At 39.3% G+C, this 72089-nt stretch overlaps 1 protein-coding gene and 1 pseudogene across 1 annotated transcript; both read left to right on the top strand.

Moving 5' to 3' along the window:
- Nucleotides 1–391: 391 nt before the first annotated feature.
- Ppid-ps17 (peptidylprolyl isomerase D, pseudogene 17) lies at nt 392–3475 on the top strand (annotated as a pseudogene).
- Nucleotides 3476–53334: 49859 nt separating this feature from the next.
- LOC103690878 (syntaxin-3-like) lies at nt 53335–54228 on the top strand. The gene has a single exon (XM_008773369.1). It carries the CDS (start codon nt 53335–53337, stop codon nt 54226–54228), a length of 894 nt encoding a protein of 297 aa, XP_008771591.1.
- The last annotated feature ends 17861 nt before the right edge of the window (nt 54229–72089 follow it).

Below are 72089 nucleotides of genomic sequence, written 5' to 3'. Positions count from 1 at the left end.
AATCCACTTAACTGAGAACGGGACCCCCGTTGAAGGAATCAGAGAAAGGACTGAAAGAGCTTGAAGGGGCTCGAGACCCCATATGAACAACAATGCCAAGCAACCAGAGCTTCCAGGGACTAAACCACTACCCAAAGACTATACATGGACTGACCCTGGACTCTGACCTCATAGGTAGCAATGAATAGCCTAGAAAGAGCACCAGTGGAAGGGGAAGCCCTGGGTCCTGCTAAGACTGAATCCCCAGTGAACATGATTGATGGGAGGAGGGTGGTAATGGGGGGAGGATTGGGAGGGGAACAACCATATAGAAGGGGAGGGGGAGGGGTTTGGAGGATGTTGGCCCAGAAACCGGGAAGGGGAATAACAATTGAAATGTAAATAAGAAATACTCAACTTAATAAAGAAAAAAAATGGGTTGGGGATTTAGCTCAGTGGTAGAGCGCTTGCCTAGCAAGCGCAAGGCCCTGGGTTCGGTCCCCAGCTCTGAAAAAAAAATAAAAAAAAATTTAAAGCAAAAAAAATAAAGAAGAAAAATAAAGGTGGGTAGAGTTTGAGCCCTACTCGTGCACGAGGCACTTGTGTCCTGCATTCCAGCACCTGCAGTGAAGATGTCCCACCCATCCCCAGCAGCCAAGCCCTCCAATTCCAAGAAACCTCGAGTCTTCTTTGACGTGGACATCAGCGGGAAGCGAGTTGGACAAATTGTTTTAGAATTGTTTGCAGATATTGTTCCTAAAACTGCAGAAAACTTTCGTGCATTGTGTACAGGAGAAAAGGGCACTAGATCGACAGCTGGGAAACCTCTGCATTTTAAAGGATGCCCTTTCCACCGAATTTTTAAGAAATTTATGATTCAGGGTGAAGACTTCTCAAATCAGAATGGGACAAGTGGAGAATATTTATGGTGAAAAATTTGAAGATGATAATTTTCACTATAAGCATGATCGGGAGGGTTTGCGGAGCATGGCAAATGCAGGCCCCAATACAAATGGTTCTCAGTTCTTTATCACAACAGGTCCAACTCCTCATGTGGATGGGAAACATGTGGTAAATTTGGTCAAGTAATAAAAGGACGAGTTGTGGCAAGGATGCTTGAAAATGGAGACCTGAATGGTGAAGAACTTGCCAAACTGTGTGTTATTGCAGAATGTAGAGAATTGAAGGAAGGGGATGACTGGGGAATATTCCCCAAAGATGGCTCTGGGGGTAGTCATCCAGATTTCCCCGAGGATGCAAAAGTAGACTTAAAGGATGTAGATAAAATTTTATTAATATTCGAAGACTTAAAAAACATTGGAAATACTTTTTTCAAGTCTCAGAACTGGGAGATGGCTATTAAAAGATATACGAAGGTTTTAAGGTACGTGGATAGTTCAAAGGCTGTTACTGAGAAAGCAGATCTATCCAGACTGCAACCTAGAGCCTTAAGTTGTGTGTGGCTGAATATTGGTCCTAGTAAGTTGAAGATGTCAAATTGGCAGAGGGCGATTGACAGTCGCTTGAAGCTCTTGAAATGGATCCTTCAAACACTAAAGCACTATACCGAAAAGTGCAGGGATGGAAAGGATTGAAAGAATATGATCAAGCATTGGCTGACCTTAAGAAGGCGCAGGAGATAGCCCCAGGAGATAAAGCAATCCAGGCAGAATTGCTTAAAGTCAAACAAATGATAAAGGCACAGAAAGATAAAGAAAAGGCAGTGTATGCAAAAATGTTTGCTTACTGAGGATTAAAGTTTCCTTAACTATTATACATTGATTATATAAAGGACAATGTATATTACTGTCTACATAATCCCTGATGTGTTTCCCTTGATCTTTGTCACCGTTTACATAGCAGTGCTGACATCGGTTCCTTCTTAATAAAGTTACAAATTACAGTGAAAAAAAAATAAAGGTAACTGCTAAGGATCTGTCAGACACAAGTATCAAGAGATCACATAGGGGTAAGACTCATTCAGCATACACCTAACTATAACACAAACTCCCTTTGTCTTCAGTAATATACCAAAACACTGAGATGCTGAAAAACTATTTGTTTAAGGAGCTACTTATAGACATTTTCAAAGGATGATTGAAATTGGTAAGATTTGGCATAGCTACAAAGTATAATTTTTAGTATCAAACATTGCAACAGCAAAAACAATCTGTGTTTCCATTACACAAATATCTATACTTCTGTGTGTAGCTTTACTAAGTCTGGAGCTTCTGATCAATACCTAAGAGGAAGTTGAACAAGGTTTATGTTTGTAAATGATCTTTGAGTGATCCTTGCTATTGAATGACAATGAAAAAAGGACATGTTTATCTTGCTCCCAAGTTTTGAATACTATCTTATAGTAGAATGAATAGATAAACTTCCTTTCTTAAAAATGAACTTTTAAGAAGTAACAATAATGGAATTTCAATAAGTAGACCAAAGATGTGAAAAAAAATAAAAAAGCTGCTAGAAAATCTAGCAAGGAATACTAGTTTTATGAACACATGACACAGGCTTAGTTCTCCATTTCCTAACCCATTGGTAGAATTGCTGACCAGTTTGATGCCAAGACATACCACTTGTGAAATTGTAATGATAATCATAATAATCTTTATGTACTTCACAGTGTTATACTGAGTCATATGAAATGGCTTTGTGAAAATATGATGTCTCTGAGCTGTTAAAGCACTTACCAACAAGCCAGATGATCTGAGTTGGATCCTTAGGCTCCACATAATGCAAGAAGGGTACTGAATCCGCTAAGCCATTCTGTTACCTCTACATGTGACACTGTGTGCACCTGCATAAATACACACATGAACGGGAATAAAATCAAGATAAATGAATAGAAAAATGAAGATATATCTCATGTGTTGTATTAATGACCATACAACCTAAAGAAATTGTTAGCAGTAAGTGGAACATGGCCACTGGAGCCTACAAGTAAACATAATTATTACTTTAGTTTACTAGGAGAATGAAAGTTTCTTAAGAAATTTCCTGCTGGAAAAATTTAAAGAAGATGACATCTTTTCAATGTTCTTTCTCAGCCCAGTCACTTCCTTCAGGCTATACTCACTTCCCCCGATCTTAACTCTTATTCTAAAAATCATTAAAAAATTTGAAAAGTGTATTTAGTACAACGAGTTCTGTGCATAATTACATACTAGCTCATCTTCTGCCTTATTTGATCCATGTGTATTTCCTGATCTTTGAAGCTAGATTTTAAGTTCCTATACTCTAAGGAGAATTTCTGAACTCCACGTTTGTGATTTAACTGCATTTGGCAAAAGTACATCGGGGTTATAGATGAAGAGGTTTGAGAGAATTTTGAATATTAGCAGAAGGATGAAGTTTTGAGACTCGAAATTGGGGTTAGACAATCTTTTTTTCTTTTTTTTGTTTTATTTTATTTTTTTTAATTAACTTGAGTATTTCTTATTTACATTTCGAATGTTATTCCCTTTCCCGGTTTCTGGGCAAACATCCCCCTAATCCCTCCCCTTCCCCTTCTTCATGGGTGTTCCCCTTCCCACCCTCCCCCCATTGCCACCCTCCCCCCAACAGTCTAGTTCACTGGGGGTTCAGTCTTAGCAGGACCCAGGGCTTCCCCTTCCACTGGTGCTCTTACTAGGATATTCATTGCTACCTATGAGGTCAGAGTCCAGGGTCAGTCCATATATAGTCTTTAGGTAGTGGCTTAGTCCCTGGAAGCTCTGGTTGCTTGGCATTGTTGTTCATATGGGGTCTCGAGCCCCTTCAAGCTCTTCCAGTTCTTTCTCTGATTCCTTCAACGGGGGTCCTATTCTCAGTTCAGTGGTTTGCTGCTGGCATTCGCCTCTGTATTTGCTGTATTCTGGCTGTGTCTCTCAGGAGAGATCTACATCTGGCTCCTGTCGGCCTGCACTTCTTTGCTTTATCCATCTTGTCTAATTGGGTGGCTGTATATGTATGGCCACATGTGGGGCAGGCTCTGAATGGGCTAGGCTCACAACCAAAAATATAAGGGGTTAGACAATCTTTATACCAATTTGGTTCCTCACTGACGTTTTAGAATACAAAAGTAATTTTTTTCTCACGACTCTTCCTAATTTCTGTTCCCAAATCGTTGTCACTGAATTATTAGCATTTTCTGTCAGCACACAGCAATTCAACTCTGATTAAATTGTTTAGATTGCAGAAGATCTTTGACATTTTATCAGCATCTCTTATTTAATTACTGTGAACAACATTTCTACAGTATGACTGAGCTAAGCTTGGCCTCCAGTAATTTAGAATAGAATAGAAAACTAATGTGACTTTTTAGCTAGAAAACCATGTACTTTGTGTCCGTAGAGGTTGAAGAACATTGAGTTCCCTGAACCAATGGAAAATATTGATGAATGGTGTTTTAGCCACAAACAATTCATAAACGGATGAGTTCTCAGAAAATTAGATTTACTAATCCATTGTAATGAGGAAGATTAAGACATTGGAAGAATCACAGGGTGCTTTGTCAAAGGAAAAACATGAGAGCTACTAGAGAATTCTAGTGAAGGGTACAGTTCAGGTGAAACACAAGTAAAGCTGTGGGTAAAGGGATCATTGCTGCTTCTGCCTATGCCTCAAGTTTCCTATCCCTAGGACATGTCCCACGGTTGAGATATAGTCATTGAGAGGATGTGATCAATCATTTCAAAGTTGCACATGTGACTACAATAGCTTCATTTTCTATACTTGAATATAAAACTTAATGTTGTGCCATTGAATGTGTGAGCCCATTATGTTTTCCACATTCAATTAACATAAAATTTTTGAAATGTATTTCCTTCCTCATAAGAATAATGCTCTAAGTGATGGAAGTGTTCTTTGCCAGTCCATAAATGCAAATCATTGCATTAAAAACGTGAAATCACATGCAGTTGCAATGGAAAGCTCTATAGCTTCCCAAATAGATGAACTAAAACAGGATGGCTCCCTTACATAAAAAAGAGGGTTTCTTTGTTTTGTACTTTGGTGTTTGGGAGAAGTAAATTTAATTAGAGAAAATGAGTGTACCCTGAGATAGCATTGTTTAGGTTCAGTAGGTATCCCTGTAAACACATCCGTGTAGCTTAGAATTGATCTTGATATTTCATTTTGACAGGAATTTTTTCTCTATATACATGATCTTATGCTATATCTGGTTCTGGATTTTACACAACCTATGAGTGGACAATAAAGGGAGAAGAAAGGAAAGGCTTTCTTGACACAGCTCTTAGCACTATGTGAAAACAAGAAAACTGTGTGTGTTATGATTTTAATGAAGTGTCCTCTATAGTCTCTGGCACTTGACTACTTGTTCTTAAATTGGAAGCACTGTTTGAGAAGGCTTAGGAGGTATAGCCTTGCTGAAGAAAGTAGTTCTTAGCTGTGGGCTTGCTCATGGCGCTTTATTATAGCAATAGAATGACTAATACATGTGGTAGATCTAGTCTCAGTTTTTTTGAAAAACCATCACTCCTGCAATGGTTGTACTAGACTTCACTCCCACCAGCAGTTAATGTTGTGCAAGTAACTATAACTTCCTGATCAGGTTTAAGGGTAACTCCACATGGTCAACTCCATACTTGGCACCAATATTGGATCAGGAACCAATGAGTGAACAAGTTATATGCCCCAGGGGAGAAATGTCTACAATTACACTGCTGAATAGACACAATGTTAAACCAACTCCTGATTATTCGGCATTATCCTCATACATTCAGGTATCCCTCAACCTTCATCAGAGAAGCTTCTGAGAACCATAACTGGCCGAGGTGCAAGGATAAGACTCTGCAGAACGATCACTCACCATTGTTGGTGGGATTGCAGACTGGTACAACCATTCTGGAAATCAGTCTGGAGGTTCCTCAAAAAATTGGACATTGAAATACCTGAGGACACAGCTATACCTCTCTTGGCCATATACCCAAAAGATGCCCCAACATATAACAAAGGCACATGTGGCCCATATATATGCAGCCACCTAATTAGATAAGATGGATGAAGCAAAATAAACATTTATAAAGTATCATTTTCCTATTTCCTTTGTGCCCTCTAATCCAGTGGTTCTCAACCTGGGGGTCACGACCTCTTTAGGGGTTCAAATGACCTTTTTCACAGAGATCACACATCAGATATCCTAATATCAGAAACATATTATAGTAGCAAAAATTATGGTTATGAAAAAGCAAGAAAAGTAATTTTTTTTGGTTGAGCGTCACAAGTGTCTACAACATTAGGAAGGTTGAGAAACACTGCTCTAATTTCTCCCATTTACCCCTTGTTTTATCTCTCAAATGTATGTGGGGCAGGCTCTGAATGGGTGTTTCATGTGTTCTGTGCATCTAGGGTAATTCAAGCATTTGGGCTAATAGCCACTTATCAATGAGTGCATGCCATGTGTGTTTTTCTGTGATTGGGTTACCTCACTCAGGATGATATTTTCCAGTTCCATCCATTTGCCTATGAATTTCATAAAGTCATTGTTTTTGATAGCTGAGTAATATTCCATTGTGTAGATGTACCACATTTTCTGTATCCATTCCTCTGTTGAAGGGCATCTGGGTTCTTTCCAGCTTCTGGCTATTATAAATAAGGTTGCTATGAACATAGTGGAGCATGTGTCTTTGTTATATGTTGGGGCATCTTTTGGGTATATGCCCAAGAGAGGTATAGCTGGGTCCTCGGGTAGTTCAATGTCCAATTTTCTGAGGAACCGACAGGAACTGGATGTAGATCTCTCCTGAGAGACACAGACAGAATACAGCAAATACATAGGTGAATGCCAGCAGCAATCCACTGAACTGAAAACGGGACCCCTGTTGAAGGAATCACAGAAAGGACTGGAAGAGTTTGAAGGGGCTCGAGACCCCATATGAACAACAATGCCAACCAACCAGAGATCCCAGGGACTAAGCCACTACCCAAAGACTATACATAGACTGAACTGGGCTCCAACCTCATAGGTAGCAAAGAATATCCTAGTAAGAGTACCAGTGGAAGGGGAAGCCCCTGGTCCTGCCAAGACTGAACCCCCAGTGAACGTGATTGTTGGGGGCAGGGTGGTAATGGGGGGAGGATGGGGAGGGGAACACCCACAGGGAAGGGGAGGGGGAGGGATTAGGGGGATGTTGGCCTGGAAACCAGGAAGGGGAATAACAATCGAAACGTAAATAAGAAATACTCAAGTTAATAAAGATGGAAAAAATAAATGTTTATTTTTCTCTTGTATACTACATACAGACAGAAGTTTCCCCTCCCTCCACTCCTGTCAGCACTCCCACTTCCCCTCTCTCTCAGATCCACCTCCCAATCCCAACCCCTACCCTGATTCTTGATCCCCCCTTCTCCCTCTAGAAATGAGCAGGCCACCCAGGGACATCAAAGGAACACAGCACAAGATACAGTAAGACCTCGGACAAATCCTCAAGTCAAGGCTGGGCAAGGCAACCCGGTAGAATAAAAAGGATCCTAAAAGCAATCAAAAGAATCAGAGATACTCCATTCCTACTGTAAGGAGTCCCCCTAAAACACCAAGCCAACAACCACAGCATGTATGTAGAGGGACTAGGTCTGATCCATACAGTCTCTGCAATTACTGCTTCAGTCTCTGTGAGCCCCAGTGTGCTCTGTTTAGTAAAGGCTGAGGTCTCCTGGTTAACCTTCTGATTAAAAGCCATTTCCTGCTTGTTAGTCTTCATCTTCTTTCCACCCTGAAGCACTCTAAAGTCTAATGCATTATTTCCTGTATCTTTAAACTTCCATTCTGACTCCATGTACTCTCCATTGTTATGCGCAGATGTGATGCACAAAGGAGACTGACTGCCTGACTGATAGCAATTGCATAAATCTTCCCTCTCTTCTGAGGCCTTAGGCAGCTAATGGAAGTGGAAAATGATGTTTTAATAAAAATAATTTTTAAAAATAAAAAATACAGATAAACAAAATGGAGAAAAGCTAAGTTACCAAACTTCAAATTTATGACAAGCACTCTACTAGAAGGCTAAAAGGGAACCTATAAAGACAGTTAAGTAAGAAATTGCCAGCGATGGAATGGATTGGCTAGGAAGATGAAAGTTATTGGGGAGGAGAACAATGGTATATGTGCGCATTCCTCTCTATGAGAAGCATGTGCCTCGAAAGGGAGCACTCTCCTTTTGCAGTAAGTGTATCATAGTATCAAAGTACCACTGCCTTCCAAAAGCAGGTTTTGAGTAGGAAGTGAGATTGTAAGAGTCTCTAGTAGCAGCTGACAGAGACCCATGCAGATAGTTACATCCAGTCATTGGACTGAGGTGGGAGACCCTATTGCAGGTTTGAAGGAACTGAAGGGAATGGCAACTCCATTGGAAGAACAACAGTATCAACTAACCTGGACCCCTGGGAGCTCCCAGGGATTAAGCCACCAACAAAAGAGCATACACACTCTGGTTCTAATCCTCTCTCCCAGTAACAACCTCCCACCTTGCACATATGTGGTAGAGGACTAGCTGTTTTGTCTGGCCTCAGTGGAAGAGGATAATCAAGTAGAGACTTGATGTCCCAGGGAAGGGGGATGCAAGGGAGTGGAATGAGGTGGGGAAGTGGGTGCCTGAGGGGGATGTAGAGGGGAGGCAAAGGGGAAGAGGGATAGTTGAAGACCTCTAGGAGGGAGGACTGGGAAGGGGGCAGCATTTGGAATGTAAATAAAAAATAATTTAATTCAAAAAAGGATTCTCACAAACCTAAAGAAAATACACAAAGAAATATAATACTGGATGCTTACAGTTATAACAAAAAGAACCTGGATAACCTGGAGTATGACTGATCTGACAAGAAATTAACCTACACTGAAAGATATAATGTTGAGGCTAGTTGTTTTGGTCCTGTTTGAATTCCATCTGGTTTAACTTGAAAGACTTAAACCTGTCCCAGATGTCTCTGTAAAAGTTCCTTAAGGACTTCTTAAACTTGGGATTTTAAGTAAATGAGTTCCTCAGACACCTTAAAATTCTCTTGAGTGACAGTCACATGCATTATTTCTAACTAAGGCCTAAGGAAATGATAAAATAATGCTACAGAAACCTTGAAATTCTCCTGAGTGACAGTCACATGCATTATTTCTAACTAAAGTCTGTGTGCTATAATTAAGAGGTAAGGACTAGTTTTGAAACATGTGTCCAGTTCTCCCTTCCTATCGAGCTGATGAGAACAATGATTGTCTGGTCCAGCCTGAAATGTTATTTTCTTAGATCCCTCATAAGCTTTGTTGCCATGACCCTGGATTTCATGTTGTTCAGTGATTGTGTGAGCTTTGCTCAGAGACTTTGAAGATTATCCTCACATTTCGAAAGTCCTCAGAATTCACTTTGAAAGTATTTACTGATCAGATGGTTTCCACAGGCACTTGTGACAGGCAAAATCCTGTTGCCTGCTTTCTTTGTTAATCAGTAATCAGCACTGATCTTTGTTTGCCTGCTCTGTTGCTCTTTCTAACGTGAATCCTTCTCCTGCTAAAATTTCTCTTTGTGTTCTTAGATCTCTTCTACCAAAATGGAATAGAAACGGAAGTGACCTACAGTCAAGTTGTTATGCAACTAGTTAGGTAATAGAGGACATTAGATCTGGACCCCTCCCCCATAATCAACATCAAGGTAAACCAAGGATCGAACTGCAGGACTCTTAATTACTGGTTAGAAGAATGGCTTCTGAGTCATAGTTCCCATCCTGGGAGGAGATGTGACATCCTGACCTTCCCAGAATATCATTAGTTGAAACTAAGCCTGACTCCAAGAGTCCTGAACCTTGTAAGATAGCAGGAGCCTGATAAAAAGCAAGGTCATACATTGACCCTTGTGGAACAATTGATGCAAATGGGCCTGACAATCAAATGGGCAAGAAAATACCGCTCAGGAAAGCCATCTGTTTCAGAAACTTCTGAACTAGCAGAAAACTTGCCTAAATTGCAAATCAAGATAATCGGCTCCTTGGCCTTGATGCACTCCCACCCATTAACACATTTTACTTTGTAGTAAATTCTGCCTATCTTCTACACTACACGTCATGCCTGTTGTCTGAATCCCCCGTCCACTTCTGTGTGTAGGCATGCCAGATGTCTTTGTCTCTCCATGTTATTTTTTGAGACAGGTTCCCTTCTGAGCCCAGAGTGCACTGATTAGCTGCTAAGAAGGGTGCAGAGGTTCCCTGCCTCTGCCTCCTTCTCCCTGTGTGCTAGAATTACAGAAACATGCTATCACATCCAGTTTTTATATGGGTGTTGAGGACCCAAGCCTAGATTCTCATACTTGCACACCAAACACTTTAACAACCAGTCTAGGTTCTCAACCATTTTTCTGGACTCAGGACTTGGGGAGCAAAACCAGAGAGAGATGCTAATAAGAATATTCTATTTATTCTTCCCTGTTTGATTAGTGATATACTTCTCTAATCAGAAATTTAGAAGCAAAAAGGGGTTGAGCCCTTTTATGATCATTTGAAACATTGATGTATGAATTTCCTGTAACAAAGGACAATGAAGAGAAAGCGAAACAAGTATATTGGGCCACAATTTTATACAAATGTGATCCTTCAGATTGAAAACCTTAAGAGCCAATATGAACTCTCTGTTTTATACCTGAGTTTGATAAAGACTGGACAAGCCTGTTGTTATAACCACATAAAATTAGGCTTTTCTAGAAACAGATTGAGACAGCTAGGCCTGTCTAGATTTTGTAACAGTTATTGTATGTACCATTTCTTTCTCCAAGGCATGTGCAGGGTGCTTTGGGGTACGGGGTCTAAATACCATCCTTCAAAATAGGTCAGAGAATATCTTTATGGCCATCTGTAAGACAAAAACATAGGAGAAAATTAGAATAATAGCTTTGAGGTTTTATGGCTTTCTTTTAGGGAAAAGGGTTCTAGTTTGTCTAACCTGCCTCAAAGAAGAGAAATCCCATTTTTATGGGGGAAAGGAGTGGAATGGGTGTCAGGGAAATAGAAGAGGATACCAGTAAGAAATCTTCCTCATGCTTCTTCTGTGCCTTTACTCTGGCATACTGAGACCCAGCAGAAGTCACACTCCATATGCATTCTCCCTTCTTCCATCACTGAGCTACGGCATGGCTCTCTTCAAAATAACAATAAATATCTTTCTCTGTGGCAGTGAGTCTAACACTGCATTATTTTTACTGACATACCTTTATGGTATAAGAAAACCAATTATTCAGAACATAATAATGTTCATGGGTTAACACATACCCCTTCAACAATTTAAGCTTCTGTCAATTAATACATTTTATTAAAAAAATTCAAATTTAGTAAAGTTGCCCTGCTATGTCTAAGGCGTTTGCTTGTAAACCTGGCTCAGAGCTCATTGGTAACCAACCATAAATAAAAATAAGAATTGAATTTTTTAAAACATTGGCTTCTACTCTGTTGCCCTTGATGTTCTCTAGCTCTTGACTAGGAACTGCTGACTCAGACTCTGCCATGTTTGACATAGAAGCATTCGTGAGCATAGTGCTCTGGGGATAGGACATCAATATCAGCATCTTAGGCTTTCTAGGCCCTGAAGTCTAGAGTCTGATCTCCTTTCACGTAGGACATCTCAAACTGGGAGAAGATAATGTCACATCTGAGAAGAAGGTTCAAGATATAATAGTATATACATTGTTATAATCAATTTCCAAGATAGAAATGGAATGAACTTAAAGAGTTTAATATGCTTTGAAGACTACATATGGTTTTCACTTATAAGACGGTATTTTTTGAAAGCACCCTTCTCCTTCCTTCTAAACTTTTGTCTTTATTAAAAACCACAAAAACTTTCTAGACATGCCATCTCATGAGGGAATGTTTTCCATTCATTCAGGATCTGCTTTTGTGACATTTCAAGTGTTCTTTTTCTTTAAAACATACAGGATTTAAAGCCAGAGTAATTATTCCATCTGTTTAATTTCTTGTGTGTTCATGTCCTCCTCTTGTCATATAGTCTTGGAATTCTTCCAGACAGAAGAAAATGTTTAAGTTTTAAATATACTGTTTTAACCAATTTAATTACCCAACAGAGATTTGGCAAATATAAGGGATCAAATGAACAGGACTGATGGCAGGAAGATAGCAGGGACATGTGAACAGAGCTGAAAGGTGTGATTGGCAAGTTATTACAATGTAGAATAGTTACACTTTTCTGTGGGTCAAATCATACTCCGTGTGTGGCATGTTTGGAACACAGTTAAGATGAACTGAAGAAAATGCAATGATGAAGTTTATATGAGCAAATTACTAGTGGACTCCCAAGAAAAGGAGGAGGTAAGGGTGAATAACTCAACTTTCATTGGTTACTAAATTTATACTCACTCCAGATTAACAGGTAATTTTGGAAGTTCGTGGAAAAAAAGAAATATAAATAGTGCACTAACAATGTAGACTTAGTTTCATCTTATTTTCTATGGAGTTTGTCCTGGAGTCTCTTTTATAATGAATGCATTGGAATATTCAGCTTCTTTATCCACCCCTTCGAAAGCATGGCGTATCATGTAACAATTTTGAACTCTATGTGAGCCCTGTGCTGTCAGAAAACAGACAGTTGAAAACTCTCTGAACTCTTTGTGTTGCAAGCAACTAACCATAAAAGACTACCTTGTCATGACAAAATCTGACAACTGCTTCCACCCCCAACACACACACTCACACACATACACACACACAGGCACACACACACACACACACACATACACACAAACAGGCACACACACACATACACACAAACAGGCACACACACACAGGCACAAACACACACACAGGCACACACACTATTCATGATTAAAATCTATTTATATCCTGTACATGCTGCAACAGGAATAAATCTTAAAGACAATATTAAAGTAAACCCAGAAGGACAAAATATTATGTGTCAGTCTGCTTATGTGACATTAGTATAGTAGGCAAATTTTTGAAGAAAGGAAGTTCAGGGGAAGTTACCTGAGGCTTAAGGGAATTAAATGAGAAGTTATTGTTTAATTAGTACAAAGTCTCTGTTTGGGAATGGTAAGAAAAGTCTAAACATGAACAATATTGATGGTTGCCAAACACTGTGATTATATTCAATACATTTGAATTATAGGCTTAAAAATGGTTAAAATAGTAAATTCTAATGTATAATTTGGTACAATGAAAATGAATCAATCCAAAAGTCAGGCTACATAAAATCAACCAGATGCAAAAGATATATGTGATCTGACCCCATTTCAGTACAGTAAAAGTTAAACTAAGAAGGGAAGGCATAGTCTGAGGACCATGAGGCAGCTGCTTACGTTGCATTACTACTCAGGAAACAGAGAGCAATGAGTAATGCCCAGCTTTCATTTTCTTTTTTTCTTTTATGGAGTTGTGGACCAAAGCATGGAGAGTAGTAGAACCAGCAGTTTTTCTAATCTAGGTATTCCTTCACAGACATGCATTAAAGTTTAACTCTTTGTGAATTCAAATCTTATCAAGTTGATGGTAAATTTTAAATGTCACACTGATAGCATGCCTTTCTTTTGAATTCATCAAACCTTCACTATCCTCTCTTGGCAAATCGTTGTATTAAGCATTATGAGGCTTTAACATTAGCCAACATACCATCCCTGAGAAGTTTTAGATAGAGTGAAGGGGAAACAGTCACCTAAACAAACAACTATTTTAACATAAGGCTGACTGATGTCAGTGTCTCTTTAAAGACATACACAATGACTTTTTAAAGGCAAAAGCAATGATGCTCCAAAAAATGAGTTTGAAAACGAAAGAGATATTTTTGTTTAATGGAATTAAGACTGTGCCCTTTAAGCTTTGTCTGAAATGATAAACTGGAGATAGAGAAAAAATAAATATCCCAGAGAGCAGAAGCAGCAGAAGCACAAAAGGATGAAATCATATGGAAGGTTTGAGAATCACTGAGAAATGCTGTCTGAGTTTAAAGCAGCAATCACCTCTAGAACATTATGTTAATATCACATAGTACTTTGCATTAACAAAGTGTTGGAATCTTGCAACGAGACAGCAAAGGTTATGAAATGGAGAGTGATGGCATCCAACTAGATGGGCTAGTATAAAAGCCTATTTTTCAAAATGAAAAGCCATGGCTCACTTAAAAATATGTGGTATCTATCAAAGGCATTTAGCTCCTTAATCAATTAACAGAGTAACAAAAAAGCTTCAAAGAGAAAAGAAACTTACAAATGCAATACATTTTACATAATGCATGAAAAATAGAATGTTGGTGTAAGATTGCTGAGTCACATTTAGAACTAGTTAAGAATACCCTAATGTTATTTGGAAGGGTGACAGTCTATTTTGTTCTTATTTACAAAGTGTAGATAATCTTATTTTAAAAGTAATCAAAACAATCATAGCTAACATCTATTGAATAGGAATATGATAGGCACTATGCTAGGAACATGGAGATTGGTCTACCTTGTTCTCTGAAGCAATGTTGGCAGAGAAAAGGTATATCTACATTATAAAAATAAGCAATTGATGACAGAAACTTTATTGTGATATAAATCATTTCATGAGTGTGAGACAAGGCCAAGGCATGCTCTAAGTTGTTATGAACCCCCTTTACCCCCATCACAGATCTGGAGTCAGCAATGAGTTCTCCATCCTAACCATCTCCCTTCAAGGCTGTGTTTTTCTTTTTTATGTTGTTTCCTTACTTTACACTTTTTGCTCTTTACAACCTTTCATCTAAGGCCTCAAAATATAACACTGTTGTAGTGTATACCCCTACTCTTTATAGAAGTTTAATTTGTTCTATCAATTATACAGTATCAATTATACAAATATCAATTATGTTCCTTGAATCTCAACTAGCCTGTCTGCTGAATATCTTCTGTTACTACAATTTATCTTTAGGTAAAGAAAGGTCATCTGTTTTCGTATGTAAGGGTATATCTCTAGTGCTGGAATGCTCAAGGACTGAGCTTTCATTCTTTAGTCTTTTGATGTCCCCTTATTATTTCCCCTCTCTCTTCTACTTCTACCAGACACCCACTCTCCATACAGGCCCCTTTCCCAAATGGATGACTTTTGGTTTTCCTGTGTCACTCATTTGTTTAACTGGGACTATCTATCTGACTATTGGATTGCAACTATCTATTGGAACCTGGTAAGGCTGTCAGTGGACACACAGCTGAAAGCGATGATCTCCCATTTCCTTGAATCTATCTGTGGGAAATATTTGAGCAGTGAGGTACAGAGCCCTAAGAGACCCTCTCTATTCAACCCTGACTCTTGATAGACCTGTACTCTAACAGACCCAACGCAGTCGCCTGCAGGTGTTGAAAATTCATGATTGTCGTGGGTATGTTTTATCCCTAAGATAGCATTTCCCAACTCTTAGTCCTATTTTTCTTTCTCTTTTCTTTTCCTGTTCCTTTGTCTCCAATACTGTCTGATCTTTGCAGAGGATGCTATGAATGTCTTTTAGGGTTGAACACTAGGCAATGTTTTATTCTTAGACCCTTATATAACTGGAACTGTCCATGTTGCTTGCAGTTCATTGGAAAAGAGGCTTTGTGGTTCAGGCAGAAAGTGGCAATTATCGATGGGTATAAACACACATATTTAGAAGGTAAGTCAATGATATGTCAGTTTAATTAAATAATAGACTTTACCTGCTAGGGCCAATGATCCCTAACTTTGAGCAGGTTTTCAACATTCACTATGGATTTGTTCCAGTGGAGTGTGCCTCACATCCAATGAGTGAGCAGTTGGTCTAGAAGGTATCATACTTTCTAGGATTCATAGCTGGGTGAGACAGCTGATGCCTTTTCTCACACACGGTCTTTTGTAACACCTTCAAGCACAGTGAAAACTAGCTGGCAGTTTGGAAGCTACCAGCTCAAGTAACTTAAATTTCTGACTGTTTCCCTTTCCTGCAGTTTTAATTTGTTCAGAATTATAACTTGTAGGTTTAAAGAGAAGAGAGAACTTTAAAAAAAAAGGACAATGTCTTTCTATGTATCTATTGTTGTCAGGGAACTCACTATGTAGACCAGGTCCAGAATGCTGGGATTAAAGGCATGTATCGCCATGCCCGGATTATAACTGTTTTGGTTGTAGTTGTTTTTGCTGATGGGACTTGTCAGCAGTTCTTTTCCAGCTGCTGTGTCAAAAACATCCTGACAAAACAGCTTAGGGGAGAGAGACTTTATTTTACTTCCCACTTCTCCATTTCAGAATATCATACCAGGGGACTCAAAGCGGTGGGAATTTATACTAGCTGGTCATCACGTCCAGAGGAAAGAGAAGACAAGTGAATGCATGCTCAGCTTGCTTTGAGTCCAGGGTCCAAATTCACAGTGGGCTGGGTATTCTCACATTGACTAACATAATCAAGATTATTTCCCACAGGGCCACTGTAAAGCAAGCCCCTACTGAGATTTTCTTTTCCAGGTGACTTTATATTGTATCAAGTTGACAATTAAAACTAACCAGCACATCAGCCTACCTCCCATTTTATCTTTTCTTTTCTCTCTCTTGTTATTGACCTCACAAAGCTATAAACAGCCGCGCTCTACAGATGTACTTTCCCAGAAGCAAACCAATAAAATGTATTTCATAGTATTGTAGAAAACTAACTGAGAAACACAAACAGGCAGGGTTTGTGTGTGTGTGTGTGTGTGTGTGTGTGTGTGTGGTGTGTGTGTGTGTGTTCCACATCTTTTTTAAAAAATACAGATGCGGTGAGTCATTTTCACACAGGACTTTTGAGAACATTCAAGGGACCTTACTAATGATTTGCTAACAGTTTTACAGAGAGACTGAAAAGGAAACTGCCTTTGTTTGGTGGAGCGAAAGCACTTAGGGTGAGGAATGAAAAGAGCAGGCTGTTCTTGACATGACAGCTGATTGCTTTCATTCTCTTTAGCATACTATGATCCTATTTGCAAGGGGAGGGCTGTAAACTTGTTTCAGTTTTAAAGTCTTTCTAAGGGAAACCATGTATCTGGCCTTATGTATACCGTAGATTAGGTGGAAAATATGGCCCTAAAAAAAGAAGAGCTAAATTTTTACCAAATAGAGATTAAAAACAAATGTCCTAATTTGGCTAACATGACTTTAAGTTAATTTATCACACATTTTCTTTCTTTAGATGAGCTTAACTTTACTCACTTGACCTTAGAAAGTAAGGACTGGACTCTTTTTTTTTTTTGTTTTTGTTTTTGTTTTAGACTTGAGTTAGAGAATGAGTCAAATTAAAATGGGATCTAGCATGATCATGAGGAATTTGTAGTAGTAGATATATTTTTCCCATTTCACCTTCCAGATGATTGTGCTGTTTTCCCAAATGACTAGCTTAATGTTTCATAATATTCTCAAATTATTTTAAGCAGGTAAAATGACACTATTTCTTACAGAGATATGGAACTTTTGGAAGAAAAAGGCATTATTCAATTTTAAAATACCAATATGTTAACAACTAAACAATAAAAAATTAAGATTAGATACTGAGATCAAAGATATTTTTGTATGGAAGATTTCTATTTTAAAATACTTTTTACTTTCAAGAGATACATTTGATTTCCGTTCTATTGTTAAGCTACCTCAATGGAAAATATTTAGCAAGGCCCCATTACTGAAGACAACACCTACACAAGTCATGAAAAGTCAAGCTAGAACTTACATAGCTACATATCGGCTAGCATCTTTGATACAGGATAGTATTCTGTGCACTATCAAAACGGAAATGGAAAGACTAACACAGCTACAAACCTTTGGTTGATAATGGTGTCCTGCTTATAAGATATTCTACTGCAATGGGAGCACAAAGCTTGTGGGAGTAGCTAACCAATATCTCATTTAATTTAAAGCCCAATCAATGAACCTATATATGATGATGTTTTGATGACCAAGAACCTGAGACTAAATAGTCCACAGATCTAGGATGAAACCAAATAAGACTGGTCAATAAATAAATATGTAAGTAAATAAATAAATAAAATGAATAAAACACAGCAATAAAAATGAGTCCTAATGATACTCTGCCATATCATATTCATAGATAAATACCTTGTCTAGACACCACCAGAGAAGCTCCTCCCTGCAACAGATGGAAACAAATACAGAAACTCATAGCCAGACATTGTATATAGACTGAGAGAGATCTTAGAACAGTCATTCCTGATAAGATGTCTGCATCAAACTCCTCATCTTGAGGATTAGGGCACCCTACAGAAGATGGGGTAGAAACACTGTAAGAGCCACAGGGGTGGAGAATATCAAGGAAACAAGGCCCTCTAAATCAACAGAATTGGCATACATATAAACGCACAGAGACTGAGGCAGAATGCACAGGATTTATAGGATCTGTACCAGATGGAGTCCTAGAGCTTAAAGAAGTGTACACATGCTCCTATCCCTAACCCAGAAGCTATTTCCAAATTGATAAACACTTGCAAATGAAAAAATTAGTAGTTTCATTCAAGGCAGTCTCACCGAGGCAACAAACTACTCTTTTTTTTTTTTTTAATTAACTTGAGTATTTCTTATATACATTTCGAGTGTTATTCCCTTTCCCGGTTTCCGGGCAATCATCCCCCTCCCCCCTCCCCTTCCTTATGGGTGTTCCCCTCCTAACCCTCCCCCCATTGCCGCCCTCCCCACAACAGTCTAGTTCACTGGGGGTTCAGTCTTAGCAGGACCCAGGGCTTCCCCTTCCACTGGTGCTCTTACTAGGATATTTATTGCTACCTATGAGGTCAGAGTCCAGGGTCAGTCCATGTATAGTCTTTAGGTAGTGGCTTAGTCCCTGGAAGCTCTGGTTGCTTGGCACTGTTGTACATATGGGGTCTCTAGCCCCTTCAAGCTCTTCCAGTCCTTTCTCTGATTCCTTCAACGGGGGGGTCCTATTCTCAGTGCAGTGGTTTGCTGCTGGCATTCGCCTTTGTATTTGCTGTATTCTGGCTGTGTCTCTCAGGAGCGATCTACATCCGGCTCCTGTCGGTCTGCACTTCTTTGCTTCATCCATCTTGTCTAATTGGGTGGCTGTATATGTATGGGCCACATGTGGGGCAGGCTCTGAATGGGTGTTCCTTCAGTCTCTGTTTTAATCTTTGCCTCTCTCTTCCCTGCCAAGGGTATTCTTGTTCCCCTTTTAAAGAAGGAATGAAGCATTCACATTTTGATCATCCGTCTTGAGTTTCATTTGTTCTAGGCATCTAGGGTAATTCAAGCATTTGGGCTAATAGCCACTTATCAATGAGTGCATACCATGTATGTCTTTCTGTGATTGGGATAGCTCACTCAGGATGATATTTTCCAGTTCCAACCATTTGCCTACGAATTTCATAAAGTCATTGTTTTTGATAGCTGAGTAATATTCCATTGTGTAGATGTACCACATTTTCTGTATCCATTCCTCTGTTGAAGGGCATCTGGGTTCTTTCCAGCTTCTGGCTATTATAAATAAGGCTGCGATGAACATAGTGGAGCACGTGTCTTTTTTATATGTTGGGGCATCTTTTGGGTATATGCCCAAGAGAGGTATAGCTGGATCCTCAGGCAGTTCAATGTCCAATTTTCTGAGGAACCTCCAGACTGATTTCCAGTCTGCAACCCCACCAACAATGGAGGAGTGTTCCTCTTTCTCCGCATCCTCGCCAGCATTTGCTGTCACCTGAGTTTTTGATCTTAGCCATTCTCACTGGTGTGAGGTGAAATCTCAGGGTTGTTTTGATTTGCATTTCCCTTATGACTAAAGATGTTGAACATTTCTTTAGGTGTTTCTCAGCCATTCGGCATTCCTCAGCTGTGAATTCTTTGTTTAGCTCTGAACCCCATTTTTTGATAGGGTTATTTGTCTCCCTGCGGTCTAACTTCTTGAGTTCTTTGTATATTTTGGATATAAGGCCTCTATCTGTTGTAGGATTGGTAAAGATCTTTTCCCAATCTGTTGGTTGCCGTTTTGTCCTAACCACAGTGTCCTTTGCCTTACAGAAGCTTTGCAGTTTTATGAGATCCCATTTGTCGATTCTTGATCTTAGAGCATAAGCCATTGGTGTTTTGTTCAGGAAATTTTTTTCCAGTGCCCATGTGTTCCAGATGCTGCCCTAGTTTTTCTTCTATTAGTTTGAGTGTATCTGGTTTGATGTGGAGGTCCTTGATCCACTTGGACTTAAGCTTTGTACAGGGTGATAAGCATGGATCGATCTGCATTCTTCTACATGTTGACCTCCAGTTGAACCAGCACCATTTGCTGAAAATGCTATCTTTTTTCCATTGGATGGTTTTGGCTCCTTTGTCAAAAATCAAGTGACCATAGGTGTGTGGGTTCATTTCTGGGTCTTCAATTCTATTCCATTGGTCTATCTGTATGTCTCTGTACCAATACCATGCAGTTTTTATCACTATTGCTCTGTAATACTGCTTGAGTTCAGGGATAGTGATTCCCCCTGAAGTCCTTTTATTGTTGAGGATAGTTTTAGCTATCCTGGGTTTTTTGTTATTCCAGATGAATTTGCAAATTGTTCTGTCTAACTCTTTGAAGAATTGGATTGGTATTTTGATGGGGATTGCATTGAATCTGTAGATCGCTTTTGGTAAAATGGCCTACAGAACAAACTACTCTTAATGGTAAGGTACGTGTCAGCAGTAGCTGGCCAGTAAATAATCGATGGCATTTTTGGATGGTCATGTCTCAAAATGTTGTAATGAGCTTAAAAATCTTTTATTTTTAATTTTATTTTAACTTAATTTATCTTTTATTTTTATGTATTTATTCTCTCCCTTCCTCCTGCCTCCTCTTTTTATCCTACAGTTTCTTTGCATATATGTTATGTGTTCCATTTTGTGTTTTTATGGAATTCTAGAATGTATGGACAAATGGGCCTCTATGTCAATATCTGTTTCTTGTACCTTTTCTGGGGCTCCTTTTCTTCTCTTTGCTTGTTTTGTTCTATATTTTGTGTGTTAGTTTCGGTTTTATTTTATTTTACTATCATCCCTTGCCCATTTATTTTCTAAGGAAAAATAGAAAGGGAGTGGAGGCAGATAGGAGGCAATGTGGGGAGGAAATGAGGAAATTAGAGGGAGTAATGAATGTAATCAGAACATAATGTATAAAACAAATGTATTTTCAAAAGAGGGAAAATAATAAAAGTATTTTAAAAGTGAAAACAGACTGAGCAAGCCGTGAGGAGCAAGTCAGTAAGCAGAACTCTTCCATGGCCTCTGCATCAGCTCCTGCTGCCAGGCTCCTACCCTGCTTGAGTTCATGCCTTTCTTCAATGATCAACAGTGATGTGGAAGTATAATGCTAATAATCTCTTTCCTTCCCAGTTACTTTTGACCATGTGTTAATGTATCATTTATTCACCAGATATAATTGTTGTCTCATAGGTTTTCTACTGAATAAGCTTACCCTATTCCTTCTTTCTGAACTCTGACTGCTTAGTTTAACTCAACTGTTTTGGCTCAAAACTCTTCTCCAAGCTGACTGATTCAAACTGGCTTCTCTCAGCTTCTCATTGAATTGGTCTGCTTGGCTTCTAATTAACTCTGGCACTTCGTTCTAATCCTCTGGCTCCTCTTCATTTTCTGGTGTCAGCTGCTTCTGTTGACTTGCACTGAATTGAATGACATCAGAAATGAACTCAAGTGCACTGCACTACACTGCATTCACTGCAATGACTCCCAACTGATGGACTGATTCATCTCCCAACTCATTGACTCCCAACTGACTGGACTCCCAACTCATTAAACTGAACTGACTGACAAACTGACTGCACAAAACTGAACTCTGAATTGAACTGAACTCCCTATCACTGCTATTAAATAGTCTCTCCTTTCCTGTCTCTTCTCCTGGGAGTTGGGTCTATCTTAACTCTGACTCATTCTGTCACTTTGCCTGTCCCTCAACTAAAGGTCATTGTTAGGGAGTAAAGGTATGTGGTGTGTCTACATTCCAGGCAGACCATGTCTATGTATGTGATCCCTGGCCAGAGCAACTACATTGCTTGATTAAAATTCTTCTACAATTAGTGTTTTATCACAGTGTTTGAAACACTAAGACGGTTATCCTCTTTCAGTTTCTGTCTGTTCCAAGAGTTGACCCTGAGCCACGGCCCCCTGTGCACAGACCCTGCTGGGAGAGAGCATATCTTTGAGGAGTGCTGCCAAACAGACTTACAGGAGTGTCAAAGCACTGTCAAAGACAAGACCAGCTAACACCAGAGACAATCAGATGGGGAGAGGCAAGTGCAAGAACACAAGCAACAGAAACCAAGGATACTAGCCATCTTCAGGACCCAATTCTCCCACCACAGCAAGTCCAGGATACCCCAACACACCAGAAAAGCAAGATTCTGATTTAAAATCACATCTCATGATGATGATAGACGACTTAAAAAAGGACATAAATAATTCTCTTAAAGAAATACAAGACAACACAGTTAAGCAGGTAGAAGCCCTTAAAGAGGAAACACAAAAATCGCTTAAAGAATTACAGGGAAAAAATCGAAACAGGTGAAGGAATTGAACAAAACCACCCAGGATGTACAAATGGAAATAGAAACAATAAAGAAATCACAAAGGGAGACAACCCTAGAGATAGGAAACTTGGGAAATAGATCAGGAGTCATAGATGCAAGCATCATCAACAGAATACAAGAGATAGAAGAGAGAATGGCAGGTGCAGAAGATACCATATAAAACATTGATACAACAGTGAAAAAATGCAAAACACGAAAAGATGCTAACCCAAAACTTCCAGCAAATGCAGGACACAATGAGAACATCAAACCTAAGAATAATAGATACAGAAGAGAGTGAAGATTCCCAATGTAAAGGGCCAGTAAATATCTTCAACAAAATTATAGAAGAAAACTTCGCTAATCTAAAGAAAGAGATACCCATAAGCATACAAAAAGCCTACAGAAGTCCAAATAGATAGGACCAGAAAAGAAATTCCTCCTGTCACATAATAGTCAAAACACCAAATGCACTGCACAAAGAAAGAATATTAAAAACAGTAAGGGAAAAAGGTCAAGTAATATATAAAGATAAACCTATAAGAATTAAACCAGATTTCTTAACAGAGAATATGAAAGCTAGAACATCCTGGGCAGATGTCATACAGACCCTAAGGGAACACAAATGCCAGCCCAGGCTACCATATCCAACAAAACTTTCCATTATCATAGATGGAGAAACCAACATATTCTATGAGAAAAAACAAATTTACATGATACATTTCCACAAATCCAGCCCTACAAAGTATAATAGATGGAAAACTCCAACACAAGGAGGGAAGCTATATCCTAGAAAAAGTAGGAAAGTAATCTTCTTTCAATTAATCCAAAAGTTAGCCACACAAACATAATTCCACATCTAACAACAAAAATAACAGGAAACAACAATCTTTGGTCCTTAATATCTTTCAACATCAATGGACTCAATTCCACGATAAAAATATATAGACTAACAGACTGGATACATAAACAGGACCCAACATTTTGTTGCATACAGAGACAAAGACAGACACTTTCTCAGAGTAAAATGTTGGGAAAAAAGTATCCAAGCAAATATTCCCAAGACACAAGCTAGAGTAACCATTCTAATATAAAATAAAATTGACTTTCAATAAAAATATCATAAAAGCTAAGGCAGGAACTTCATACACTTCAAAGGAGAAATCCACCAAGTGGAACTCTGAATCCTGAATATCTATGCTACAAATGCAAAGGCATCCACATTCATAAAAGAAACTTTACTAAAGCTCAAAGACACATTGCACCTCACACAATAATAATGGGAAATTTCAACACCCCACTCTCAGCAATGGTCAGATCATGAAAACAGAAACTAAACAGAGACACATAGAAATTAACAGAGTTTATAAACCAAATGGATTTAACAGATATCTGTAGAACATTTCATCCTAAAACAAGAGAATATACCTTCCTTTCAGCACCTCATGGTACTTTCCCCAAAATTCACCACATAATTGGTCACCAAACAGACCTCAACAGATTTGAGAAGATTGAAATAATCCCATATGTCCTATCAGATCACCATAAACTACAGCTGGCCTTCAATGACAATAAAAAAAATAGAGAAAGCCCACATACACAAGGAAGCTGAACAACACTGTACTAAATGATACCTTGGTCAAGGAAGAAATAAAGAGAGAGATTAAAGACTTTTTTAGAATTTAATGAAAATGAAGGCATAACTCATGGGACACAGTGAGAGCACTGCTAAGAGGAAAACTCATAGTTATGAGTGCCTCAAAAATGCAACTGGAGAGAGCATAAATTAGCATATGCCTGAAAAGCTCTAGAACAAACAGAAGCAAATACACTGAAGAGGAGTAGCCTAGCAGGAAATAATCAAACTCAAGCCTGAAATCAACCAAGTGAAAACAAAAAGAACTATACAAAGAATCAAGAAAACCAGGAGCTGGTTATTTGAGAAAAGCAACAAGATAGATAAACCCTTTGCCAGACTAACTAGAGGGCATAGAGACAGTATCCAAATTAACAAAAATAGAAATGAAAAGACATTATCTAAATTAACAAAATCAGAAATGAAAAGGGAGACATAACAACATAAACTGAGGAAACCCAAAAACATCATCCAATCACACTACAAAAGCCTATGCTCAACAAAACTGGAAAATCTGGATGAAATGGACAATTTTTTAGACATGTATCAGGTACCAAAGTTAAATCAGGATCAGAAAAATCATCTATGCAGTTCCATAACTCCTAAAGAAATAGAAGTAGTCATGGAAAGTCTCCCACTCAAAAAATGCCCAGGATCAGATAAGTCTAGTGCAGAATTCTATTAGACCTTCATAGAAGACCTCATACCTATACTGTCCAAAGTATCTTACAAAATAGTAACGGAAAGATCACTACTGATTTCCTTCTATGAAGCCATAAGCATGCTTAAACTTAAACCACACAAAGATGCAATGAAGCAAGAGAACTTCAGACCAATCTCCTATATGAATATGATACAAAAATTCTCAATAAGATTCTTGCAAACCAAATTCAAAAACACATCAAAATGATCATCCATCACGATCCAGTAGATTTCATCCCAGGCATGCAGGGAAGGTTCAAAATAAAGAAATACATCAACATAATTCACTATATAAATAAACTCAAAGGAAAAAAAACACATGATCATCTCAATAAATGCTGAGAAAACATTTGACAAAATTGAATACCTTCATGATAAATGTCTTGGAAAGATCAGGAATTCAAAGCCCATACCTAAACATAGTAAAAGCCATATACAGCAAACCAGTAGCCAACATCAAGCTAAGTGGAGAGAAATGGAAGCAATCCCACTAAAATCAGGGACTAGACAAGGCCGCCCACTCTCTCCCTACCTATTTAATATAGGACTTGAAGTCCTAGCCAGAGCAATTAGACAACAAAAGGAGGTCAAAGGTATACAAATTGGAAAACAAAAAGTTAAAGTATCACTTTTTGCAGATGATGTGATAACACACTTAAGCGACCTAAAAATTCCACCAGAAAGCTCCTACAACTGAGAAACAACTTCAGCAAAGTGACTGGGTATAAAATTAACTCAAACAAATCAGTAGTCTTCCTCTACTCAAAGGATAAGCAAGCTGAGAAAGAAATTAGGGAAATGACACCATTCACAATAGTCACAAATAACATAAAATACCTCGGTGTGGCTCTAACCAAGCAAGTGAAAGATCTGTATGCCAAGAACTTCAAGTCTCTGAAGGAAGAAATTGGAGAAGATCTCAGAAGATGGAAAGATCTCCCAGACTCATAGATTGGCAGGATTAATGTAGTAAAAATGGTCATCTTGCCAAAAGGAATCTACAGATTCAATGCAATCCCCATCGAAATCCCAAGTCAATTCTTCACAGAGTTAGACATAGCAATTTGAAAATTCATTTGGAATAACAAAAAACCCAAGATTGCCAAAACTATCCTCAAGAATAAAAGAACTTCTGGGGGAATCATTATCCCTAACCTCCAACTATATTACAGAGCAATAGTGATAAAAATTGCATGGTATTGGTACAGAGACAGGCAAGTAGATCACTGGAATAGAATTGAAGACCCAGACATGAACCCACACACCTATGGTCACTTGAACTTTGGCAGACTGGCTAAAACCATCCAGTGTGGAAAAAAAAACAGCATTTTGAACAAATAGTGATGGTTCAACTGGAGGTCAGCATGTAGAAGAATGCAAATTTATCCATTCTTATCACTTTGTACACAGATTAAGTCCAAGTGGATCTTGGAACTCCACATAAATCCAGACACACTCAAACTAACAGACAAGAAAGTGGGAAAAAGCCTCAAACACATGGGCACAGGGGAAAATTTCCATAACAGAATACCAATAGCTTATGTTCTAAGATCAAGAATCAACAAATAGGGCCTTATAAAATTGCAAAGTTTCTGTAAGGCAAAGGACACTGTCATTAGTACAAAAAGGCAACTAACAGATGGGTAAAATATCTTTACCAATCCTACATCTGATAAAGGGCTAATATCCAATATATACAAAGAACTCAAGAAGTTATATTCCAGAGAATCAAATAACCCTTTTAAAAATGGGGTTCAGAGCTAAACAAAGATTTCTCAACTGAGGAATGCCGAATGGCTGAGAAGCACCTATAGAAATGTTCAACATTCTTAGTCATCAGGGAAATGCAAATCAAAACAACTCTGGGATTCCACCTCACACCAGTAAATATGGCTAAGATAAAAAACTCAGGTGACAGCAAATACTGGCAAGGATGTGGAGAAAGAGAAACACTCCTCCATTGCTGGTGGGATTTCAAGCTTGTAAACCACTCTAGAAATGAGTCTGGTAGTTCTTCAGAAAATTGAACATAGTACTACCTGAGGACCAAACTGTACCCTGGACCTGAGGACTCCTGGGCATATACCCAAATGAAGTTCTAACATATAACAAGCACACATGCTCTCCCATGTTCATAGCAGCCTTATTTATAATAGCCAGAAGCTGTAAAGAACCCAGATGTTCTTTAACAGAGGAATGGATACAGAAAATGTGGTACATTTACATGATGGAGCGCTCCTCAGCTATTAAAAACAATGACTTCATGAAATCTTATGCAAATGGATGGAACTTGAAAATATCATCCTGAGTGAGGTAACCCACTCACAAAAGAACCCACATAATATGCACTCACTGATAAGTGGATATTAACCCAAAGGCTTGTACTACTCAAGATACAATTCATTAACCACATGAAGCTCAAGAAGAAGGAAGACCAAAATGTGGATACTTCAGGCCTTCTTACAAGGGGGATCAAAAATACACACAGTAGGAAGTACAGAGACCAAGTTTGGAGCAGAGACTGAAAGGCCATCCCGAGACCTCTTTACATGGGGATCCACCCCATATGCAGCTGGCAAACGCAAACAATATTGTGGATGCCAAGAAGTTGCATGCTGATAGGAACCTGATATAGCTGTCTCCTGAGAGACTCTGCCAGAGCCTGACTAATAAGGAGGCAGATACTTGAAGCTAACCATTGACCTGAGAACAGGTTTCTCAACAGAGGAGTTACAGAAAGGACTGAAGTAGCTGAAGGGGTTTGCAACCCCATAAGAAGAACACAATATCAACCAACCAGACCCCCTGAGCTCCCAGAGACTAAACACCATCCCAAGAGAACACAGGGATGAACCAATGCCTCCATCTGCATGTGTAGCAGAGGATGGCCTTCTTGAGCATCAATGGGAGGAAATGCCCTTGGTTTTGTCAAGGCTTGATGTCCCAGTGTAGGGGAATGTCAGGGTGGGGAGGAGGGAGTCGGTGTGGGTGGGTGGGAGAACACCTTCATAGAAGCAGGAGGAGGGGGTATGGGATAGGGGGTTTATGGATGGGAAACTGGGAAAGAGAATAACATTTAAAGTGTAATTAAACATTGCAAATAAAAAAAGAAATTTAGAAGTCCTTGCGTTTCTTTCTTGTGCTGAAAATGATAATATGAAAGATTTTCCCATTAATGTGAAACTTGCTCACATGTTTTGTAGTATCTTTCCAGCTTGCCCATGCTAGAAAAGCCTTACAGTTTTATCTAGCCCTCCAGTTATTTTCTTTTCTGTTTTTAGAAAACAAATTTTAATTTAGAAAGTCCTTGAAATTTCTTTCTCGCTTTCTAAGTAATAATGTTATAATTCTTTCTGTTTTCTCTATGTTCACTCTGCTGTGAGCCAATGTTTAATATTACATTAATTTATTTAATCACATGTGCATGTATCATGGTGCCTATGTGGAGATTAAGGACAGCCTGTGGTAATTGGTTCTCTTCTTGACCTACATGGATCCCAGGGGTTGAATTTGGGTCATTATGCTTGGTGGCTAGCACTCTTATGAACTATTTTTTTTGTCCCTAATTTCTTTTAAAGTAGTAAACTTTTCTTTCATGATTCTTATGCTATTTTCTATTTTCAGTTTGAAGTATTTGTCTTTGCTTTTATAAATAAGGAGAATGGCAAACTACTTTTTATAGTGTTTTGACCAACTCTGGACATTTTATAAGGTTACCAGTGTGTTTTCTGAAAAAAAATTACTATTCTCATTTCAATTATCTGCGTTGGAGTTTCTTGGAGGAAGGTATATTACATGTGAATTTCTGTAACAAGTTGTCTCATAAAATTTTCTGAATTTCATGGCTTAAATGAATTTGTAATTTGACTTGGTAAGCTATTCATTCTAAAAGTTCGGTTGGGTTTCTTTCAATATGTCTATCTTGTTGTCTACATTCTACGTTGTCTTCCTTACATCAGAAGGTGGTTTGTATTCTACTTGAATTCATTCAGAAATTTGTTTTATCCTCTTTCATCTTGTTAAACTGCCTTACCATTATTACTTCTAACTATCTAGTTTACTGACATTGGAATTCATAGAAAAAAAAGACAGTTACACAATGACAAATGGTTAACCCTTAAAACATATATACAAGCAATATTATATAGACTGAGCAGATTGCATTTATATGCTTAGGAATATATACACAGTGGCCTTTAAACTTTTTACATGTCATATTTATTCTTTTACCTTTTCCATGCTTACTCCATGCCTTCTCCCCTTCCATGTTTATTCTTTCAGCTGCATGACTGACTCCCTCACCTATATACATTTATATAAACATTAAAAGCTACAATCCACATGTGAGAGAGAACATGCAGTATGTCTATCTTAGCCCCACTACATCGATATAATCTAGTTCTATCCATTTTCCTGAAATTTTCATAAATAAGCAAATAAATTCCTTTCTGTAAATGTACTATATTCATTGTTCATTTATCCTTTGAGGAATACTAGGCTGGTTTCATTTTCTTGGTATTGTGAATAGAGCAGTAATAATCATGGACACACAACTATCTCTCCGTTAGGATGAAGAATGTTAGATTATGGACCTCTAGCACTTCTAGCTACCCCTTTCCTTTCCCCCCAAAATCAGGGCATACTATTGTATAGTACCTTGGGACAAAGACCTGAATGGTTCCTGCTATGACAGAGCACTTCTGCCTCAATGTATGTGGAGGGAAGTGAGTCAAGTTCTTTGCCCTTGCAACTGCAAAGATGAGTTTACTTTCCCAGCTAATAGCTGCCTCCATGCCCACTGTTCTTGGGACACTAGTATACAAGGTTTGTGTGGGTATACAAGAATTACTAAATTGTTTTCCCAAGTTGCATACTAGTTCAAATTCCCAGCAGCAATACATAGTGATTACAGTTTCTACACTCTCACTAACCTCTGTGTTCTATTGTTTATTGTAGAAGAACTAGAAATGGCGTCTCAGTATGGCTTCGCTTTGCATTTCCTATGGCTCAGGATCCTGCATACCTTTTCATGTGCTTAGTGAGCATCTAATGGCTATAGAATAATGGTTGTATTTACCTAATTTTCATTGTTATTATACTGTTAGTATTTATGAATAATTACCATGTAAAAGTTTTCCTTAGACTAGTCCCTAGTCTAGATTAGATACTTGAGGGATTAACATCAATTCCCTTTCTTTGGATATACATTATGCTTTCCTTTTGATGAAGTGCTTTTTCCCTACAGTACACTTCAACGAGTCTGAGTAAATCCAATTTTTTTCCAGAGAGGGGTAAGTATACAAAACAGACTAGGCTAACTAAATATTCTCCCCCATAATTTTTAATATAAAGACTCGTATACCTGAGTCTTGCTATTCGAGTCTACAGTACCACCACTACCACAGTCACTTGTTAATTTCCTGGTTCTGTGAGATACACACACACACACACACACACACACACACACACACACACACACATTTTTGTATCTGAGTATTTGGAGTTGGGATTTAAAGATGAGAGAGAGGATGCAATGCTTGTGTTTCTGGGCCTGGATTATCTCGCTTAATATGATCGTTTCTAGTTCATCCATTTACCTGCAAAGTTCATGGGTTCATTGTTTCTTTGCAGCTGAATAGTATTCCTTGTGTGCCACCTTTTTCATTATGTATCATTTGAAGGTCATTTTGCTCTTTATTTGTTTCCATTTCCTGATATTGTGACTAGAGCAGCAATGAATATGACTGAGAAAATATCTATAAAGGAGGATGTTGAGTCTTTTTGGAATATGTCAAGGGATGGTATAGCTTTTTCTAGTTTTTAATGTTATATTTGTAGGAAATCTTCGGCACTTGTTTAAAAAACACATATTGGATTCTTTCGCACATATTTATCAAGTCCTTACACACCACAGTTCTTATTCTAGGCTATTTAATGGAGCCCTTCTAGGTGATGCTATTTAAAGATGGAGCCATTGCAAGATGATTTGGTTAGGAAGGCACTGTCCTAATGAACTAAGTGAGTGATCTCATAAACCATGCTCAGACCAAAAGAGATTTGACAGACTTCTTTCACTTTATTTGCAATGTGAGGTCACAACCAAATTGGCTATCCTGAGCTAAGAAATGGATCCCCAAAAGACACAGACTTTGTCTACAGCTTTATCTTGCACTTTACAGTTTCTACAACTACAAGGAATAAATTATGTTGTTTATGAGACAATTGGCATTTTTGCAGTTGTATAGCCACCACATGTGCCAGTATAATTTGTTTAGAAGAAATGAGTTAAACAGAGCAAGTAGGAGAAAATCGCAAAATTGAAAAATAATCAGGGCTAGTGTAACATTTGCCTAACATTCAGGGTCAAAATGTAATAATAATTAAAAAGATGATTTAGCTAAAGATGAAAAGATCAGAAAAGTAAAGAACAATTTTGCAGTGAAAGATTTTATTAGATAATTTGAATTCATTATGCAGGTCTAAAATACTTTTACTTCCCAGGAAACATTTCTTTTCCACTCAAATTAATTACTTATAATTACTTTTAAAAATGACACCCAAGAAATTTCCAGTTTTGTACATAAGTGGACCTGGGTCTCCATGGTCTCTCTCTGCTTTTGCGTAAAGCACTAAGAACAAATGACACAAAATCACTATAAAACTTGATTTAAAGGTAGGGCATATGGACTTTTGAAATAATAGTAATAGAATGGTAAGATCCCTGGGTTTTCATTTAGCCTTTCACATACATGCTGAACAAGGCCTCAAATAACTCATAATTGATAACCAATGCAGGTAAAATAAGCTTCAAGCTCAGGCCAAGGAGTTGGAGAAATGGTGATAAAAACAGAGAATTGTTCTGGCAATGCTTTCTACACTATAACAACAGCAGCAGCAACAACACCCCTACCACCATTGCAAGCCTCAGTTAGGTTGAAAAGGATCTCATTTCTTCCCTCTTTACTCCCCTGAAACAAACAGTTGTCCCATACACTGAGCTGGGATTGGTGGAATGGATTAAAGCAAAATGCATTTAATATTGTAGTATATGCCAGGGCAATGTCAGTGGGTTGTTGGGAGGAATGTAGTCTCTAATTCCACTTGGAGATAGAGAGCTACAACTTGTTAATGTGGGATTAAATGTATTAGCTATCTTTTGTTTGTTTGTTGACAAACTTACCTTAAATAAAAAAAAGTATTTATAATGACAAGAAAGGTATGGTAGCAATAGCGTGGGGCAGCTGGTTTACACTGTGTCCAGAGCAAAGAAGTACAGAGAGATGAATGCAGATGCTTAGTGCCTTCTTTCTTTGCATTCAGTCTGGAACTCAGCCCATTCATTCAGTTCATGCGATGGTCCCACTCAAAGAGTGGGTCTTCCCTTCTCACTTAAACCTCTCTGCAAACACTCTCCTAAATACATCAAGAGGTTTGTCTTCTCTGGGATTCGTTATCTAAACAAGTTCTAGTGTGAAAACTCTAATATTTCACAAAGCATGGTATTAACTATGCATGGAAAGGCTGAATCAAGATTACTATAGAACACTATTTGTTATCACATAGTGAAGTTTAGTTGTAGCAATTTAGATTTTAGGTAGTGATCGAATCCAGAAATCATGTGATCTGGATGCTGTATTTTAGATACCTTCAAATATACATAGCAACAGAGTTGGACATAGGGGAGTGGTAACATAATCCCTAAGAAGAATATTGATAGGAATTTAACAGAATATGCTTTTTTTCAACAAGTCTCAACCAAGTCTCAAGTTCTAGCAAAATTCTGAAATGACACAGAGCCACTCGGCAGAGTAAATATTAAGGATTAGAGAAAATATGCTGAAGTCTGTGATGAGAGGATTCCATAGGGACGGCGAAAGCCTCTCTTTTTCAGTTCCTTTATTTTGCCTCAACCCAAAGCTGAGTCTATTTATGTCAGCAGAGGCAATAAAAGTCTCCATAGGGCCTGAGGAATACTAAAAAAAAATCATTTGCTTCAGAGAAAGGAGATCTCCTCAGCCTTCCAATACTTCATAAGTTCTGTGGGAGTTTCTCCTAGCATTTGTTAAAAAGCACCCAAAACAAATACACAATGCACACAATGAAAAACTGGACATAAAATTAGAAGTATGTTGATATGCTGGTCTTTTGCTGAGAGCTTTATTGCTTGTAAGGCTTGTTAAGATTGGTAGAATTTGTACTTGGTTTCTGTAGGTAGACATTAATTTGTGATAGGGAAGGTAGCTGGAAAGTTATATAGGATGTTATGCTTCCAGAAGCTAGTGAAAGTGGAGAGAGGGAATCTAGGTAAATGAAAGGACAGAGAGAGACTCAGGTTAGAATGGTATAAATTACTAGAGAGATGGCAGGAAATTTTTATGAGTCTGAAAGATATTTTGAGGGCTTGCATAGAAGGCTCAGCTCTCAAGAGTGCTTGTTGATCTTGACGATACTGGAATCCAGCTCCCAGCATTCTGGGCAGCTCAGAGCCATTTTTAACTCTAGGCCCAGAGGATCTGACTTCTAAGCTCTGTGACATATGAACATAAATGCATATACACAAATACACATGAAAAATAAAGTAAGTATTCAAAGAGATATTTTGATGTTTATAGTTGTTTGATCTTGTTGAACAGAAACCTGGGTAAAAGTTAAATGAAACTAACAACTTCCCTTAAAGTTTATAAAAAGAAAAAAAGAAAACTATAGATTAACCAGAAAACATTTTTTGGCAGCAGCTCTCTGCTCCCAGACCCTGTGGGAAAGAGACCTCACCGCCTGGTCAGGTGGGCACTCCTAAGGCTGCAGAGCGGAAGAGACCACCAACACTGCCAACCCCTGCCCACATCCCTGGCCCAAGAGGAAACTGTATAAGGCCTCTGGGCTCCCGTGGGGGAGGGCCCAGGAGTAGCAGGACACCTGCCTGAGACACCGCCAGAACCTGAAGGAAACAGACCTGATAAACAGTTCTCTGCCCCCAAATCCGGTGGGAGGGAGAGCTAAACCTTCAGAGAGGCAGACACGCCTGGGAAACCAGAAGAGACTGCACTCTGCATACACATCTCGGACGCCAGAGGAAAACACCAAAGGCCATCTGGAACCCTGGTGCACTGAAGCTCCCGGAAGGGGCGGTGCAGGTATTCCTGGTTGCTGCTGCCACAGAGAGCCCGTGGGCAGCACCCCGAGAGCGAACTAGAGCCTCGGGACCACAGGTAAGACCAACCTTTCTGCTGCAAGAAAGCTGCATGGTGAACTCAAGACACAGGCCCACAGGAACAGCTGAAGACCTGTAGAGAGGAAAACTACACGCCCGAAAGCAGAACACTCTGTCCCCATAACTGACTGAAAGAGAGGAAAACAGGTCTACAGCACTCCTGACACACAGGCTTATAGGACAGTCTAGCCACTGTCAGAAATAGCAGAACAAAGTAACACTAGAGATAATCTGATGGCGAGAGGCAAGCGCAGGAACCCAAGCAACAGAAACCAAGACGACATGGCACCATCGGAGCCCAATTCTCCCACCAAAACAAATATGGAATATCCAAACACACGAGAAAAGCAAGATCTAGTTTCAAAATCATATTTGATCATGATGCTGGAGGACTTCAAGAAAGACATGAAGAACTCCCTTAGGGAAATACAGGAAAACATTAATAAACAAGTAGAAGCCTACAGAGAGGAATCACAAAAATCCCTGAAAGAATCGCAAAAATCCGTGAAAGAATTCCAGGAAAACACAATCAAACAGTTGAAGGAACTAAAAATGGAAATAGAAGCAATCAAGAAAGAACACATGGAAACAACCCTGGATATAGAAAACCAAAAGAAGAGACAAGGAGCTGTAGATACAAGCCTCACCAACAGATTACAAGAGATGGAAGAGAGAATCTCAGGAGCAGAAGATTCCATAGAAATCATTGACTCAACTGTCAAAGATAATGTAAAGCGGAAAAAGCTACTGGTCCAAAACATACAGGAAATCCAGGACTCAATGAGAAGATCAAACCTAAGGATAATAGGTATAGAAGAGAGTGAAGACTCCAAGCTCAAAGGACCAGTAAATATCTTCAACAAAATCATAGAAGAAAACTTCCCTAACCTAAAAAAGGAGATACCCATAGGCATACAAGAAGCCTACAGAACTCCAAATAGATTGGACCAGAAAAGAAACTCCTCCCGTCACATAATAGTCAAAACACCAAACGCACAAAATAAAGAATATTAAAAGCAGTAAGGGAAAAAGGTCAAGTAACATATAAAGGCAGACCTATCAGAATCACACCAGACTTCTTGCCAGAAACTATGAAGGCCAGATGATCCTGGACTGATGTCATACAGACCCTAAGAGAACACAAATGCCAGCCCAGGTTACTGTATCCTGCAAAACTCTCAATTAACATAGATGGAGAAACCAAGATATTCCATGACAAAACCAAATTTACACAATATCTTTCTACAAATCCAGCACTACAAAGGATAATAAATGGTAAAGCCCAACATAAGGAGGCAAGCTATACCCTAAAAAAGTAGATACCCATAGGCATACAAGAAGCCTACAGAACTCCAAATAGATTGGACCAGAAAAGAAACTCCTCCCGTCACATAATAGTCAAAACACCAAACGCACAAAATAAAGAATATTAAAAGCAGTAAGGGAAAAAGGTCAAGTAACATATAAAGGCAGACCTATCAGAATCACACCAGACTTCTTGCCAGAAACTATGAAGGCCAGATGATCCTGGACTGATGTCATACAGACCCTAAGAGAACACAAATGCCAGCCCAGGTTACTGTATCCTGCAAAACTCTCAATTAACATAGATGGAGAAACCAAGATATTCCATGACAAAACCAAATTTACACAATATCTTTCTACAAATCCAGCACTACAAAGGATAATAAATGGTAAAGCCCAACATAAGGAGGCAAGCTATACCCTAGAAGAAGCAAGAAACTAATCGTCTTGGCAACAAAAGAAAGAGAATGAAAGCACACAAACATAACCTCACATCCAAATATGAATATAACGGGAAGCAATAAACACTATTCCTTAATATCTCTCAATATCAATGGCCTCAACTCCCCAATAAAAAGACATAGATTAACAAACTGGATACGCAACGAGGACCCTGCATTCTGCTGCCTACAGGAAACACACCTCAGAGACAAAGACAGACATTACCTCAGAGTGAAAGGCTGGAAAACAATCTTCCAAGCAAATGGTCAGAAGAAGCAAGCTGGAGTAGCCATTCTAATATCAAATAAAATCAATTTTCAACTAAAAGTCGTCAAAAAAGATAAGGAAGGACACTTCATATTCATCAAAGGAAAAATCCACCAAGATGAACTCTCAATCCTAAATATCTATGCCCCAAATACAAGGGCACCTACATATGTAAAAGAAACCTTACTAAAGCTCAAAACACACATTGCACCTCACACAATAATAGTGGGAGATTTCAACACCCCACTCTCATCAATGGACAGATCATGGAAACAGAAATTAAACAGAGATGTAGACAGACTAAGAGAAGTCATGAGCCAAATGGACTTAAGGGATATTTATAGAACATTCTATCCTAAAGCAAAAGGATATACCTTCTTCTCAGCTCCTCATGGTACTTTCTCCAAAATTGACCATATAATTGGTCAAAAAACGGGCCTCAACAGGTACAGAAAGATAGAAATAATCCCATGCGTGCTATCAGACCACGACGGCCTAAAACTGGTCTTCCATAACAATCAAGGAAGAATGCCCACATATACTTGGAAATTGAACAATGCTCTACTCAATGATAACCTGGTCAAGGAAGAAAAAAAGAAAGAAATTTAAAACTTTTTAGAATTTAATGAAAATGAAGGTACAACATACCCAAACTTATGGGACACAATGAAAGCTGTGCTAAGAGGAAAACTCATAGCGCTGAGTGCCTGCAGAAAGAAACAGGAAAGAGCATATGTCAGCAGCTTGACAGCACACCTAAAAGCTCTAGAACAAAAAGAAGCTAATACACCCAGGAGGAGTAGAAGGCAGGAAATAATCAAACTCAGAGCGGAAATCAACCAAGTAGAAACAAAAAGGACCATAGAAAGAATCAACAGAACCAAAAGTTGGTTCTTTGAGAAAATCAATAAGATAGATAACCCCTTAGCCAGACTAACGAGAGGACACAGAGAGTGTGTCCAAATTAACAAAATCAGGAATGAAAAGGGAGACATAACAACAGATTCAGAGGAAATTCAAAAAATCTTCAGATCTTACTATAAAAACCTATATTCAACAAAACTTGAAAATCTTCAGGAAATGGACAATTTCCTAGACAGATACCAGGTACCGAAGTTAAGTCAGGAACAGATAAACCAGTTAAACAACCCCGTAACTCCTAAGGAAATAGAAGCAGTCATTAAAGGTCTCCCAACCAAAAAGAGCCCAGGTCCAGACGGGTTTAGTGCAGAATTCTATCAAACCTTCATAGAAGACCTCATACCAATATTATCCAAACTATTCCACAAAATTGAAACAGACGGAGCACTACCGAATACCTTCTATGAAGCCACAATTACTCTTATACCTAAACCACACAAAGACACAACAAAGAAAGAGAACTTCAGACCAATTTCCCTTATGAATATCGACGCAAAAATACTCAACAAAATTCTGGCAAACCGAATTCAAGAGCACATCAAAACAGTCATCCACCATGACCAGGTAGGCTTCATCCCAGGCATGCAGGGATGGTTTAATATACGGAAAACCATCAACGTGATCCATTATATAAACAAACTGAAAGAACAAAACCACATGATCATTTCATTACACGCTGAGAAAGCATTTGACAAAATTCAACACCCCTTCATGATAAAAGTCCTGGAAAGAATAGGAATTCAAGGCCCATACCTGAACATAGTAAAAGCCATATACAGCAAACCAGTTGCTAACATTAAACTAAATGGAGAGAAACTTGAAGCAATCCCACTAAAATCAGGGACTAGACAAGGCTGCCCACTCTCTCCCTACTTATTCAATATAGTTCTTGAAGTTCTAGCCAGAGCAATCAGACAACAAAAGAAGGTCAAGGGGATACAGATCGGAAAAGAAGAAGTCAAAATATCACTATTTGCAGATGACATGATAGTATATTTAAGTGATCCCAAAAGTTCCACCAGAGAACTACTAAAGCTGATAAACAACTTCAGCAAAGTGGCTGGGTATAAAATTAACTCAAATAAATCAGTTGCCTTCCTCTATACAAAAGAGAAACAAGCCGAGAAAGAAATTAGGGAAACGACACCCTTCATAATAGACCCAAATAATATAAAGTACCTCGGTGTGACTTTAACCAAGCAAGTAAAAGATCTGTACAATAAGAACTTCAAGACACTGAAGAAGTAAATTGAAGAAGACCTCAGAAGATGGAAAGATCTCCCATGCTCATGGATTGGCAGGATTAATATAGTAAAAATGGCCATTTTACCAAAAGCGATCTACAGATTCAATGCAATCCCCATCAAAATACCAATCCAATTCTTCAAGGAGTTAGACAGAACAATTTGCAAATTCATCTGAAATAACAAAAAACCCAGGATAGCTAAAGCTATCCTCAACAATAAAAGGACTTCAGGGGGAATCACTATCCCTGAACTCAAGCAGTATTACAGAGCAATAGTGATAAAAACTGCATTGTATTGGTACAGAGACAGACAGATAGACCAATGGAATAGAATTGAAGACCCAGAAATGAACCCACACACCTATGGTCACTTGATTTTTGACAAAGGAGCCAAAACCATCCAATGGAAAAAAGATAGCATTTTCAGCAAATGGTGCTGGTTCAACTGGAGGTCAACATGTAGAAGAATGCAGATCGATCCATGCTTATCACCCTGTACAAAGCTTAAGTCCAAGTGGATCAAGGACCTCCACATTAAACCAGACACACTCAAACTAATAGAAGAAAAACTAGGGAAGCATCCTGAACACATGGGCACTGGAAAAAATTTCCTGAACAAAACACCAATGGCTTACGCTCTAAGATCAAGAATCGACAAATGGGATCTCATAAAACTGCAAAGCTTCTGTAAGGCAAAGGACACTGTGGTTAGGACAAAACGGCAACCAACAGATTGGGAAAAGATCTTTACCAATCCTACAACAGATAGAGGCCTTATATCCAAAATATACAAAGAACTCAAGAAGTTAGACCACAGGGAAACAAATAACCCTATTAAAAAATGGGGCTCAGAGCTAAACAAAGAATTCACAGCTGAGGAATGCCGAATGGCTGAGAAACACCTAAAGAAATGTTCAACATCTTTAGTCATAATGGAAATGCAAATAAAAACAACCCTGAGATTTCACCTCACACCAGTGAGAATGGCTAAGATCAAAAACTCAGGTGACAGCAGATGCTGGCGAGGATGTGGAGAAAGAGGAACACTCCTCCATTGTTGGTGGGGTTGCAAACTGGTACAACCATTCTGGAAATCAGTCTGGAGGATCCTCAGAAAATTGGACATTGAACTGCCTGAGGATCCAGCTATACCTCTCTTGGGCATATACCCAAAAGATGCCCCAACATATAAAAAAGACACGTGCTCCACTATGTTCATTGCAGCCTTATTTATAATAGCCAGAAGCTGGAAAGAACCCAGATGCCCTTCAACAGAGGAATGGATACAGAAAATGTGGTACATCTACACAATGGAATATTACTCAGCTATCAAAAACAACGGCTTTATGAAATTCGTAGGCAAATGGTTGGAACTGGAAAACATCATCCTGAGTGAGCTAACCCAATCACAGAAAGACATACATGGTATGCACTCATTGATAAGTGGCTATTAGCCCAAATGCTTGAATTACCCTAGATCCCTAGAACAAATGAAACTCAAGACGGATGATCAAAACGTGCATGCTTCACTCCTTCTTTAAAAGGGGAACAAGAATACCCTTGGCAGGGAAGGGAGAGGCAAAGATTAAAACAGAGACTGAAGGAACACCCATTCAGAGCCTGCCCCACATGTGGCCCAAACATATACAGCCACCCAATTAGACAAGATGGATGAAGCAAAGAAGTGCAGACCGACAGGAGCCGGATGTAGATTGCTCCTGAGAGACACAGCCAGAATACAGCAAATACAGAGGCGAATACCAGCAGCATACCACTGAACTGAGAATAGAACCCCCGTTGAAGGAATCAGAGAAAGAACTGGAAGAGCTTGAAGGGGCTCGAGACCCCATATGTACAACAATGCCAAGCAACCAGAGCTTCCAGGGACTAAGCCACTAACTAAAGACTATACATGGACTGACCCTGGACTCTGACCTCATAGGTAGCAATGAATATCCTAGTAAGAGCACCAGTGGAAGGGGAAGCCCTGGGTCCTGCTAAGACTGAACCCCCAGTGAACTAGACTGGTGGGGGGAGGGCGGCAATGGGGGGAGGGTTGGGAGGGGAACACCCATAAGGAAGGGGAGGGGGGAGGGGTTGTTTGCCCGGATACCGGGAAAGGGAATAACACTCGAAATGTATATAAGAAATACTCAAGTTAATAAAAAAAAAGGATTCATTATGAATAGCTGAAGGTTCTACCACATCTTGTTAGCTATGTACCTGTTTTTTTTGTGCCAGTAATACATACATATATATATATATATATATATATATATATATATATATATATATGAGATACCTATTGAGGTACAAGAATCGTACAGAAAACTAAATGGATTAGACCTAAAAGGAAATTCAAAATAATCAAAATACCAAACATGAAAAGCAAGAAAGAATGTTAAAAGCCACAAGGGAAAAAAACAAGTATCATATAAAGGCATCCCTACTAGAAGAACACCTGGATTCTGTTTGGAGCTTCTAAATGCCAGAAGGTCCTGGAGAGATGATCTACAGACTCTAAGAGTCCATAGATGCTATCCCAGGCTACTATACCCAGCAAAACTTTCAATTATAATAGAAACAATAAGGCATTCCATGATAAAACCAAATTTAAGCAATATCTATTTATAAACCCAGCCCTATTGAAGGCACTAGAAGGAAAACTCTAACCTAAGGAAGACACAAGGAATAAATAATCCCAGACCAGCAAATTAAGAGAGAAAACACACACATCACTACAAATGAACTCAGAGACTGAGGCAGCATGCACAGGGCCTGCACAGGTCTGCACCAGATGGGGTCCTAGTGCCGAAAGAAGTGGGCACATGCCCCATCCCTAACTCAGAAGCTATCTCCAATGGATAACCACTTGAAAAGGAACATTTAGTTTTCCGCAAGGAAGTCTCACTAAGGAAATAAACCACTCTTAAGGGTAGGCTGTATGTTCAGCAGTATACGCCCAACAGAAAATGAACTCAACGGAATCTTTGGAGGTTCTTTGTCTCCTAATGTCAAGTCAGGACTTTTCCTCTTTTTTAAAAAAAAATTATTTCAATTTTTATTTTATTTATGTATACATCCTTTTTTTCTCTTTTACCTACAGAGCCTTTGAGTATAAATTATGGCTTCCACTTTAGTTTTTTTGTGGTATTCCTGAGTGTGAAAGCAAGTGGGTCTCTACATCTATGTCCAATTCTAGTGCATTTTCTTGGACTTTTCCTTTTGCTTGTTTTGACCTATTCTGATGTGTTAGTTTTTATATCATGTTATATTATATGTTATATTATATTACATTATATTTAAAAAAAAGAAAACATTTTTGTTTATATTTTTTCCTTTTATTGAAAATGGACTTTGTTTCACACAATATATATCCTGATTACAGTTTTTCCTTAATCTTCTCCTTCCTCCAGCCCTCTCCACCTCCCCTTCCATACAGTTCCACTCCTTTTCTGTCTCTTACGAGAAAACGAAAAGGATTTGAAGGGATAATAGTAAAATATTAGATAAAAAAATCTAACAAACAAGAACAGGCCAAAAATAGACAGAGGAGCCAAGAAAAGACACAACACAGAGATACTGACACTCATTCACACATGCAGGAATCCTATAAAAGCTACCGAACTGGAAGCATCTATACATCTCTATAATTATCTATCTATCTATCTATCTATCTATCTATCTATCTATCTATCTATCTATCTATCTATCTATCTATCTATTCACCTGCCTATCTATCTATCTATTCATCCAGAGGAACTATCGGGTAAAAAGAGAAAAAAATAAAAATAAGATAATCAAAAAATAAAAATAAGGCTCACCGCCCAGACAGGTGGGCATTCCTGAGACTCTTGAGGGAAGGAGAGACCGACAGTACTGCCCACCCCTGCCCACATGTCTGGCCCAAGAGGAAACTGTATAGGGCCTCTAGGAATGGAGGATAGGGGCACTCAAGCTACAGGTCCCCTGTGGTCCAGACACCCTATACAAAGCTTTAGTCCAAGTGGATCACGGACCTCCACATCAACCCAGATACACTCAAACTAATAGAAGAAAAAGTGGGGAAGCATCTCGAACACATGGGCACTGGAAAAAATTTCCTGAACAAAACACCAATGGCTTATGCTTTAAGATCAAGAATTGACAAATGGGATCTCATAAAACTGCAAAGCTTCTGTAAGGCAAAGGACACTGTTGTTAGGACAAAATGGCAACCAACAGATTGGGAAAAGATCTTTACCAATCCTACAACTGATAGAGGGCTTATATCCAAAATATACAATGAACTCACGAAGTTAGACTGCAGAGAGACAAATAACCCTATTTAAAAATGGGGTTCAGAGCTAAACAAAGAATTCACAGCTGAGGAACGCCGAATGGCTAAGAAGCACCTAAAGAAATGTTCAACATCGGGTTGGGGATTTAGCTCAGTGGTAGAGCGCTTGCCTAGGAAGCGCAAGGCCCTGGGTTCGGTCCCCAGCTCCGAAAAAAAAGAACCAAAAAAAAATAAAATAAATGTTCAACATCTTTAGTCATAAGGGAAATGCAAATCAAAACAACCCTGAGATTTCACCTCACACACCAGTGAGAATGGCTAAGATCAAAAACTCAGGTGACAGCAGATGCTGGCAAGGATGTAGAGAAAGAGGAACACTCCTCCATTGTTGGTGGGACTGCAGACTGGTACAACCATTCTGGAAATCAGTCTGGAGGTCCCTCAGAAATTGGACATTGAACTACCTGAGGACCCAGCTATATCTCTCTTGGGCATATATCCAAAAGATGCCCCAACATATAACAAAGACACATGCTCCACTATGTTCATCGCAGCCTTATTTATAATAGCCAGAAGCTGGAAAGAACCCAGATGCCCTTCAACAGAGGAATGGATACAGAAAATGTGGTACATCTACACAGTGGAATATTACACAGCTATCAAAACCAAAGACTTTATGAAATTCATAGGCAAATGGATGGAGCTGGAAAATATCATCCTGAGTGAGGTAACCCAATCACAGAAAAACACACATGGTATGCACTCACTGATAAGTGGCTATTAGCCCAAATGCTTGAATTACCCTAGATGCACAGAACACATGAAACTCAAGAAGGGTGACCAAAATGAGAATGCTTCACTCCTTCTTTAAAAGGGGAACAAGAATACCCTTGGGAGGGAATAGGGAGGCAAAGTTTAGAACAGAAGCAGAAGGAACAACATTCAGAGCCTGCCCCACATGTGACCCATACATATACAGCCACCCAATTAGACGAGATGGATGAAGCAAAGAAGTGCAGGCAGACAGGAGCTGGATGTAGATCTCTTCTGAGAGACAAAGCCAGAATACAGCAAATACATAGGCGAATGCCAGCAGCAAATCACTGAACTGTGAACGGGACCGCCATTGAAGGAATCAGAGAAAGGACTGACAGAGCTTGAAGGGGCTCGAGACCCCATATGTACAACAATGCCAAGCAACCAGAGCTTCCAGGGACTAAGCCACTACCCAAAGACTATGCATGGACTGACCCTGGACTCCAACCTCATAGGTAGCAATGAATAGCCTAGTAAGGGCACCAGTGGAAGGGGAAGCCCTTGGTCCTGGTAAGACTGAACCCCCAGTGAACGTGATTGTTGGGGGGAGAGCGGCAATGGGGGGAGGATTGGGAGGGGAACACCCATAGAGAATGGGAGGGGAGGAGGTGGGGGATGCTGGCCTGAAAGGGAATAACAATTGAAATGTAAATAAGAAATACCCATGTTAATAAAGTTGGAGAAGAAAATAAAAATAAGATATATTTAAAGTGTACATAAAATAAATTTAATTAAATTAAAATATAAAAAGTAAAAAAAAAGGTTAAAATAGGTCTGACATGACATAATGAGACAATGAACATCTGAAGACACCGTTTCCCCTGCAGGAAACTGAATTTTCATTTGCATGTTGTTATCAACTGGAGATAGCTTCTGGATTAGGGATGGGGTTATGTGTTCATTTCTCCTTTTAGCTATAGGACCCTATCTGATGTAAGCCTATGCAGGCCCTGTGGATGATTTGATTTCTCCACCTCTGCAAAGTCATGTATATTGGCCTTGTTTCCTTGGTGGCCTTCACCTCTGCCCTGGCACTTAAACCCTTTCTTTCTCCTCTTTTTCAGGGTGTCCTGATTCTCAAGATGAAGAATTTAATGGAGACAGGCTGAGTATTCCAAGGTCTCTCTCACTCTGCACAATATCTTGCTATGGGTCTCTCTGTATTGTTCCCATCTGCTGCAGAGTGCAGCTTCTCTGATGATGTCTGCACAAGGCACTGATCTACGAGTATAGCAAAATGTAACTAGGAGTCAATTTATTGATGCATTCACTTAGTAGAACAGTAGTTTTGTGGTTTACCCTAGGTCTCAGGGCTCTTAGTCTTAGGCTCTTAGTCACCTATGCAGCACCAAAACAAACAAAAAACAAACAGACATTTTTTTTTTATTAACTTGAGTATTTCTTATATACATTTCGAATGTTATTCCCTTTTCCGGTTTCCGGGCAAACATCCCCCTCCCCCCTCCCCTTCCTTATGGATGTTCCCCGCCCAACCCTCCCCCCATTGCCGCCCTCCCCCCAACAATCTAGTTCACTGGGGGTTCAGTCTTAGCAGGACCCAGGGCTTCCCCTTCCACAGGTGCTCTTACTAGGATATTCATTGCTACATATGGGGTCAGAGTCCAGGGTCAGTCCATGTATAGTCTTTAGGTAGTGGCTTAGTCCCTGGAAGCTCTGGTTGCTTGGCATTGTTGTACATTTGGGGTCTCGAGCCCCTTCAAGCTCTTCCAGTTCTTTCTCTGATTCCTTCAACAGGGGACCTATTCTCAGTTCAGTGGTTTGCTGCTGGCATTCGCCTCTGTATTTGCTGTATTCTGGCTGTGTCTCTCAGGAGCGATCTACATCCGGCTCCTGTCGGTCTGCACTTCTTTGCTTCATCCATCTTGTCTAATTGGGTGGCTGTATATGTATGGGCCACATGTGGGGCAGGCTCTGAATGGGTGTTCCTTCAGTCTCTGTTTTAATCTTTGCCTCTCCCTTCCCTGCCAAGGGTATTCTTTTTCCTCATTTAAAGAAGGAGTGAAGCATTCACATTTTGATCATCCGTCTTGAGTTTCATTTGTTCTAGGGATCTAGGGTAATTCAAGCATTTGGGCTAATAGCCACTTATCAATGAGTGCATACCATGTATGTCTTTCTGTGATTGGGTTAGCTCACTCAGGATGATATTTTCCAGTTCCAACCATTTGCCTACGAATTTCATAAACTCGTTGTTTTTGATAGCTGAGTAATATTCCATTGTGTAGATGAACCACATTTTTTGTATCCATTCCTCTGTTGAAGGGCATCTGGGTTCTTTCCAGCTTCTGGCTATTATAAATAAGGCTGTAATGAACATAGTGGAGCACGTGTCTCTTTTATATGTTGAGGCATCTTTTGGGTATATGCCCAAGAGAGATATAGCTGGATCCTCAGGCAGTTCAATGTCCAATTTTCTGAGGATCCTCCAGACTGATTTCCAGAATGGTTTTACCAGTCCGCAATCCCACCAACAATGGAGGAGTGTTCCTCTTTCTCCACATCCTCGCCAGCATCTGCTGTCACCTGAGTTTTTGATCTTAGCCATTCTCACTGGTGTGAGGTGAAATCTCAGGGTTGTTTTTATTTGCATTTCCCTTATGACTAAAGATGTTGAACATTTCTTTAGGTGTTTCTCAGCCATTCGGCATTCCTCAGCTGTGAATTGTTTGTTTAACTCTGAACCCCATTTTTAATAGGGTTATTTGTTTCCCTGCGGTCTAACTTCTTGAGTTCTTTGTATATTTTGGATATAAGGCCTCTATCTGTTGTAGGATTGGTAAAGATCTTTTCCCAATCTGTTGGTTGCCGTTTTGTCCTAACCACAGTGTCCTTTGCCTTACAGAAGCTTTGCAGTTTTATGAGATCCCACTTGTCGATTCTTGATCTTAGAGCATAAGCCATTTGTGTTTTGTCCAGGAAATTTTTTCCAGTGCCTATGTGTTCCAGATGCTTCCCTAGTTTTTCTTCTATTAGTTTGAGTGTGTCTGGTTTGATGTGGAGGTCCTTGATCAACTTGGACTTAAGCTTTGTACAGGGTGATAAGCATGGATCAATCTGCATTCTTCTACATGTTGCCCTCCAGTTGAACCAGCACCATTTGCTGAAAATGCTATCTTTTTTCCATTGGATGATTTTGGCTCCTTTGTCAAAAATCAAGTGACCATAGGTGTGTGGGTTCATTTCTGGGTCTTCAATTCTATTCCATTGGTCTATCTGTCTGTCTCTGTACCAATACCATGCAGTTTTTATCACTATTGCTCTGTAATACCGCTTGAGTTCAGGGATAGTGATTCCCCCTGAAGTCCTTTTATTGTTGAGGATAGCTTTAGCTATCCTGGGTTTTTTGTTATTCCAGATGAATTTGCAAATTGTTCTGTCTAACTCTTTGAAGATTTGGATTGGTATTTTGATGGGGATTGCATTGAATCTGTAGATTGCTTTTGGTAAAATGGCCATTTTTACTATATTAATCCTGCCAATCCATGAGCATGGGAGATCTTTCCATCTTCTGAGGTCTTCTTCAATTTCTTTCCTCAGTGTCTTGAAGTTCTTATTGTACAGATCTTTTACTTGCTTGGTTAAAGTCACACCGAGGTACTTTATATTATATGGGTCTATTATGAAGGGTGTCTTTTCCCTAATTTCTTTCTCGGCTTGTTTCTCTTTTGTATAGAGGAAGGCAACTGATTTATTTGAGTTAATTTTATACCCAGCCACTTTGCTGAAGTTGTTTATCAGCTTTAGTAGTTCTCTGGTGGAACTTTTGGGATCACTTAAATATACTATCATGTCATCTGCAAATAGTGATATTTTGACCTCTTCTTTTCCGATCTGTATCCCCTTGATCTCCTTTTGTTGTCTGATTGCTCTGGCTAGAACTTCAAGAACTATATTGAATAAGTAGGGAGAGAGTGGGCAGCCTTGTCTAGTCCCTGATTTTAGTGGGATTGCTTCAAGTTTCTCTCCATTTAGTTTAATGTTAGCAACTGGTTTGCTGTATATGGCTTTTACTATGTTTAGGTATGGGCCTTGAATTCCTATTCTTTCCAGGACTTTTATCATGAAGGGGTGTTGAATTTTGTCAAATGCTTTCTCAGCATCTAATGAAATGATCATGTGGTTCTGTTCTTTCAGTTTGTTTATATAATGGATCACGTTGATGGTTTTCCGTATATTAAACCATCCCTGCATGCCTGGGATGAAGCCTACTTGATCATGGTGGATGATTGTTTTGATGTGCTCTTGAATTCGGTTTGCCAGAATTTTATTGAGTATTTTTGCGTCGATATTCATAAGGGAAATTGGTCTGAAGTTCTCTTTCTTTGTTGTGTCTTTGTGTGGTTTAGGTATAAGAGTAATTGTGGCTTCGTAGAAGGAATTCGGTAGGGCTCCATCTGTTTCAATTTTGTGGAATAGTTTGAATAATATTGGTATGAGGTCTTGTATGAAGGTTTGATAGAATTCTGCACTAAACCCGTCTGGACCTGGGCTCTTTTTGGTTGGGAGACCTTTAATGATTGCTTCTATTTCCTTAGGAGTTATGGGGTTGTTTAACTGGTTTATCTCTTCCTGACTTAACTTCGGTACCTGGTATCTGTCTAGGAAATTTTCCATTTCCTGAAGATTTTCAAATTTTGTTGAATATAGGTTTTTATAGTAAGATCTGATGATTTTTTGAATTTCCTCTGAATCTGTAGTTATGTCTCCCTTTTCATTTCTGATTTTGTTAATTTGGACGCACTCTCTGTGTCCTCTCGTTAGTCTGGCTAAGGGTTTATCTATCTTGTTGATTTTCTCAAAGAACCAACTTTTGGTTCTGTTGATTCTTTCTATGGTCCTTTTTGTTTCTACTTGGTTGATTTCAGCTCTGAGTTTGATTATTTCCTGCCTTCTACTCCTCCTGGGTGTATTTGCTTCTTTTTGTTCTAGAGCTTTTAGGTGTGCTGTCAAGCTGCTGACATATGCTCTTTCCTGTTTCTTTCTGCAGGCACTCAGCGCTATGAGTTTTCCTCTTAGCACAGCTTTCATTGTGTCCCATAAGTTTGGGTATGTTGTACCTTCATTTTCATTAAATTCTAAAAAGTTTTTAATTTCTTTCTTTATTTCTTCCTTGACCAGGTTATCATTGAGTAGAGCATTGTTCAATTTCCACGTATATGTGGGCATTCTTCCCTTACTGTTATTGAAGACCAGTTTTAGGCCGTGGTGGTCTGATAGCACGCATGGGATTATTTCTATCTTTCTGTACCTGTTGAGGCCCGTTTTTTGACCAATTATATGGTCAATTTTGGAGAAAGTACCATGAGGAGCTGAGAAGAAGGTATATCCTTTTGCTTTAGGATAGAATGTTCTATAAATATCCGTTAAGTCCATTTGGCTCATGACTTCTCTTAGTCTGTCGACATCACTGTTTAATTTCTGTTTCCATGATCTGTCCATTGATGAGAGTGGGGTGTTGAAATCTCCCACTATTATTGTGTGAGGTACAATGTGTGTTTTGAGCTTTAGTAAGGTTTCTTTTACGTATGTAGGTGCCCTTGTATTTGGGGCATCGATATTTAGGATTGAGACTTCATCTTGGTGGATTTTTCCTTTGATGAATATGAAGTGTCCTTCCTTATCTTTTTTGATGACTTTTAGTTGGAAATTGATTTTATTTGATATTAGAATGGCTACTCCAGCTTGCTTCTTCTGACCATTTGCTTGGAAAGTTGTTTTCTAGCCTTTCACTCTGAGGTAGTGTCTGTCTTTGTCTCTGAGGTGTGTTTCCTGTAGGCAGCAGAATGCAGGGTCCTCGTTGCGTATCCAGTTTGTTAATCTATGTCTTTTTATTGGGGAGTTGAGGCCATTGATATTGAGAGATATTAAGGAATAGTGATTATTGTTTCCCTTTATATTCATATTTGGATGTGAGGTTATGTTTGTGTGCTTTCATTCTCTTTGTTTTGTTGCCAAGACGATTAGTTTCTTGCTTCTTCTAGGGTATAGCTTGCCTCCTTATGTTGGGCTTTACCATTTATTATCCTTTGTAGTGCTGGATTTGTAGAAAGATATTGTGTAAATTTGGTTTTGTCATGGAATATCTTGGTTTCTCCATCAATGTTAATTGAGAGTTTTGCTGGATACAGTAACCTGGGCTGGCATTTGTGTTCTCTTAGGGTCTGTATGACATCAGTCCAGGATCTTCTGGCCTTCATAGTTTCTGGCGAGAAGTCTGGTGTGATTCTGATAGGTCTGCCTTTATATGTTACTTGACCTTTTTCCCTTACTGCTTTTAATATTCTTTCTTTATTTTGTGCGTTTGGTGTTTTGACAATTATGTGACGGGAGGTGTTTCTTTTCTGGTCCAATCTATTTGGAGTTCTGTAGCTTCTTGTATGCTTATGGGTATCTCTTTCTTTAGGTTAGGGACATTTTCTTCTATGATTTTGTTGAAGATATTTACTGGTCCTTTGAGCTGGGAGTCTTCATTCTCTTCTATACCTATTATCCTTAGGTTTGTTCTTCTCATTGAGTCCTAGATTTCCTGTATGTTTTCGACCAGTAGCTTTTTCTGCTTTACATTATCTTTGACAGTTGAGTCGATGATTTCTATGGAATCTTCTGCTCCTGAGATTCTCTCTTCCATCTCTTGTATTCTGTTGGTGAAGCTCGTATCTAAGGCTCCTTGTCTCTTCTTTTGGTTTTCTATATCCAGGGTTGTTTCCATGTTTTCTTTCTTGATTGCTTCTATTTCCATTTTTAATTCCTTCAACTGTTTGATTGTGTTTTCCTGGAATTCTTTCAGGGATTTTTGTGTCTCCTTTCTATGGGCTTCTACTTGTTTATTTATGTTTTCCTGGAATTCTTTCAGGGATTTTTGCGATTCTTTCAGGCATTTTTGCGATTCCTCTCTGTAGGCTTCTACTTGTTCTCCAAGGGAGTTCTTCATGTCTTTCTTGAAGTCCTCCAGCATCATGATCAAAAATGATTTTGGAACTAGATCTTGCTTTTCTGGTGTGTTTGGATATTCCATGTTTGTTTTGATGGGAAAATTGGGCTCCGATGGTGCCATGTAGTCTTGGTTTCTGTTGCTTGGGTTCCTGCGCTTGCCTCTCGCCATCAGATTATCTCTAGTGTTACTTTGTTCTGCTATTTCTGACAGTGGCTAGACTGTCCTACAAGCCTGTGTGTCAGGAGTGCTGTAGACCTGTTTTCCTCTCTTTCAGTCAGTTATGGGGACAGAGTGTTCTGCTTTCGGGCGTGTAGTTTTTCCTCTCTACAGGTCTTCAGCTGTTCCTGTGGGCCTGTGTCTTGAGTTCACCAGGCAGCTTTCTTGCAGCAGAAAATTTGGTCTTACCTGTGGTCCCGAGGCTCAAGTTCGCTCGTGGGGTGCTGCCCAGGGGCTCTCTGCAGCGGCAGCAACCAGGAAGACCTGTGCCGCCCCTTCCGGGAGCTTCAGTGCACCAGGGTTCCAGATGGTCTTTGGCTTTTTCCTCTGGCGTCCGAGATGTGTGTGCAGGGAGCAGTCTCTTCTGGTTTCCCAGGCTTGTCTGCCTCTCTGAAGGTTTAGCTCTCCCTCCCACGGGATTTGGGTGCAGAGAACTGTTTATCAGGTCTGTTTCTATCAGGTTCCGGAGGTGTCTCAGGCAGGGGTCCTGCCGCTCCTGGGCCCTCCCCCACGGGAGCCCAGAGGCCTTATACAGTTTCCTCTTGGGCCAGGGATGTGGGCAGGGGTGAGCAGTGTTGGTGGTCTCTTCCGCTCTGCAGCCTCAGGAGTGCCCACCTGACCAGGCAGTTGGGTCTGTCTCTCACCAGGTCTGGGAGCAGAGAGCTGCTGCGGGCCGGGATCCGCGGGTGTGGGACTTCCGGTAAACACAGAACGTGCCCGGTCCTAGAGAAATTCTGCTTCCGTGTGTCCCAAGCTCACCAGGCAGCTTTCTTGCAGCAGAAAATTTGGTCTTACCTGTGGTCCCGAGGCTCAAGTTCGCTCGTGGGGTGCTGCCCAGGGGCTCTCTGCAGCGGCAGCAACCAGGAAGACCTGTGCCGCCCCTTCCGGGAGCTTCAGTGCACCAGGGTTCCAGATGGTCTTTGGCTTTTTCCTCTGGCGTCCGAGATGTGTGTGCAGGGAGCAGTCTCTTCTGGTTTCCCAGGCTTGTCTGCCTCTCTGAAGGTTTAGCTCTCCCTCCCACGGGATTTGGGTGCAGAGAACTGTTTATCAGGTCTGTTTCTATCAGGTTCCGGAGGTGTCTCAGGCAGGGGTCCTGCCGCTCCTGGGCCCTCCCCCACGGGAGCCCAGAGGCCTTATACAGTTTCCTCTTGGGCCAGGGATGTGGGCAGGGGTGAGCAGTGTTGGTGGTCTCTTCCGCTCTGCAGCCTCAGGAGTGCCCACCTGACCAGGCAGTTGGGTCTGTCTCTCAGCAGGTCTGGGAGCAGAGAGCTGCTGCGGGCCGGGATCCGCGGGTGTGGGACTTCCGGTAAACACAGAACGTGCCCGGTCCTAGAGAAATTCTGCTTCCGTGTGTCCCAAGCTCACCAGGCAGCTTTCTTGCAGCAGAAAATTTGGTCTTACCTGTGGTCCCGAGGCTCAGGTTCACTCGTGGGGTGCTGCCCAGGGGCTCTCTGCAGCGGCAGCAACCAGGAAGACCTGTGCCACCCCTTCTGGGAGCTTCAGTGCACCAGGGTTCCAGATGGTCTTTGGCTTTTTCCTCTGGCGTCCGAGATGTGTGTGCAGGGAGCAGTCTCTTCTGGTTTCCCAGGCTTGTCTGCCTCTCTGAAGGTTTAGCTCTCCCTCCCACGGGATTTGGGTGCAGAGAACTGTTTATCTGGTCTGTTTCTATCAGGTTCCGGCGGTGTCTCAGGCAGGGGTCCTGCCGCTCCTGGGCCCTCCCCCACGGGAGCCCAGAGGCCTTATACAGTTTCCTCTTGGGCCAGGGATGTGGGCAGGGGTGAGCAGTGTTGGTGGTCTCTTCCGCTCTGCAGCCTCAGGAGTGCCCACCTGACCAGGCGGTTGGGTCTCTCTCTCACCGGGTCTGGGAGCAGAGAGCTCCAGACAAATGTTTTAATAAAGATTCGACAATGCGCAGAAAGGGGCGTGCAGAAAATAGTTAAATTTTAATATATGATATTTGAAAATACTGTAAAGAATGCATTTGCTTCATCCAATTATGTGAAGGAGTTTAATGAGTGACAGGGAGATAGTTGCCTAATAGAAAGATAACAGGCAGGTTTTACTTATAGGTAATGAACTCCAGTCACTAGTCTGCATTAACAATGGATGAAGAGATAATTATTAAATGAACCAGGCCTGCAATCTAAAAAGTTATGCTTCTTTTTCTTCCCTATACCAGTGAACCAAAGTTTAGTTTTGCCTTAGAATTTGGATGAAGCCATTTTTTTAATTGGATGCTATCATTAGGTTCGTTTTTTTTAAAACTATTTATTGTGTTTTGTGTTTCTAAGTGCATGAGTTCTCAATCTTTTTTTTTCTTTTTCTTTTTTTTTTTTTCGGAGCTGGGGACCGAACCCAGGGCCTTGTGCTTGCTAGGCAAGCGCTCTACCACTGAGCTAAATCCCCAACCCGCTCAATCTTTATTAAGAAGTCTATAGTCATTAGTGCTTTCTACACACTTAGTTACCTTGCTTGAAGCCAACAGCATTGCTTCCAGGGTTTATTCAGACTCCAGCCTTTTACTTTGTTACCTCTTAGCCCAAAGCTCCATAGCTTATGTGTACTCTTGCCTCGGCTCTTGACAAATCAGGCAAGTGTCTAGCCCATTCCTGGAATACAATTTAGCTCTTCTAGTCCAGCCTGTGTGCTTTACCACCTGACACTCCTCATCCTGAATAAACAGTTCAGTGGCCTATTGGCTTTGTCATTGTTTGCTTGCCTGGGAAGGAAAGATTTTTAATAGCTTCTACTGACGCAAAACGGAGCTGCCCCTGACTTCCTACACCACCAGACAAAGCTGATGGATACATCTCCCTTTGCAGTCCGTGAAGTGCAGATATGGCAAGCAGCTGGAATCGAAGATGAAGGACAGATTAGAGGAACTGAAGAACCACATTAACCACGGAACAGTCTCTTTGGAGTTGGATGACACCTTGATGTTTGACAACCATGCTTTTGAAAAGACTGAAACAAATACCATAGAAGAGTTTTTACAGGAAGTGGCTGAGCTGTCTCTGGCACTGACAGAGTTAGAAGGACTATCTCAGTTAATAGACAAGAAGCAGCAAGGTGTCCTGTGTTGTACCACAGAGGAGAGTGTGTTCAAGGAGAAGAACGAACTGAACATCATAAAGGCCTCCTTTGCTAGCCAAGCCCGACTCATCCAGCCTCAGCTGAGCACCATCCAGCATGAGTTGGCCACAGATTGTAAGTACTGGCGGGCTGAGCACCGCATTCGTCAGAGTCAGCTCTCTTTTCTCCTTAGTCACTACCGTGGCATCATCAGCCACCACTATGTCTGTGAGACTCAGAATATGGTCAGGCTGAAGGAGAAGATGGTGAGACAGGCTGACCTAGCTGGGGTGAAGCTCCAGGAAGAGGACCTGGAAAAACTGGTGGCTAACCCTGTGCCTCCTCAAATTGTCGGTCGTGATCTAGATGTTTTGAAGGCTAAGCAGGGTCTGGCTTTGGCTGAAGTACGTAACCAGCAGCTGCTGGAACTGGAGTGCCAGATCAGCGAATTGCGTACCATCTTCTTCCAAGTAGAAACATTCATTTCAGGACAGCAAGAGTTGCTGGATAGCATTGAGTACAACATTTTGCGCACCCAGGACTATGTTGAACAGTCAAATGAGACAGTGAAGAAAGCCCTTAAATACAAGCGTCAATCACGATTTTTGATGGTGATATCAACTGTTGCAGGTCTTTGTGCTTGTTGTACTTGCTTGTCCTGTATCACTGGGCCTTTACACTGATCAGGAAATATGTGTTCTGGTGTAGTGAATAACGCTGAAGTAAAAAGGTATTGTTTTGGTACGAAACTTTAAGATTGGCATTGCAAATAAATGGTTGGCAACATCTGTGCTGACCAATCTAGTGTGATTTGTCTGTTTCCTCAAAGCTAGCAAGCAATAAACAGACTATTTGACTGTGTTTTACCCATTGTTGTGCAATGTGTTACATTAAAAAAACTGTTTAAGTCTGGCTGCCTTTGGCAGACACCGTTGCTCAGGAGTTAATGTTTTCTTCCTTTTCTTTTATAGCTGTTTGCTTTAGGTTCCAGAATGATTAGTGCTTTATGAAAATATGTATATTCATTTCTAAGGGAATGGCAAACCAAAAAAATGGGGCATATTTCAATGACTTACTTTCTATTGCTGTCATTAAAACACCATAGGCAAGGCAACTTATAAAGCATTTACTTTAATTTGTAGCCAGTGGCTTCAGAGGGCTAAAGCCATGACCATCATAGTCATCAAGGTAGGGCACATGACAGCATGCAGATAGGGAGGCATGGGACTGAAGCGGTTGTTGAGAACTCACATCTAGAGAAACTACTGTATGGCAGGAAGAGCTAACTGGGAATGGCTGGATTTTTCAAACCTCAAAGTCCACTCTCAGTGACACACCATCTCTAACATGGCCACACCTCTTCCAACATGGCCACACCTCCTACTCCTTCCCAAACTGTTTCACTAAATGGGAACCAAGTGCTTAAATATATGACTCTATGGGGATCATTCTCACTCAACTCCCATATACACTAAAACTTCAATATAGCAAACCAGGTGTGCCAGATGGTAAGGTGGGATGCACAGGATGCCAGGAAGAGGGAGATTGCAAAAATTGGTTAAAGGAGTATCAAAAACTTGAATTGAGAGAATTGATGATGGTGGGCAGGATGTTGAGGAAAACTCCAGAAAAGCAAAGCTCAAGATTATTTGAATGTTCTGTGTAAAGATAAAAAACAAACAAATAAACAAACAAACAAACGAACAAAACCCCCCCAAAACCCCAGAAATACCAAAAGCAGAAATGATGCTTGATTTGGAGCCTACCCAGTATCCTTAGCTCTACTGCCATCATAGTATTTTATTCTGGGGAGAAAATTCCCTAGTTTGTCTTTCCTGAAGGTTATCATATACTAGTAAGTAAAAACAAATGCTAATAGTATGTATGGAAGAAAATATGGAGTTCTAGACCAGAGGACTTTCTGTGATGGTAGATAGAAGTGGGCCGTGATTAAAGGAATTCATGCTCCATGGTCAGCATAAGGTTTAAGAATACTCTGCTTCATTTACTCAAGAGTGACTCAGGACCATGCATGAAATATCAAACAAGTCAGAAATTCTTTCTGATTTAAATAAATGATTTATACATTGAAAAGAGTTGATTTTTGTTTTCTAAGAAGCATTTCTTTATAATAGTTTCTAAAGAGAAAACAAACTTGTGTATTTGTAGCTTCCTGATTCAGGAGCAGGAACACCTATAATCAGAGCTTCCTTTTCTCTGAACTCCTGCATGACCTTTTAAAAATGTTACCAATCAGGAGAGTGTTGGCATCAGTGTTTTTTATTAGTTCAGTTAATGTCACTCATGTCTCACAAAGAAACTCATTTCAAAGGCAAAGGTTCTGATCAAATTAGAATAGTTTCAGCAATCCTTGTAAACACTAAAAATTAAATGGTGTATGAATTCAATGTGTATGAGTCTCTTTAAAGGATCATAAATATCTTTGGACAGACACGGTACAGTTTTGCAATACTTGTTGTAATACATCGTGCACTTGCTGGCAGGTGCCTGCCATTCAATTTTTAAAAATTGGAGCTGACTAATTAATTTTCTCCTAAATAATGAAGGTAAGCTTTCCAAAAATAACTCCAATCTTCCTTGTTGCTATTGTCCTAGACAAACTCTACCATCAGAAATATCAAGAAGCTGATGTTCACATATGTACACATTATTTGCACTAGAATGAATATTTTTAAAATTCATTATAATATGTTTACTTGCATTGTGTGTGTGCATTTAGCCGTGAAACATGAAGGAATTAATGAGATGATAATTAGTTAGCATGCTAAGTGTCATTTTTTCTTGTGGAGTTCTTGTTGATGAGCTTTTCCACTTATTTCCTTCTGAATACCTGTATGCTTTCATGCTTCTTACTATTATATCAGGGAGGATTATTGCTCTTTATTTATCCTGCCACTGACCTTGAGAATCAGCAGTGATGGATGAGATTTCTCTGTTTCTCAGAACCATAATTTCCCATTATTTCTGAAAATACTGTTACAGACTGTCTTAGTTAGGGTTTTATTGCTGTGAAGAGACACCATGACCAATGTAAGTTTTATAAAGAACAACATTTAATTGGGCCTGGCTTACAGGCTCAGTCCATCATCATCAAGGTGGGAACTTGGCAGCATCCAGGCAGGCATGGTGCGGGAGGAGCTGAGTTCTACATTTTCACCGGAAGGAAGCCGGGAACAGACTGAGCATTCGCAGGCAGCTAGGAGGAGGGTCTCCAAGCCCATCCCAATAGTGATACACTTCCTCTATCAAGGCCACACCCTCTAATAGGACCACTCTCTGGGCCAAGAAAATGCAAACCATCACACAGACCATTACAGTTACCACAAGGTTTTTAATTTCAGGGGGAAAAATGTGACCAGTATGTGAGTGTTTGTGCTTTGGGAGAGGGCCGTGGTGAAAGAGGGCTTTGGAAGATAAGGACCTAGGAGTGATTGCACACTTAAAGTAACAGAGTATAGGGATATTTTATGTGTGTACTATAATGTACAGGAAAATATCACAAATTTGTGATTTGACATATAGCAACGTGTCCTGTTTTTTTAATTTATTTTTACACTCCAGATTTTACTCCCCACTGAGAGTTCCACATCCCACATCTCCTCCTTCACTCCCATACCCCTCCTCCTGACTCCACAAGGATGTCCCTACCCCACCTACCGCAACAGACCAAACTTCCTGGGGCCTCCAGTCTCTTGAGGGTTAGGTACATCTTCTCTAACTGAGCGCAACCCAGCAGTCCTCTGCTATATATGTGTTGGGGGCCTCATATCAGCTGGTGTATGCTGCCTGGTTGGTGGTCCAGTATTTGAGAGATCTCAGGGATCCAGGTTAATTGAGATTGCTGGTCCTCCTATAGGGTTGCCCTCCTTAGCTTCTTTCAGCTTTTCCCTAATTCAACCAGAGGGGTCAGCAGCTTCTATTCATTGGTTGGGTGCACATGTCTGCATCTAACTCAGCTCCTTGTTGGGATTTTCTGAGGACAGTCATGATAGGTCCCTTTTTGTGAACACCCCATAGCTTCAGTAATGGTGTCAGGTCTTGAAGTCTCCCCTTGTGCTGGATCCCACTTTGGGCCTGTCACTGAACCTTCTTTTCCTCAGGTTCTTCTCCATTTCCATCCCTGCATTTCCTTCAGATAGGAAGAATTATGGGTCAGAGCTTTGGTTGTGGGATAGCAACCCCATCCCTCACTTGATGCCCTGTCTTCCTGCTGGAGGTGGATTCAATAAGTTCCATCTCTCCACTGTAGGGCCTTTCATCTAGGGTTTCCTCCACTTTGAGTCCTGAGAATCTCTCACTTCCCAGGTCTCTGGTATATTCTAAAGGGTCCTCCCAACTTCCTTCCTCCCAAGGTTGCCTGTTTTCATTTTTTTTGTGGCCCTCAGGGCTTCAGTCCCAGATTATGTTCCCCTCTCCCCCTCCCCCCCATTCCCTTTCCCTCCCCCTCCCCCTTGTGGTTGCTTTCTTCTCTCTTCCAAGGGGGACTGAGGCTTCCTCACTTGGGCCCTTCAGCTTATTGATCTTTTTGAGTTCTGTGGAAGGTATTTTGGGTATCCTGTACTTTTTGGGGAGGGGGGGGCTAAGTGAGAACATTCCATGCATGTCCTTCAGGGTCTGAGTTACCTCACTCAGAATGACATTTTCTAGTTCCATCCATTTTCCTGCAAAACTCAGGATGTCCTCATCTTAATAGTTGAGTAATATTCCATCATGTAAATGAGCCACATTTTCTGTATCCATTCTTCTGTCATGGGACATCTTGGTTGTTTCCAGTTTCTGGCTTTCACAAATTAGGCCGCTATGAACATAGTGGAACATGTCCTCCGGGGCATGGTGGGGCATCTTTGGAATATACTCCCTAGAGTGGTATTTATGGGTCTTTAGGTAGGTCTATTTCCAGTTTTCTGAGGAACCTCCAAATTGATTTTCAGAGTGGTTGCACCAGTTTGTAATCTCAACAGCAATGGAGGAGTGTTCCTCTTTCTCCACATCCTCGCCAACATGTGTTGCCACCTGAGGTTTTGATCTTAGCCATTCTGACTGTTGTCAGGGTGATTTTGATTTGCACTTCTCTGATCACTAAGGACTTTTGAACATCTCTTTAGGTGCTTCTCAGCCATTTGAGATTCCTCTATTGTGAATTGTCTGCTTAGTTCTATACCCCAATTTTTGATTGGGTTGTTTGGTTTTTTTGGTGGTAAGCTTCTTGAGTCCTTTATATATTTTGGATATTAGCCCTCTATTAGATGTGGGGATAGTGAAGATTTTTTCCCAATCTGTAGGGCGCCATTTTGTCCAATTGACTATGTCCTTTACCTTACAGAAGCTTCCCAATTTTATGAGGTTCCATTTATCAATTCTTTTTTTTCTTTTTTTCTTTTTTTTTTGGAGCTGGGGACCGAACCCAGGACCTTGTGCTCGCTAGGCAAGCGCTCTACCGCTGAGCTAAATCCCCAACCCCCCCCCCCCCATTTATCAATTCTTGATCTTAGAACACGAGCCATTGGAGTTCTGCTTAGGAAATTTTTGCCTGTACCAATGAATTGAAGGCTCTTTCCCACTTTCTCTTCAATTAGATTCTGTTATAGTTATGTGTTTTGAAGATAATATCATTCACATTTCATAGATGAGTGAGTCGGTATCAAATGAGAAATATAAGCTGTCCTACATATTATTCCTGTCTAATTTTACTTAATGTATTTTTTATAGCATTGAACCACATAGGGTGCAAATTTTAGTAAAAAAGATTCTTCTGTACCTGGCCAATTCTACTGGATGTAAGAAAACATTTGACCTAAATTGGCCATATAAAACACACAGCTTGAATTCACAAACTACCATTTTCTCTTTCTTTTTCTCCTTTCTCTTTTTCTCTCTCTTAGTTTGTTTCTTTCCTTTCTTTCTGTCTGTCTTTGCTTTTTCAAGACAGGGTGTCTCTGTGTAGCCCTGGTCATTCTGGAACTCATTCTATACATCAGGCTTGCCTCAAATTCAGAGATCTGCCTCCCTCTGCCTCCCCATCTTCTGTGCTGGGATTAAAGGTGTGTGCCACCAACTGCCAGACCACAAATTGCCATATTCACAAATGAGTTTCTCTAAAGGCATTCAGATATCTGATCAAAGTAATTAGTGATGACAAATATAGCATGTGGTACCTTAATTCTCAGCAAACAGAAGCCTGGATTTGTACTTAAAGCATGAAAGCTGAGTCTCATCAGGCTTTGCTCATGCTGCTTAGAACTGAGTTGGTTTTTTCTTTGCTCAATTAGCACTAAATTAATCACATTTGATTTAGAAGTCCCAAGATGGAAGCAACATAAAATGAGTAGCCAATTCTTGTGGGAATGACTAAGGAAGGATTACATGTCAGTATTTGTGAACACAGTGATAGGAATAAGAATAATTTTGCAAGATCTTATATAATTGTGAGGGTTTGGGGAGAAGGTCTGAGACAGTTAATCAATGGAATTAACACTACAGTGGAAATAATGTCCTAGATTCTTTCTCTCTGTTACTTTCTTATCTGTGGAATGAAGGCATTATTGGAGATGATTACCAAGATCATTCCTAGCATATCTAACATTTTTCTCCATTATTGCTCCAAGAAGAGCATCCTCAAACAATTTTAAAAGACTTTGTATGTATACTTTATAATCAGGCTCTGTGGATGAATTTTGGGTTAGAGCAGTACTGAAAGTCTTGCAAAAACATTTTAAAATTTGAAAATACTTGGCATCTCAAAAAATATTTCACATTATTATCTGAATTCAAGAATGATTAGTGAATAAGAAGCTTTTTTTGTTTGATGCAATCCTATTTGCCCATTCTTGATATAATTTTCTGAGAGCTTAGAGTCCTTCTCAGAAAGTCCATGCTTATGTTTATTTACATTGAAGAGTTTTACCTATTACCCTCTGCCAGTTCAGAGTCTCAGGTCTCGAATTTGTTACAATTTGAATTGCTTTTTTGGGTACAGTTTGAGAAACATGTATATAATTTCTTTCCTTTTTCAAATGGCTCTAGCTCTCTAGTCTGTTGATATTGAGCTCTAGCATGCTATCCTTTGAAAAGGCGATCTGTTCTCCAATTGGTTTTTTGAGATCTGGTAAAAAACTACACGGCAGTGGCAGGTATGGTTGAGCTTGCCTGTGATCTTAGAATTTGAAGAGTGACGACTAGAGGGTCAGAAGGTTAAGGCTAGCCTGATCTACATAGTACTCTGCTTTAAAAATGCCCCAAATTAAGGTGTCTGTAGATGTTAATTTTCTTTCTGGATTTGTAAGTATATTCCTTTCATCTATATATCTGCCACTCTTTGTTTATGATCCTGGTACTAAAATATAACTGAGATTATATGTTGTGATACTGCCAACATTTCTTTCTACTTAGAATCATTTTGGCTATTTAGATAATTTTTGCCTCAATGTGGATTTTAGGAATTTTTTCTAGTTCTTCAATAAATGTCTTTGAAATTTTAACATTGTATTGAGCCTTTTGATTAATTTCAGTACAGTTATCTTCACAATGTTACTGCTATGATCATGAGAGGGATATCTATATTCCAGTATCTTCATTTTTTTTTAATGTTAAAGACTCCATTGTAGAAATCGTTCACCTCTTTAGTTAGGTCTATTTGCAGGCACTATAAGGCTTATGTGCTACTGGCTACAGAACTCAGGGCTGTGTAGATGCTGCACTTTACCATTAAGCTGCATCTCCAACTGCTAGCTACTGTGGATAGAGTTGTTTTTATGTTTTCTTTCTTAGAAAATTTATTTTCACTATTCTACTAATTTTTGCATATTGATTTTTATTACCTACTTTGCCTCATTTAAACTGGTTAGGACTTGACCTGACTGAGGTGGAAAAAGAAGGCAGAAAGAATACATGCACAGGTATAGGGACAGAAAAGACAGGCTCTGCCTACTCTGAGGAGCATTACGCAGTGAACAAGAACCTCAGCATGCTTCTTATGTACAGCACAGGGGTGGGCACTGGCTTGTCTGGGTGAGAGGTCTCTGTAGGCAGACAGTCTTAGGTTTCAGTCATCTGGGAGGAAGAAGGTGCCATTGCTAGTTTTGGCACACAGATCAATCCTCTGTAACTCAGCAGCTCTTTTTACATTCACTCAAGGCTTCTTCCACTCACACACTATTACTTTGCTGAAGTTTCCTGCTGGACCTGAGAGTTTTTCTGGTGAAATACTTAGGATCTTATTTTTAGCATAAAAACATGCCATCTGTAAATATGGTTGGTTTTGTGGTTGTTGCTTTTTACTTTCCTATTTATATCCACATTTATTTCTCTCACACAACATATTGCTCTAAGATTTTGAGACCTGTATTGGTTGACTAAACATGGAAAGAGTGGGACCTTCTCTTCTTCCTGATTTTAGAGGAACTGCTCTCATTTTCTCCCATTTAGAATAGTGTTGGGTACAGAGTTGTCATATATAGCCTTAATTATGTTGAAATGAGTTCTTTCTGTTCTTCATGTTTTTTTTGTTTTGTTTTGGTTTTTTTTTTTAGTTTATAACAATTAAGAGATGCTCAACTTTATCAAAGACAAATCTGTTTCCATTGGGATAATTATTTGATTTTTGTCATATTCCTCATACTTATTGATGTGATTTATTAAACTGGTTGATTCTACATGTTGCATCATCTTTGCATGCTTAAATAGAACATATTTGGTCATGGCATATGACTTTCTTAACATATTTGTTTTGTATTTAATTGAAAACATTTGCCTCTATGTTCATGAGGGTATTTGGACAAGAGTGTCTTAATCATTCCTTTTTTTCAGTTTTTATGTAACTTTTAGCAGGATAATGCTAGATTTACAGAATAAGATTGGTACTGTTCTTTTCTACTTCATGAATGTAAGCTTGAAGAACATTGATCTTAACTCTTTTTTAAAGGTTTGGTAGAATATGGCACTGATTCTGTCCATTCATAGACTTTCCTTTCTTAAGATATTCTATCTCTCCATGAGTTTCATTACTTTTTATGAATTCATTTAAGTTTTCTATAGTTTATTGATTTACATTTTCCAAGTTATATTTTACGAATATATCTATTTCTATAATAGTTTCCAGTTTATTGGAAGATATACTTTCAATATATTTTCTAATGATGCTCTAAACTTCATTGGTATCTATTATAATGTTACTGCCTCCTTGTTTTATTAGTTTTTGTTTTCTTTTCTTTGCTTAATAGGCTCTATGACGTGTTCTTTTACTTTCATTTCATTAATTTACCCAAATCTTATTACCTCTTGCTGTTTTGGGGGTTCAATTGTTTATCTGAGACATTGGCGTTCATTGTTCAGCTAATTTAACATTTTTATGCTTTTTAGATATTAGCATTAATAACTATAAACTTTCCATTTGCAACTGCTTTTTTGCCATCTCAAAGTTTTGGTAACTTGTACTATTATTTTCATTTGACTGTAAGAAAATTTTGTTCTCAATTATTTCAATTACTCATTGGCCATTCAAGGACGTATTGGTTGACCCATAATTGTTTGTAAATTTTCTGTAATTTCTCTCGCTATTATTTGATAACTTTATTCCACTATAATTGCATAATATACAGAATTATTTCACTTTATTTTCACTTGGTAGTTTCACTTTAGTGTCTAAATATTTATCTATTTTAGTGAAATACCTATGAGCTGCTGAATGTGTTTCATTGATGTATGTGGTGGATATGTCAATGAATAATTTGCCATTATACTTGTGAAAATGGCAAGGAAAGACTGTTGATGTATGTCATCATATGTGTAAAGACTTTTCCAGTATGTGAAAGAGATTATGTTCAAAGAACAAGTATGATTTTATAACCAAGAAGCATATTTGAATGAGTGGTAAGTTGACAATTGTTAGCAAGAGTCACAAAGGAATTTTCGTTAGCAAAAAAAAAATTTCGTTTATCTGACTTAGGATTTTGGCTGAATGCAGGCCAACCATACAAGGATGGACAATGAGAAGTTTAAATGAATATTGAGGACTGAAAATTCTCTCTTAAACATTAAGACTTTTTTTAAAGATAAAACTGGGCTAAGCAAGCACAGTCAATATAAATCCCATTTCAATATCTAGACAGGAAAAATCTGAGAGAAATATAATTAATATTTGGTCAAAGAGAGACTCTGTCAAATATTTCAAACAATGCTTGATAAATAACAACATTCTCTTCTGTACCAAATAGATATTTCCAACACTTTTTGAGAGGCTCTGCCAGAGCATGACAAATACAGAAGTGAATGCTTGCAGCCAACCACTGAACTGAGAAAGAGTCCCCATAGGAGGAGTTAGACACAGGATTGAAGGAGCTGAAGGGATTTACAACCCCATAAGTACAATAATACCAACCAACCAGAGCTCCCAGGAACTAAATCACCATCCAAAGAGTTCACATGGACAGACCCATGGCTCCAGCTGCATATGTAGCAGAGGATGGCCTTGTTGGGCACCAATGGGAGGAGAATCCCTTGGTCCTGCCAAGGCTGGACCCCCAGTGTAGGGGAATGTCAGGGCGAAGAGGCAGGAAAGGGTGAGTGATTGGGTGGGGGAAAAGGGATAAAATTTGAAATGTAAACAAAAAATATCCAATAAAAATGCATAAAACTTGTGTATATGGCTGTTTTGCCAATCTGTATGGATATATACTACTTTCATGCCTGGTGCCTTGGAAGCCAGAAGATGTGGTTTGATATCCTGGAACTGGAAGGACAGATGCTTTTGAAACACCATGTGGATTATGGGAAATGAAACCAGGTCCTTTGGAAGAAGAGTCAGGCTCTTTACTACTGAGCCATCTCTCGAGCCCCATTCATTGTAGCTTTAAAAATATTATGATTATCATCATTGTTTTTGTTGTTTTAGGCATCTTCATCTTTGTTGTCTTAGTTGTCGTCGTCGTCATCATCATCATCATCATCATCATCATCATCATCATCATCATGGAGGGGAGAGTGTCTGTGTAGTGTGAGTTCCTTAGTGTGTTCATGGAAATCAGGAAACATCTTTGTGAAATCAACTCTCTCCTATCTTTCTTTTCAGGAATTCCAAGGATCTAACTCAGAGGGTTGGAGTTGCACATGCAAGTGCCTTTACCCACCCTCAGCTGTCTTACTAGCCCATTTTGTAACTTTTTTGACATCTGCTCTCTGATGCTTATGGAAAGATTAAATGATTTGTTGATGGAGTTTGTAATTTCTAGATACATGGGTGGGAGAAAACTGGGTCTAATATTGATTCTGCCTCCCACTTCTCTAAATCCTTGTTTCCCATCAGTATAAAGGTAGCTTACTTTTCCCACCTGAACTGATAACCAGACTGCAGAGGTTATGAGCTCAAGGATTGAAGCAGCAAGTTCTGACAGGCTTGATCTGTCAAACTCAGGAAAGTCACCTCAGCCAGAATACTCCATGCTTAATTAGCTGTCATCACCATTCTGTCAGGGTTAGAATAGAATTCATCCCTTCTCAAACAGCAAGTGGGTAACAAAGAATGAATCATGATAGCTCACGATAAGGTAAATGTGAACCTTAAGCACAAATAAATAGCATTCTTTATTCCTAGTTCATGTAAAGAAAATACAAAATGCCAGAATAGATGAGACTTCAGAGTAAATTAAAGAGCCAAAGATCAAGGCTACCTGAAAGGGTGAGATGAAGTATTGTAGATGTTGAAATTCAGAGTCACACCTTCCTCAAATCCTGGGCCAAAGGGGATGCATACTAGTGTTATTGTTGGCCGTGAGACCTGGAAATAGCCACTCAGATTCAGGACAGTCCTCAGGCACCTACATTCAGTGACTTCCCAGCTCTGATTTTAATTTGTTCATCTTTAAAAAACAGATAATCACACTTACCTTACAGAGTTGATTTGAAAAATAAAATCAACAAAAATTATGAAGCACTCAGAATAAACTGTCCATCAATTTTGTCTTCTTTTTTGCCGTCGTTTTTCATTTGAAAACAAAATCCTTAAATTTTCATAACTTTTGAGGTTATTAAACATTGCATTGTACGTGATATCTTAGCTCTCAGTGAGTACTTCTGTAATAATTTGACATTTTGCAACCTATTAAAGTTTTCCTAGATTGACAAATCTGCAGGACTAGGGCAGTTCAAGTGAGGCATTTTGAGTGCAGATTTTAAGGATGAATTTTAAAACAAAAAATTCCTTTATTGTAATGAATTCACAAATAACATCACCTAGATATAGGTAGTCACAAATAATGTGTCAGTTCTAAACACTATACATTTCAATGATCTTTTATACAATTAGAATTGCCGTTCTCTAGCCATGGAGATTTGCCTAGGGCTTTACACTTTCTTCATCAATTATACTTTTAATTTATACTTTAATATTTTGAGAATTTTGTACATCAATATTTTACTTACATTATTTCAACCCTTTCCTTCCCTTTCACCTGCTTCTGTGTTTCCTTTCAAATCCATGACCTCTTTTATAAGTATTATTGTACATACATACATTCATACATACATATACACATCCATATAACCTACAAAATCCATTTATCATTTCATGTTGCAAATATGCATGTTGGCTAAGGGCTGGCCCCTTGGGATTGGATAATCTAATTAGGGGGCCTAAGAGAAAACTGATTCTTCCTCTTTTTAGTAGACATTGGTTACTTGAAACTCTTCATCTGGATCTGAGGCCCTGTGACATTCTCTTTGACTAAATTTGTGTGTCAACTATTGTTATAATGCAGACCTTATTTAGGCAACCATATCATTGAGATTTTATGGGTGATAGTTTACCTGTCAACTTCAGAAGACATTGTCTTCCTGCAGGCATCTTAGCCACCCAACTTTTATGGTCTTTCTACTCTTTCCTTTGAGGCATTCCCTGAACATGAGGAGTTGTATTGAAGATTGTACCAACTGGGATTGAGCAATCCATGATCACTTACTCTTTGCACGTTGACTGATTATAGACCTCTTTAATAGTGTTTATCTCTTTAAAAAAAACCTACCTTCTCTGATGATGGAGAGAGCTACACTTATCTATGGGTATAAGAATTAGTTTTAGAATACAGTTAGTATGCTGAATTAGAGAAATGACAGTAGTAGGTTCTCTTCTCATGTCTCTGACCTTTTCCAGGTATGAATTCCCTACTGAATGGGTCTTATGTCCAACTAGACAACTGTTGGCTACCCCAACGTGATCTGCTGTGATTTGGCAACAGCTGACTGTGAGAAAAATAAAATCAATTTTTAAAAACCTTTAAAATAGTTGTGTCTTTTGGGAATAATGAATCCTTGAAAGCCTGTCTTGTATGTAGAGGTTAATGGCATGGTAAGTCCAAATGACTAAGCTTTGGTAACTCTATCATTTAGAAACCAAGAATTTAAGCATTTGGGCTAATAGCCACTTATCAATGAGTGCATACCATGTATGTCTTTCTGTGATTGGGATAGCTCACTCAGGATGATGTTTTCCAGTTCCAACCATTTGCCTACGAATTTCATAAAGTCGTTGTTTTTGATAGCTGAGTAATATTCCATTGTGTAGATGTACCACATTTTCTGTATCCAATCCTCTGTTGAAGGGCATCTGGGTTCTTTCCAGCTTCTGGCTATTATAAATAAGGCTGCAATGAACATAGTGGAGCACGTGTCTTTTTTATATGTTGGGGCATCTTTTGGGTATATGCCCAAGAGAGGTATAGCTGGATCCTCAGGCAGTTCAATGTCCAATTTTCTGAGGATTCTCCAGACTGATTTCCAGAATGGTTTTACCAGTTTGCAATCCCACCAACAATGGAGGAGTGTTCCTCTTTCTCCACATCCTCGCCAGCATCTGTTGTCACCTGAGTTTTTTTTTTTTGAATTCTTTTTTTTTTTTATTAACTTGAGTATTTCTTATATATATTTCGAGTGTTATTCCCTTTCCCGGTATCCGGGCAAACATCCCCCTCCCCCCTCCCCTTCCTTATGGGTGTTCCCCTCCCAACCCTCCCCCCATTGCCGCCCTCCCCCCATAGACTAGTTCACTGGGGGTTCAGTCTTAGCAGGACCCAGGGCTTCCCCTTCCACTGTCACATGAGTTTTTAATCTTAGCCATTCTCACTGGTGTGAGGTGAAATCTCAGGGTTGTTTTGATTTGCATTTCCCTCATGACTAAAGATGTTGAACATTTCTTTAGGTGTTTCTCAGTCATTCGGCATTCCTCAGCTGTGAATTCTTTGTTTAGCTCTGAACCCCATTTTTTAATAGGGTTATTTGTTTCCCTGCGGTCTAACTTCTTGAGTTCTTTGTATATTTTGGATATAAGGCCTCTATCTGTTGTAGGATTGGTAAAGATCTTTTCCCAATCTGTTGGTTGCCGTTTTGTCCTAACCACAGTGTCCTTTGCCTTACAGAAGCTTTGCAGTTTTATGAGATCCCATTTGTCGATTCTTGATCTTAGAGCGTAAGCCATTGGTGTTTTGTTTAGGAAATTTTTTCCAGTGCCCATGTGTTCCAGATGCTTCCCTAGTTTTTCTTCTGTTAGTTTGAGTGTGTCTGGTTTGATGTGGAGGTCCTTGATCCACTTGGACTTAAGCTTTGTACAGGGTGATAAGCATGGATCGATCTGCATTCTTCTACATGTTGCCTTCCAGTTGAACCAGCACCATTTGCTGAAAATGCTATCTTTTTTCCATTGGATGGTTTTGGCTCCTTTGTCAAAAATCAAGTGACCATAGGTGTGTGGGTTCATTTCTGGGTCTTCAATTCTATTCCATTGGTCTATCTGTCTGTCTCTGTACCAATACCATGCAGTTTTTATCACTATTGCTCTGTAATACTGCTTGAGTTCAGGGATAGTGATTCCCCCTGAAGTCCTTTTATTGTTAAGGATAGCTTTAGCTATCCTGGGTTTTTTGTTATTCCAGATGAATTTGCAAATTGTTCTGTCTAACTCTTTGAAGAATTGGATTGGTATTTTGATGGGTATTGCATTGAATCTGTAGATTGCTTTTGGTAAAATGGCCTTTTTTACTATATTAATCCTGCCAAATGAAACTCAAGACGGATGATCAAAATGTGAATGCTTCACTCCTTCTTTAAAAGGGGAACAAGAATACCCTTGGCAGGGAAGAGAGAGGCAAAGATTAAAACAGAGACTGAAGGAACACCCATTCAGAGTCTGCCCCACATGTGGCCCATACATATATAGCCACCCAACTAGACAAGATGGATGAAGCAAAGAAGTGCAGACCGACAGGAGCCGGATGTAGATCGCTCCTGAGAGACACAGCCAGAATACAGCAAATACATAGGCGAATGCCAGCAGCAAACCACTGAACTGAGAATAGGACCCCCGTTGAAGGAATCAGAGAAAGGACTGGAAGAGCTTGAAGGGGCTCGAGACCCCATATGTACAACAATGCCAAGCAACCAGAGCTTCCAGGGACTAAGCCACTACCCAAAGACTATACATGGACTGACCCTGGACTCTGACCTCATAGGTAGCAATGCATATCCTAGTAAGAGCACCAGTGGAAGGGGAAGCCCTGGGTCCTGCTAAGACTGAACCCCCAGTGAACTAGACTGGTGGGGGGAGGGCGGCAATGGGGGGAGGGTTGGGAGGGGAACACCCATAAGGAAGGGGAGGGGGGAGGGGGATGTTTGCCCGGATACCGGGAAAGGGAATAACACTCGAAATGTATATAAGAAATACTCAAGTTAATAAAAAAAAAAAAAGAATACCAAAAAAAAAAAAAAAAAGAAACCAAGAATTTGAGTGGAATGAGAAAGCTTTCTCTACTTTTTTTTTCAGCAAAGCTCGAATGAATAAGTTGAATACAGCTATATCCCTTCCAGTAAGTCACTAAATACTTACTGAGACCCTGCTATGTGAGACAGTCTCTGTTGGATAAACAAGGACTAATATAAACTGAAAATACACATCTATACAACCTTGTTAATTCAACAACAACTCATTCAGAATGAAAAGTATTTTGTGATGCTAAACTTAATTTGGGTTTGGAATTTGAACTTTGTTCTTAATTGTTGTGTTTCTGGAGTAGTTTTACCTCAAAGAATCATTTTCTAAGGGTACAAGAAATAAAGCACTTCTCATTTACAAATACTATAGTTAGTGGTAAAAATTGTATTAAAAAATCTAGGTTCGTGCTTATCATTTCTTCTCCATATTGCTGTTCATAGTAGCTTGAGCTCTGTTTACTCAGGGAAGTAATATGATGAAGGGTTCATAGGATCCTGGCCCAAGTTTGGCAACCTTCTAAAAGCTGTTGTTAGAGAATGAGATGAGGAAATATTGTTTTATTGGAAACAATTAGGCCTCTATTCACTAGGGCTTCTCCAATTTCTTGTTTAAAAAAAAGAAAAAGTTCTCAAATGTATGAAGGAAAACAAATGGTAAGAATGAAGATTCAGTGGGATGATTGGAAAAGGAAGTGAGTTGAGAATAATAGAATTAGTATGCATTTGGACAGTAAGGGACCTGGATGATTAGCTAGATCCATTTTCTTAATTTTATAGACACGGAAAATGATCTTAAAGATGGAAAATTTCAGACTGAGCACCTTCATTAAGTTAATGGAAAAGCTAGAAATCTAATTGCTCATACCTCATGATAGAATAATCTTTCCCTAAGTTAAACAATATCATAACTTTAGAGTTTTAAAAATTGAATCCCAGGTACAACAAAGAAAATATTTTTGGCAGGCAAATAGTTTAAAGCAATGAGCTTTCTGCAATGGGCAGTGGTGGGCAATGAATGAGCCAGACTGAGGAGCTTTGAATTATAGTCGAGGAATTGGACTTCCTGTTTTGTAGACAATAGTTCTTTGGGGCCGGGTGGTCTTTGAAGCCACTGAAAATAATCTGCAGTTTATAATAATCATTAACTTCCACACTTAATTTGCACAGATTTTTACAGCTTAATTCATATAATATTTACATATCTTCTACCTCTTTTGAACAAATGACTAGTAACAAATTTCTATAATATTTAAAGCAATTCACATTAATAAAAAGGGGAGATGTTGAGTTGTTCTTTATTTTCCCGAATAATAGAAGCTTACTAGACAGTATCCTTTTGGTGAATACAATACTGGTTAGAAGTTGTACTCAATATCTATCATCCTCAACAACACTTGAAATATTTATTGTTATAAATACCAAGTTGACAGAAATTCACATTGGCCATGTGGAAGTCAGTTTGCTGTCTGCTTAACTGGCCAGTTGGAACTTGTCATTTTCTACTCCCTTCATTACTAGAGCATTCTTCATTTGCCAAAGTATAATTACTTGAACTTTTCCTTTACTTCGTATTATTACCTATAATTTAACCATTTTAGCGATTTGAGCTAATACAAGTCTTAGAAATATAAATCTTCCAACTAAATTCTAGAGTTTACACTTCATTCACATCTTAGGGTAAGATAATTTATTCAGATTGTTTTTTTTTCCAATAATTTTCTGAGTTTAGCAAACTGAATGAATTAATAGGAGTTCATTGGAGAGAGGATCGGATAACATATTCTGCATTGAAAAATCAAGATGAAGATATTTAGAAGATATTGAAGATAGATCATTACATGAAGTACTGTTCAATGATAGATGGGGTTATTTAGGCAAGAAGTTCTGCTGAGATTGTATACCCTTGGGCATTCCACTATTCTATGAAATTAGTATATTTTCAGATTTATTATATTATTTATACTTATTTGGTTAAATAACCAAATAATTTCCAACTGAACTGTAGTTCCTTGACTGCAAAACTTATGGCATGTTGCTTCTTCATTGTCACCACCTAGGATGGGTTCTGGCACATAAGAAGCAGGCAGTAAATATTTGTCAGGTTAATGAATGAATGAATAAGGAAGCTGGAAGAAGGCCAAACATTTTAATTACTTAAACTTTTCCAAGAGAACTTCTAGTCAGTCATTTTTTACGAAACCCTATTTAACACTTGACAGCTCTATTTAGTATAGCCTTATGCGTTTGTGAAATTTGGGGTTTCTACCATAGCAGCAATATACATTAATAAGAAATACTACACTAATCAGAAATACTATGTCTTCTACTCTCCACTCTGGCAAATAGTTCTATTTCCCTAAGGGGGCAGTTAGAGTCAAAATATATGTGGATGAGCAGTTAGTGGCTTGAATATTTTACGTTTTAAAAAACTTCATCATTGTTTTGACAATATTGAACTGAAGTGACTTTGCAATTTAGAGTCTTCTTCAAAGAAATCTATTTCAAACATCAACTTTGATCAACCTGTGAATGTCTCTAGAATATCTCTGTTTCTAACATACATGTTTCTAACATACAGCTAGATCCCCTCAGTGGGGAATATAAAATGATATTATATGAAGGGATGTGCTAGGATGGTTTCATTGCAAATTAACCTTTGAGATTTCAATGGTTCAACATAAAATGATAAAATTTGTGTCAGATTTTATGGCCACCCTTCTCAGTAACACTCTTCTACCATTTTCAAAGAGCTAGGCTAACAGAGGCTGTATCA

Source organism: Rattus norvegicus, chromosome X, assembly GCF_036323735.1.
Source record: "Rattus norvegicus strain BN/NHsdMcwi chromosome X, GRCr8, whole genome shotgun sequence".
Lineage (NCBI taxonomy): Eukaryota > Metazoa > Chordata > Mammalia > Rodentia > Muridae > Rattus > Rattus norvegicus.
The sequence above is the reverse complement of the archived record's forward strand: the minus strand, read 5'-3'. Positions and strand labels throughout refer to the sequence as shown.

What these genes read in the sequence shown, in the direction of transcription:
- LOC103690878 (XM_008773369.1), top strand. Translation starts at nt 53,335, where the DNA reads ATGAAGGACAGATTAGAGGAACTGAAGAACCACATTAACCACGGAACA.